This window comes from Anastrepha obliqua, chromosome 1 (assembly GCF_027943255.1).
Source record: "Anastrepha obliqua isolate idAnaObli1 chromosome 1, idAnaObli1_1.0, whole genome shotgun sequence".
Lineage (NCBI taxonomy): Eukaryota > Metazoa > Arthropoda > Insecta > Diptera > Tephritidae > Anastrepha > Anastrepha obliqua.
In genome coordinates this window covers 52,733,097-52,794,044 of record NC_072892.1, presented here as the reverse complement: position 1 = coordinate 52,794,044, position 60,948 = coordinate 52,733,097, and the positions used below count along the sequence as shown (strand labels likewise).

At 35.7% G+C, this 60,948-nt stretch overlaps 2 protein-coding genes across 3 annotated transcripts; one reads left to right on the top strand and one right to left on the bottom strand.

The window, feature by feature from the left end:
• Nucleotides 1-243: 243 nt before the first annotated feature.
• Nucleotides 244-33,193, bottom strand: LOC129253257 (arrestin domain-containing protein 17). The gene is made up of 5 exons (XM_054891557.1): nucleotides 33,079-33,193; nucleotides 13,687-14,039; nucleotides 8,552-9,278; nucleotides 8,312-8,479; nucleotides 244-368 (listed from the first exon to the last, which is right to left on the bottom strand). The coding sequence occupies exons 1-5, from the start codon at nucleotides 33,191-33,193 to the stop codon at nucleotides 244-246; spliced, it is 1,488 nt and encodes a 495-aa protein (XP_054747532.1).
• Nucleotides 33,194-43,038: 9,845 nt separating this feature from the next.
• On the top strand, nucleotides 43,039-49,221 carry LOC129247451 (pyridoxine/pyridoxamine 5'-phosphate oxidase). Of its 2 annotated transcripts, XM_054886587.1 has the most exons (5): nucleotides 43,039-43,152; nucleotides 43,254-43,310; nucleotides 43,369-43,525; nucleotides 43,588-44,044; nucleotides 48,927-49,221. In XM_054886587.1, coding segments are annotated over exons 1-5 (738 nt in total). In that variant the 5' UTR covers nucleotides 43,039-43,151; the 3' UTR covers nucleotides 48,993-49,221. The 2 variants fall into 2 exon arrangements, with proteins under 2 accessions (XP_054742562.1, XP_054742569.1); XM_054886594.1 differs by having other exon boundaries at nucleotides 43,040-43,310; nucleotides 48,927-49,220.
• Nucleotides 49,222-60,948: the final 11,727 nt, after the last annotated feature.

The window sequence follows — 60,948 nt, the reverse complement described above, 5'->3', positions numbered from 1 at the left end:
ATGTTTTATCTATATTTTTAAAGTGTTGATAGAACGAATAATCGTTTTTTTTTCTTTTTAATTTTTCGCCTTCATTATCATTACTTAAATGAGTTTAAGATTACAGCAATTTTCTTACTTAATCATAATATGTACGTATCAGATATCACACCAATCACACAATGATATCCGACTTTATTTGTATGAAATTTAAATTAATTTTTTTTTTCCTTACTAAGCACTTCTTGAAGTCCTTATGACAATTTATTTCTTCTCTTTACGAAAAACATTGAAACTGGCGGCACTAAGCGGTTGATGTGATGCCTCTGATGAATCCGATGTCTGTAGTTCGATACGCAGCTGCGAGGGTGATTCATCGTAGAGTGTTTCTGTGCAGACCAGAGTTGTTGTTGTTGATCGTTTAAAGTGAAAACGCATGAGGGACAGAGATAAAGCAAATATAAGCGAGGACATGATTACGAATTGGAAACGCAGTTCGTAGGGTTTGTAGATGGACGAAAGTTTTTGATGATAAAATACAGAGAGAGTGGAGGAAAACGAAAGACAGATTAGCATTATTTTGGCTTAGTGTTTGGTTTTTTTTCTTTTCTTTTTTGGTTTTTGGTTATGCATAAAAAGTGAAATTAACATTTTGAAAATAGAAAAAATACATTACAGATGTTTGCAAAAACAAAAGAATGGAGAACAAGTGGTTGCAAAAATGTGCTGTATTTGATTAATATAATTAAGTATTTTTTGACACTTATTGCATTCATTATATCTTAAATTTGTTTTTATAAAAGTATATTTAATATAATTTTTTTAATGTACATTTTTAATGTAAACTTTTTAATGTAAAATGTAAAAAAAAATTATTAATTCTAAAAAATTAAAAAATTTATATTTAAAATAAATTTTAACATCTTCAACCAATTTTATATACCAGCTGGATCAAACTGCATAAGTTTGCTCCCGAATATCTTCGTAGTAGTAATTTAATTTTTAGATAAATAAAGATGTTGTTTAGCAAGCTGTTAACTACTTAATAGACACAATTCTAAAATATTTTGCAATTTGCTTAAAGTTTTAAATATAGTTTTAAAAAATTGTACTCTAGCCTAGGAATAATATTTTTACAATTTCAAAGTCCAAAGTTTTAATACAACAAAAAAATTTATAAAAAAATTTGTTTTTTTTTTAACACATTTTGTGTATTAAAGTTTAATTTCCTTTTAACTTTTTTCATAAAAAAACAAAAATGAAATCTGACATGATTAACCAGTTTAAACTGTTTTGGGGGAATTTCATTATCTTTCATACGCCACAGTTCGTACTAAGATTAGGTCTCTTCTATTCGCCACTTATCTGCTCGCTATCTCTCTGCTCTGCTCACTTCACGAAAAAGTTGAATGGTGGCTCTATTCGAACGCTGCCAAGATTTTTTTATACCAGTTGCTTCATCTATTCACCACTTCTTAATGCTTGGCGAAAAGAAGAGGTTTATTGTTGACCTGCTTCATAAGATATACGTGATTAGGGGGACCTACATTTGTTTGTTGGCTGAATAAAGGTAAATAAAGATGAATTGCAAATATCTCGTAAAATTTACCACAAACAAAAAAAATAACTTAATTTTCGGATTTAGGGAGAGATTCTGCATAGGAATTTAATAGTGGCACGCCAAAGAATTGTGCGCCATGGTTATTGGAAGCACAGCAATAAGAGAAGTTATTTATATGTATCTACCATTTCGAAGACTATGTATTACATCTCGTCATCAATTCTAAAAAACTACTGGGTGAATGGGCTAGCTAGATGGTATGTATACCCGTGAGATGGTCTCCCTGCAAAATGAGATGTTTTGTGTTCTTTTGACTAATTGTGGTTTGCTCCAGAAAGAGTAGGCTTCGCGTAAACTCAGCGAGTGCAGGGAAAGAAGACCAATTTACAAGGTCGCGAGATGCTCCTGGCCACGGGGAGAATGAAGGCGGTCCAGAGAAGTTTTAAAGCTACAGTACTCCAGTTTTCTGGTTGACCTTTTCGAACATTCTTCGAAGAATCTTATCCACGCAGTGAGACTTGCAATTACTTCGAACCCCTTGTTTTGCAGCAGCTGTTTGGAGAATAACATAGAATCATTTCAGCAACTTCTCCATAGAAGTTCCATTCTTGAGGGGCTAAGACTTGGACAACTCGGTTCTCATTATTAGCTACGCCTGCGGATCACCTTCAGGTATTAACCATTTGATATGAATCATTTCATTAGTATGAAACACTTAACACAAAGCCAGTAAGTAGCCATTGTTGGGTCTACTTCATAACCCTACCCTTCTCCTATTGTTCTTCTTTTTGCTCTCTTTACAGCCCTTGCAATGATTTCACAATGGATACTTTTGATTTACTGTCCCGACAACCTTATCACGTAACCGAATACCTACTCATCACACTTCTTTGTTAACTTTATCGGGACTCGAAACTGCATTAGCTTAATACTTATTCGTCAAATTCGACCTCTCGCTGAAATTCATGTAGCGGCAAAATATACTGATATACGAGTCTACTGGTCACTCAGTGAGTTTGATTGAAGCAGCTGCTAAGTTGGCATTATTGCAGAGCTTTGCTTACAGAGAGTTTTTCGCTTTCTATTGCATTAACCTAACATAACTTTTAATTTTTGTTTCCCAATGTCGACTATTTTGGCACTCTCTTCTGAGTACTCTCGCGGACATTGCATCTGCGATTACGTAATTTTTTTCCTTCTTTTCTTTTTCCTCTGAACTCCTTGTTTACATGAACCTGACCTAACTTTTCATTGCTCATTACCACAGCTGACTATTTGGTGCTCTATTCTGAGTCCTCTCGCACAACTCATCTACGATTACGTACTTTTTTTCTGTCTTTTCTGCTTTCTATGAACGTCTTCGTGTACATAAACCTAACCTAACTTTTTATAACCCTTTACCAAAGTTTACTATTTTGACACTCTCTTTTAAGTTCTCTCATAGACCTCCTCTACAATTACGTAAAGTTTACATGCACCTAACCTAACTTTTAAGTTTTTGTTGCAGTTGACTATTTAGACACTCATCTAAGTTACGTCAGTTGTTTTCTTTCTATTCTCTCTTCTACTATTATTTTCTATTTTGTACCACAACTAACTACTTTGGCACTCTCTTCTGAGATTTCTCACACATCTCTGTTCCCTTTTCTAGTAAAGAGTTTTCCAATAAGAGGTGCTATTTTGATATTCAAAGAAAAATGCAATTTTTTAATTTGAATCATCGAATGTTTATTTAATTATAAAGAGGAAGCTATGCCATTAATAGTATATTAGAAAATAACATTAGGCAAATAACCACCACGACCACGCTTACAGGACAATATCCTTTTCTTGAAATTTTCCATAACCGAATTGTAAAGTGCCTGCCCTATGTCCTCGATAGCCTCACGAATTCCATCTTTCAGGTCTTGAATCGACCCTGGGCTGTTGACGTAGACCACAAGATGTTTAATTACAAGATCTCGGTGGCCAATTGTGATCACCTCTTCGAGAGATAACACGGTCCGGAAACTTTTCCCGTAAAAGATCAATGGTTTCGTTGCTTGTGTGGCACGTAGCGCCGTCTTGTTGAAAATAAACGTTGTCCAGATCAATACCAGCCAATTCCGGCAATAAAAAAACCGTTAATCATCTTTCGATAGCGCAATCCATTACAAAATAACACCTGTTTTTGGAAAACTCTTTATTTTCTTTGTTTACATTAACATAACCTAACTTTTAAGGCTCTTTATATCTCTCACATACCTCACGTTTTTCTTTCTATTCTCTTTGCAAGTATTTTCTTCATTTAAATTAACATAAACTAACTTTTAATTTGTCTTTATCAAATCTCATTATTTTGGCACTCTATTGTTTTCTCATACAGTCATCTATAAAGTTGCTCTAATTTATCCATTACAATCTGCCTAATTTGGTATTCTTTAACTTCCAGGTAGAATAATCATTCATTATATACCATCCATAATATTTTCAAACTCAAAAAAAATCTCAGTTAGTGACGCCAATTTTTTCTCCTAAAATGTTCAGCTGAATGTAAACAATTTTAAATTTTGTAATTTTCTCTTTGAGAAATTTAAACAACACGTGAAAAAATGTATTTCCGTTCAATAATAAAAATGAAAACCTGAGAATCAGAGAATCATCTGAATCAATCAGATAATCAGATTTTTTCATTCCCATTTTTTACACGATACTTTTTACCGAAATTTACTCAGTACTCATTGCTTTATTCCTATACCAGAGCCAAGTAAAAGTATCGAAACCTTCGTAATGAGGGAATTGTCATTCTGAGCTATAATCAGGCAGCACTCAAAGATGTCAGAAGTGAGAAGCTAAGGCTAAGCTGGCATCAAATTATCGGGCTACACCACGCAAAGTCCGTACTGGTGGAGTATAATCAAGGAGATTCAGACTGCTCATAATCCTCCATAAAGATAAACTCACGGACATTCTCACAAATCACTGCAAATTGCGTAGTCATCTGCACGGGATAGGGATATGGACCATTAACTACTGCCATTTCTGCGACTAGTCCCCGGAAACTCCTTCTTCTCGAAAGTGATGCCATGGCGCAAAGAAGGTTGAGACATCTCGGTCGGATACGGTCGAAAGAAAGGTACATTCACTCAGCCCGACCCTGCTCTATGTCGGGTTTATTAGGAGAACTAGGTTTGAATACGGTATTGCATTGAGAAGAGAGCACAAAAGATCAAGAAGTCGAAGTGCAGACCTTATTTTCATACATAAATTTATTCAAAAGTATCGCTTTGAAGATAGTATGAAATGATCACTATCTGACGAGTTGGAGTCGCTGCATCCAAATATGAGACCGCTTTAATTCTAGTACGACAAGGTTCGACCATGACCTTATAAAATACTACAAATTCAACAAAGCTGTTAAACCCTATAATCCAAACAGATTTGAAAATTAAAATCTCTTAACCCACCGACTTTTCATTTATGTAGTCGAGCTTTTATAACCTTATGAATTTAATTTTAATTTTAAAGCTCATCAAAGCAAGGGAAGCACCATTGTTTTTTTTTTTTAATTAACTTAAAGCGATTATTTTTGAATATGATTTTTGAACCAATTTTGAAAAAATACTTTTTAGGATTTATTGCTTATTGAAAATGTTTGGTATGAACTTAAATTAAATTAAATATAAATCATTATATTTAATACATTTATTTGTTGTTGTGTGTCTGCTGTGTATTGTATTTGTATTTGACGTTTTTTTTATCCTATGTAATTATACGATTATTATTTTAATGCTACATTTTTGATTGTACGAGTGTGTATTTTCAATATGATTGTTTTATTGCTTAAGGAGTTTAGTTTCCGTTTTTGTTTTTTTGTTGCAAGCACGCATTCAAGCAGTCAGGCAAACAGGCAGCAGGCTTGTGTGGCAGGCACAGTAAATCCTTTTCGTGCAATATTGATGTGATTTTTTATTTATTTATTTATATTTATTTTGTAGATATTTTATAGATTTAATATATATAAATAAGCGCAGTGAAATGAAATCCATTATTTTTGCAACAGAGCGGGTGGCTTCAGTAACCTACACTTGGAATTTTATAAGTGCGATCGCGTCAGATGCGATTAGAAAGATAAGATTTTGTGCTCAACCAATTTCTGAGACAGCTTCGCGATTGTGTGACTCAGTATTGCTTCAACAGACGGCAAAAATGAACAACATGAAAGAGAAAATATGCCATACTCCATAGTTTTTTTTTTTTGTTTTCTTTTTTCATTTGACCCGGAGCTACACATGGCACAAGAACCCGCTGTAAACCTTCTGAATAAATTCCGATGCAAAGAGAAACTCGATTTATGGATACTACGAGAGTTGACGTACAAAAAAAAATAAAAAAAAAACACTTGAACAGAATTTTCATCTACGAATCGGTGGTGAATCTCAACAACGACTAAAAATTTATTAAAGTAAATGGTGACTGGTGATGAAAAGTGGATCACTTACGAAAACAGCAAAGGAAAATTATCGGGTCGAATCACCTTAGCAGGGACGGCCAAGAGAGTTTCGCTTGATGAAACTGGCAAGGAATCATCTACTACTTAAGTCTCTGCTGCTTATCTAAGATCAAAATGGGATCAAAACTCGGACATATGCTGCGAACAATTGGACCCTTATGAGGCAAGAAGTAGCTCATAAGTTGACAACTTATGGGAATAAGAAAGGAATTGTGTTCATGTACTGTCAGATATAGCATTGTCTGAAGGAAGCAATCGCTCAGTAGGAAAGTCAGAGTTGGTCAATAGGAGAGAAACTGTGCTTCATCAGGACTATGGCATGGCCGCACACAGCGATAGTGACGCGCCAGAATCACAGGGAGTTTTATTGGGAGGTTCTTAAATATCCACATTATAGGTCGAATGAGGCGCCAAACGATTCCCACTTCTTGTTGATTTTACTGGTGAAAACTTCGTCTCAAGAGGAGCTTATGAAAATCGATTTCTAAGAGAGGGAAATAATGGAGCTATCTTATAAATAGGAAGAAGTCATCGAGAGAACACTGGCCTACATTTTTAGTCTGTTAGATAAAGCCTTCAATATCACGCCAAAAAATTGATGGATTTCTTTTTACTACACCTAGGAAAATACGCATTCAAACAAATAACAAGAAATAACCATATACCACAAATTTGTTAGCTTACAATTAAAAATATCCAAATTTCGTCTAAAATTTTTATTGGCGTGCAAATTTTTTTGAAATACAATCAAAAAGTAACACCTTGTGACATCAAACGTGATCTAGGAAAAATGTTTTTGCAAATTTATATGCCGCTTAGTCAGTTTTACATTTTCTTGTGAACAAATTTTTTGTTCTTAAATTTTGAAAGGATTGAATTTTCAAAATTTTTTTTTAATATTTTTGCTCACTCTAATATATTAACATGGATATCAAACGAAGGGAGATATATATAGATAAAATAATGTTGCTTATTTTTTGTCAGGACAATTATGGTACTACAATTTCTTGGGTAAAATGTATCCTTAAATATCCTTGAAATTTCCATATGAAGTATTTTGTAAAAAATTTATTATTTCATTTAAAATTTATGTTAAAAATATATTTGTTCAGTAATGCATGCATTATCTTCATTCTTCTTGCTGTTTTATAACAAATTAGATAAAAATAAAAAATAAATACCTGTATTTGTTCTGGGGAAAGTGAAACAAAAATTTTTTAAGTAGCTGAATATGTGCCCTTTAATTTGATAACCATATTAATATCTTACAGTGAATATAAGTATTTAAAATTATTTATTGAAAATGTAATCTTTTAAGATTTTAAAGTCCTTTAAAAAATTGAGGTGATAAAGAAATTAAAAACTGAGTTTACAGCATTACTGCATAAAATTTATACAAGATGGCACAAAATTAATCATCCAATTTGGTTTTTGAATAACTTTTTTAATATATGAAAAAATGATTATGAATGATGAAAATAAAGATTTGCTCCCTCTATTTCTCTTTATTTTCATCTCTACTCGATTCATTGCTTGTCCTTTTGTATACTGCAGCTCTCTTATAAATCTTTAATAAATTTTAAATCTTCCTTATTATAAATTTTCCAATAAAAATAAAAAATAAATAATTGGCACGCACATTTCTATTGGGTGTTTGGTCGAGCTTCTCCTCCTATTTGTGCTGTGAGTCTTGATGTTGTTCCACAAATGAAGGAACCTACAGTTTTAAGCCGACTCTGAACGCAAATGGCTTTTATGGGGAACTTTTTCATAGCAGAAATACACTCAGACTTTTGCCATTATCTGCTAAGGGCCGACAGCCGATAGAGTGATTAATTTTGTGCCACCTGGATACTAAAAAAAGACGATTTTTGTCGCATGGTGTATTAACCATTAATAACATATACCAAAAATGGTTTAGCTTACAATTTAACATATTCCAATTTCGTTTAAAAATTTTCATTGGCGTGCATTTTTTTTTCTTAAATACAATATAAAATGTTTCATAAAGAATATAAAAAAATTAAAAAAAAAATGCTTGACATAATTTTTTTTTTAATTTATAAATTTTTAGCTAGCAGTTAACTCTAAAGCAAATTAAGAAAATTTGAATTAAACGCATTGGCATTCAAACATTCCACAATTATCTACGAGCCACTAAACACATTAACGAACATAATTTTAAAAATAATTTTGCTAAAAATTATGGCCCGAACTGAAAATAGGTTTTTGTACTCCAATCGCTCAATTTTAAATATCGGAGGTGGAATCATCACTACCGGGCGGTATGATTGGCGTTTCGTATTCATAGTAGACGGGGTAACGTGGCTTAAACGACTCTGTCGTGCCATTGGAGACAATACTACTTAGGCTGACATTTTGCAAGTATTCGCTGTCATCACAGAATTTATCACTTAACGCCATGGCATCCTCGTAGGAAGGTGGCACTGAACAAAAAGTAATAATAATTATTAGTATTTATAAAAAGAAAATAGCTCTACTTATTTCAATGCACTCACTCATAAGCTTATAGTCGGGCGGATTGTCACCATCGGTTATTAGCAGTGTTGGTACTGTTTGTTCACCGTTCGCTCCACTTGCCATATCCGCATTCATTTGCTGATCACCGCTTTCACCTGCTCCATCTTCACCACCAGCAAAATGTTGCTCATTTTCGCTTACATTTTGTCGTAACGCTGCTATGTCCTGCAGTCTTCGCCCGCTATAATAGCCACGACTCACCGCATATTGTGTTTCTAATAAGCTTGGCAATCCTGCAGCTGCTGCCATGCTATCTATAATCGGTATACTACCAATGGTTAAGGGTATTTTCAATTTCATTTTCCAATGAAAGTCAGTTGGTTTAATAATGACTTTTATCAGATACGTGATGTTGATAGGACAAGCGATTTTCAGTGATGACGGCGGTATGGAAGGTAAACTAAGAAAACCACGATACACTTTACGGCTCCAACGCAGAACATTACCGAATTGTTTGCGTGCGATGAGATGTTTGTCATAACGGTATTCATGTTGTGGATCATGCGATTCGTAGCTAACCTCCTGTTTCAGCTTCACTTCACAGTCGGTAATGTCAATGGACGATTCATTATTGATATAAAGGACGAAATGGATTTTTTGGCCGGGTGCATAACCGCAATAGGGTGTGGAGAATTTCACAGTTAACGGGCCTGTGGGGCAGCAAAAGCTCCAGAAGCGCTTGCGATCGAGGATTTCGAGGGGGACCTGTAAGATAAATAGAAATATTAAGCAGAAAATCGGTGATGATTTTTTTTTCGGTTGCCTTGCCCTCTAATTGACATCAATATGCAACATTTCGAAATTAGTAACAATGTGAACCTAAAAAAAGCCACCACGAAAGGCTATAGCTGCATCTGAAATGCTGTTTCAAATATTATATACTACGTAAAAAAGAAATATCCTTTTATATATGCCATAGAAATCACCAGAGGGGATTGCTTGTTGACTTCAACTGAGAATTTAACCCCATCACGTTCAGAAATTGAATCATGGGTAGTATAACATGTCCTGAATAAATCCTTCATCGAACATCCGAATTGTCGAAAGAGCACCAGCCCAAGGCTCGTTGCTATTCTTACTGGGGATTGGCAGTTGTTGTCTAATCCAGAAGGCTTCCTAAGATTAATGTAGAAACTGTAGGAATATAAATGAATATTTTACACCCTTTCTCAGGATATCCAGTACAACACCCAAGAGTTGTAAGGGTGCAAAATATTTATTTCCCCCCGCAAATTTGCGGATAGTTGGAGAAGGTAAAATGAGACGTGCTATAAAAAAGCTAAGCACCTATAGTGGAGAAAACCGACAGTTTTGTCCAAAAGCCTAGAAATTTATATTACTAAAATTGGTGTCTAACTTTATTGACTAATATCTCTAGAAAATAATGGTTTGACGAAAAATGACAATGTACTCACTTATATGCAGAAAAATTGAAATCAGAAAGAAACCCGTTCTTGGTTCTTAACAGGTCAAGGCAAAGTATTTAAAAACTATTTTTAACAGCGAAAACAAATTTTTGAAAGAGGTGTAGGTAAAGATACAGGTATTTAAAGATGAGGTACTTATACGGGTCCGCCATATAACTTTACGGAATTAAAAATGCTATAAAAAAGAAACTACTCAATATTTTTCCAAACTGTTTTTTTTATTTTGAATTACAATACTTTCGGTTAATGATGGAACACAACTTCATTCATATGGCTGCCTCGGCTAGCCATGCACCATCCCATACGATCGGTCCAATTTTTCAACACATTTTCGATTGTATGCGGCTGTATTTCAGCTATGACATCGCGTATGTTGGTCTTCAGTGCATCAATTGTTGCTGGTTTGTTGGCATAACACTGGTCTTTAACGGCACCCCAAAGATAATAATCCAACGGCGTCAAATCGCAGCTCCGAGGCGGCCAAACGATATCAGAATTTCGGCTGATAATGCGATCTTCGAAGACAGTGTGCAAAAGATTGATCGTAGCATTCGCTGTGTGGCAAGTAGCGCCATCTTGTTGGAACCAAATGCCACCAATATCCTCCTCTTCAATTTCTCGGAACAAAAATTCGTTCAACATGGCCCGGTAACGCTCTCCATTGACGCTTACGGCCACTCCTCGCTCATTTTCGAAGAAAAATGGACCAATGATGCCTCTTGACTAAAATCCGCACCAAACAGTGACTCGTTGTGAATGCATCGGCTTTTCTTCGAGTGCGTGCGGGTTTTCTGAGCCCCAAATGCGGCAGTTTTGCTTGTTAACATACCCGCCGAGATGGAAATGAGCTTCATCCGAAAAGATGATTTTTCGGTAAAAATCTTCATCTTCTTCAAGTCGATCCCAAGCCCATGAAGCGAAGCGAAAACGTAATATTTTTCAGCGTTCTTTGAGCGTATACACAACCATTTTCGTTCAGCGGAAGAATAAAACTAATTTTCTGTCAAATCAGATGACAGCTAAGTGTTACCATTCTTCAAATAATACCTAGTTCGAATCCGTAACGATAGATGGCGGGCCCTGTATAAGCTTTTTCCTGCTAAATATGTATAATATTACTATAAATTTTCCGTTACATATTTTTCCAACCTTGGGAGAACCTCGAGTTGAAAAAACAGTACTTATTTTTTCTTAGCAGGTTTCGAAAATAATTTAAAGTAATTAAAGAAATAACTACCTAAACTCGTAAGAGCTGGCAACTAAGCAAATAAGATCGGACCTATTTGAATTGAGGCACGTCTGAGGTGGCCGCAAATGAGTATGATTTAGTGTTCTCAACTTCTATAAAAGGCGGTCTATTAAAGAGTTATGAGCGTAGCCATATTGCAATCAAGCTTTAGTAATACAATATTGTGCATCACCCTGATTAGATCCATTATTACATACGCCTCTGTAGTCTGGTGGAAAGCTACTATGGTTAATTCTGGAGTAAAACCGCTAAACAGACTACAGAGAAATGTGTGCTTGGGTATCAAAGGTGCTATGAGTACCACATCTGGCGATGCCCTTAATGCCATCCTGCAACCGTTAGATCTTCAAAATCGAAAGGAAGCGAATAAGGCGGTGTACAGGCTCAAGCTTAACGGATTCTGGGGAGACGAAGAAAATACTGGCCTCTGTTAGATATGCCACCAGTTGTCGGAGCGGTGCGCACTGTTCTCGATGCCAGCGAACAATCCGGTGTCTTACGTTAGCTTCGGTAGGAAGTATGGTATTTTGATCACAGCTAGAGATCAATGTTTAAATCCAGAGAATTTATTAACAGGATTTTCGTATATTTTCTACACCGACGTGTACAAAACCAGTGATGGTAGTTAATCTGGATCATGCTTAAATAAAGACACTAAGTACTCCTACGCTACAGGACAGAAGCCTCCGGTCTAAGTTTAAGCCATCTTGAATGTAGCATACTGGCTAATTGATTAAAAGTGGCGAGGTAGTAATATTGAAATTTGTAGTGACAGTCAAGTTGCACTAAGAGCCCTTGCTAACCCACGCTGCTCTTCGAAATTAGTCGGTGATTGTAAGACAAAACTGAACAGTGTTGCGAAACACAACAAAGTTTGTCTTATTTGTGCACCTGGACATTGTGGTATTGCAAGGAACGAGTTAGCTGATAAATTGGCTGAAGAAGGCTCTGCAAGCATGCTACTAGACGCTGAACCCTTTCTAGGTGACAATTCTACATCAATTCAACTATGGATTGACGACTTTATGAGGTCTACCCATAGAAGACTTTCGTCTGCGTTGGGCTTCTGCAAAGTAGCCAAGTGCTTTGTGAAAGAACCAAACAAGAAACTAGCGACCTAAAACTCAGTAAGAAGGGCCTGAAAGTACTAGTGGATGTAATCACAGGGCACAACGCCTGCGATCAGGATATAGCTACCATGGGAGTATTTTCACTACACTGCAGAGTATTTTCTTTGTAGCTGTCCGGCATTCCGAAAAACAGACTTAGGCTATTGAGGTGCGATATTCTGAGTTTAAGTTTTGTAAAGTTTATACTCTTCCTCTTCCGCACCTCTTAAGATTTATCACTAAATCCAAAAGATTCAAACCAATTTTTCAGGCTTACCATCCATATAATATCTATTCTGTCTCTCTATATTCCTTCCACTGTAATTTATCCGGGTGTTGTACCGACTAAGTGCTTGGACCAGTCCAACCCCCAGAAATCTAATCTAATAAAATATTGTGCACAACTACATATATCAAATGCTTCGGTGTAAACAGTATCCACCTGATAATCACAATAGACTGCAAAATTGGTAACTGTAGAATGTCCTCAAACAAAAGCATGTTGATTTGGATCAATTATTTCTGGTACCGCAAATGACAATTTTTTCTTGACAACCTTTTAAAAAAGTTTTGAAAAAAGTATTGAAAAGTATATATTAGTTTAGATGTTGGCCAAACGTCGTTCTTATTACCAGATTATTATCGTTTGAAAATACCAAACGGCAGGAAAAAAGATTAATTATGAATATTAAGTGAATACAGAGCGAATAACTGCATTCCTTCTATGAGGGTCCATCCAGGTCACTTTCAAGTGAGGTTTCTATGGAAGAGATACCATTAGTGACAACTAATTATGTCGTTGACTTAACCGCGAAGCCTTTAGGCTGTGGTACGAAAAAAAAGTTGACATATCAGCGTCTACAGAATCAGTAACAAAACTGGACTTAAAATAGCCGGAACAAGATTTATTAAGTCCGATTTGCTGGCATAAATTGGTATAGGATTTTTTTGCGAATCCGACTGCGGTTTGACTGATCAAATTCAGAAGGTGATATGTAGACTATATCTGCAGAAAGATACAAAATATTCACCGAACTTATCAAAGAAGGCTGGTTATTTTTTACAGGTCAGAGTAGGGGTGCACATGAAAATTTTTGGGATAGGATATTTTGATTTGTGTAGGCTATGCGAAGGAGTACAGAAATCAGTCGAGAAACCTTTGAAAGTAGCCAGTGGCTTCTTATGATTGATTAACTTTGGGCGCAGTAGCTAGCAATTTTATTCATCGAAATAAAAAAAATTAAAAAATGTTATCTAAATTATTAGTGATCAAATTTGATAAATTCTTTTGTGATCAATCTTCATACTTAACACTTATTCTTACTCACCCTATAAATAGTGTCCACATTCAAATCCAACGGTTGTATTACCGTAAATGGCAACTTGAAGACTTTTGGATATCGGGCTGGCCGATCGATTGTGGTGATAATCTCATAATGAATCTGCCCATATTTTCCATCGAACGAAGTAGGCAGATTCTCTGGCAGTATTACGTGAAACGTATACGAATAATCGCCGGCCGACCAGTCCATACACGAACTGTTCGCACACGAGCCGAGCACATACGAACGTGACGACAAATACGAACGATAAGCACGACACATAGCACGTTCACTATCGCGTGGGTAGCCCTTTTTTATCCAGCGTATCTTTGCATAGCCGCTAACTGTGATGTGTATTGCTGTCAAGTATCAACAAATGGTGAGGGTGAAAAAGAGAAAAAAATAGAAAATATTGTTTATAAGAGGCAAATATTTTCAAGTACACACACTAGATTATCACTTAGATTAATTATGAATATTTGTAGGGAATATAAGTGGTAGGAAAATTAAATGGCATGCGAAATATCTAAAATCAGCTAGTAAATTCACATATACATACATATGTACACATGTATGGAGATATTATGCATTAGGGTGATACAAAAAAAATTTTTTTTTTTACTTATGTGGAAAAAAATATAAAATGTCTTGTCTCATGTAAAAAATTATTTCAAATCGAAAAAATATTTTGTTAAAAAATATGATATTTAGGAGTGACTTAAAGCCCTTGAAGTTTTCCATATAATTTGTGCGTAAAAAACATTTTTAATAAAAAATAGTATTCGCACTAATTCTTTGTTCCACTTCACAAAAGATCAGACCAAGTACAGAATACTGAAAAAATATTATGTTTGAACTAACTCTATTTCTATTCACAAAACATCAAATGAAAATTATTTATAGTATATCAAGTACAAATTTAATAATTTTAATTATTTGGTGTGTACAAATATTTGCATACTTATGTATTTACGATTTATCTGGTTTCAAGATTATAATAAAAAATTAATACTACGACGAAATTTGATACTATTATTTTTTATAAATTCTTTAGTATTATTAATTGATCTTTTATAGATATAGATTTTTGTAGAGCAGTTCTTTTAAAGAATCAAGCTTTGCCGAAATTCTGTAAAAAAAAAATTTTATACAAAATACAGGGTGGCTGATGAAATCCGCTACCAAAAAAAAATTGAATAACTTTTTTTCTTTTTAAGTTATCTGTTCCATTTTTGTTTTAATTTGCAGATTGATCTTTAGAATTTATTAAAATGGATAACTGGGACACGCAAAAAAGAATTTGGATAGTCCGCCACTATCACGCACTGGAGTCCGTAGTTTTGGTACAGAGAGAGTACAGGCGGATGTTTGGCGGCGATCCCCCGAGCAGATGGACCATAATGAAACTGGTGAATAATTTTGCTGAGCAAGGAACAGTCGCAAGAAGGCCTTATCATCGAAACCCACCAGTTCGGACGGAGGAAACGATCGCTGCTGTAGCTGCAGCTATACAAAGCAATTCAAGGGTTTCAACAAGAAGCTTATCTGCTCAACTTGGTGTCAGCCGACAGTCTTTGCAAACAATAATGCACAAAGATTTAGACTTATTTCCCTACAAAATTCAAATGGTTAACAAACTGAATGCAGCAGACTTGCCGATTCGCTTGGAATTTTGCCAGAAGATCCTGCAAATGGTGGAAGAAGACCAAAACATGTTAAACTGCCTTTTCATGTCTGATGAGGCCCATTTCGATTTAAACGGCAATGTGAACAAACAAAATTGTCGAATATGGAGTACTTCTAACCCACAGATACTCCACGAGACGGAATTGCATCCTTTTCGCGTGACAGTGTGGTGTGCGGTTTCTTCACGCTGTATTGTCGGGCCTTATTTTTTTGAAGAAAATGGTCACACCGTTACGGTTACTGGAGACCGTTATTTGAAAATGCTGAAAGAATTTTTCTATCCAGAACTACGCCGAAAGAGAATTCCTTTCAACTCTGTGTGGTTTCAACAAGATGGGGCAACGTCTCACATAGCCCAGACTGTTATGACAGAGTTGCGACGAAAATTTCCCAATAAACTGATTTCAAGAAACTCCGAATTTCGTTGGCCCCCTGGTCGCCTGACCTTACTGCACCTGACTTTTTCTTGTGGGGTTTATGTAAACAAGAAGTTTATAAAACAAAGCCAACAAATTTGGAGGAACTAAAACAATCCATTCGGGCAACAATTGCGGCTATTCCTGTCGCAACTCTCAAAGCAGCAATGAACAACTTTTTACTAAGATGCCGCACTTGTGTCAACGAGCATGGGGGGCATTTAAATTCAATTATTTTTAAAACTAGTTAAGCTACATTTAATAAAATTTAATGACCTTCAACTTGAAAAAAAAATAAATGAATTCCATACACTAAAAAAAAAGTTATTTGAGTTTCTTAATGTAGCAAAATTCATCAGCCACCCTGTACCTGAAAAATATTAGGTGCGCAAATAAGTTCCCGCTGTTTGTTAATAGATGCCGCCAGCAGTGTGTGCTAGTCGATTCTAACATAACCTGAACGTCATAAACCAAGCTTAGTTATATGGTAAACAAACTGCTCGACACGTTAGTGGTTTTGTTTTGGTATCATAAACTTTTGGTTTTGTGAAAATGTCTGATTTTGTGCCGAATAATCGTCATTTGCGGGAAGAGTTGATTTTCCTCTTTTATTCGACAAAAAACGGCGGCTAAAGTGCATCGAGAGCTAAAAAAAGTTATGGAGATGCTGCTTTAAGTAAAACAACGTGCCGAGATTGGTTCCGTTGCTTTGAAGATGGTGATTTTAATGTTGACGACCGTCCGCGTGAAGGAAGGCCAAAAATCTTCGAAGACGCTGAATTGGAGGCATTGCTTGCTTCAGTATTAGGAGTTACCCGCCAATCCATTTCCAAGCGATTGCATGCTTTGGGAATGATTCAGAAACAGGGGACTTGGGTTCCTTATGAGTTAAAACCAAGGGATGTTAAACGTCGTTTTTTCGCTTGTGAACAGTTGCTCCTGCGGCAAAACTGGAAGGGTTTTCTTCATCGCATGGAGCGGGTGATAAAAAATGGATTCATTACAACAATCCAAAGAAAAGAAAATCATGAGGACTGCCCAGTCACGCTTCTACGTCGTCGACTCGACGCTGCGAAGATTATACTATGTATTTGGTGGGACCAAGTTGGTGTTATTATTATGAACTGGGGATCGTTATCGACTTCAATTAATGCGATTGAGCCAAGCACGCGCGAGAAGCGTGATTCTACAGCATGACAACGCTCAGGTCGAATGGCCACGTTGCCAAACCCGTTAAAACCTACCTGGAAACACTGAAATGGGAAATCCTACCCCACCCGCCATATACTCCAGATATTGCGCCGTCCGATTATCACCTGGTCTGATCGATGGCACATGCTCTAGCTGCCCAGCAGTTCCATTCATATGAAGAAATCAAGATAGGAAAGTAATAGAAAGATAGGAAAAAGTAATAGCCAGTGATGGGCAATAAATTCAACGATTCACTTGTAACCATGTTTTCAGAATGGAAATGGAATGGAATGAAATGGAAATACGAGTGCAATCATTAATTAACAACAGATTTTCTTTGTATTTTGCACTTTTCCTATGCTTTTTCGAACTGCCGTTTGTCTTATCGCTTATATTTGGTTCGAAATGAGTCGGAGTAAATATTCAAATTTAAATTAGGGTCAGCTCCAAATATATTTTTGTTTACTAAATTTAAACTTTCATTCATTTCAAACATTAAGAACATCAATTTATGTATCGAAATTAACCATTATGCAACTGCAGCTTGAACCTAACAAATAGCAATTTCAATTAAAAAAAATTTAAATTAAATTTTTTTGGAACCACCCTAATACGAATATCCCTTTGAATATTCGCTTACAGTGGCGCGGCTCATTTCCACACTCACAAGCGCTAACATAATTTCGCAGCTAGCAAAATTATATTATATTTGAAATTATCTTTTAGATCTCTGCACTTGAGGGAAGTCAATTCTAATGGATTTGTTGTGTTTCATGATGAAACCTGCTGGTCACTTGCCAACCCGTTCGTGCAATCAACACGCCAATTCAACTCATACCAACCAAACTTTTTAAATTAAATTGACACCAAAGCGTAACATAAAACTAGACATTTTTCAAATAGTCGCGAAACTCAAGGAAAGCCATCATTAGTGTACTATATGAAATTACTCCACAGAGCACAGCTATTACGCCCTGTGCAGCGCCAATGATAGGCAAACATAGCAAAATATATGCAGACTCACTCCCATGCATACATATAGACAAACGGCAAAAACTGTGTAAATGCTTCATATTTTATTTCCCATTCTATTTTTGCCTGGAGGCAGTACTTACCTACATACTTATGTACATGCAATACTATATCAAAGATGTTTGTGTGTGTGTGTCAGAACGCTTAATTTTTTTCGTACATTTTCACAAAACTACTACAAATAAGTGCAGATATTATAACTGGCCATTTCCTCTCCATTGCTGTGAATCAATTCTGTGGCCGTTGCGTCCATTAGGGAATGTGTAATGGCAAGCGACGCGACAGGCAAATGACGCCACCGCAAGGTCTCAAACCGCAAAAGTGCTTGTAGCACAATTTACGCACAGTGGAGTTAGCTGTATCCTTTGCTGGCAAAATAAAATATTACAATGGAAATATTGCAAAAACAAATAACTGCTGCCAAATTCTATTTCATTGTTTAGTGAAATTATATCAAACTGGTGTGGCGAGTAGATTCTGTAAAATATCCTTTGGCAGGTATTTCGGAGCGAATAAAAGTGGAGCGAAAATTCTACAATGGCTCTTTTGGACGTTAGAATAAATATGTCTACAGGGTTGCCCATATTCGACGGACCCATCTGGAATTCCTGTATCTTTTGACAGAGACGTTAGATCGCTTAATGACATACCGCGTTGGAAGCGTCAGTCCAAGCAGATTTTTACCAACAGTACACGCCACGCGAGCGCTCTGTGAAAACTCAACGTGCATATAAAAAATTAAATTATGTGAAAAGTGCGCCTTCTAAGAACACAATTAAACGTTTGTACGAAAGGTTTTCGACTGGTGATGCTCTTTCTAATCCAAAGAGGCCAAATCAAAACCGACCAAGGCGATCGGATGAGAATATTGCTCTTGTACGGGCCAGTGTTGAGACGTCGCCAAGGACATCCCAACTTTACAACGAATTATCCGCATTGATTTGCATTTATTCCCGTATAAGATTCAATTGACGCAAAGATTGTTGCCTGCGGACAAGCCTCGTCGATTGGAATGTGCCCAAAAAACACATGGGTCCGTCGAATATGGTACAAAATAATTAGAAGATATATCAGTGTTGTCTGTCTGGCCAGACTACATAAGGTTAAAACATACGATCTTTATTGCTATCGCTCCATCTTTCTATATAAGCGCACAGAGCAGAATAAATTAAGGTGTGTCAAGCTCGAGCTTTAAAATTAAAATTAAAAAAATATATATATAAAAAAACCAAATGGTAAATGGTACTGCAAGAATTTTTTGTTTTTACATGACTTCAATACCGTACGCCGCACGAGGGATTGAAGACCGGCAGAAGAGAAGATATGAATTGGATGGCATGCGTGGGGTATAATTTCGGGGATTGGGGTGCTGCGGCTTCGTTGCAGGTGGAGCATTTTAGTGCATCCCCTTTGGATAGCCTGTTCACATAAATTGATCGCCTATAAACTTATTGCTTCCTATGCAGTGTGGCAAGCGGTGTTCTTTCAACAGAGGAACTGTACAATCAATTCTGCCTGGTAGATTCATGTTGTAAAGGGTTGTTAAGTTTCAAGGGGCGGTGTTGATTTTTAATAAAATACAATTTTTTTTTAGGAAATTATTGTCATTTCTCTTTATTATGAAAATATTAGTATGGCTCAACTACGCATGGAATAAAGTATCGGCCAAATGGCCGCCGCGGCCTCGGCGGCACACCTCCATCCGATGGTCCAAATTTTCGATGACGCCGAGGCATAATTGAGGTTCTATGCCGTTAATGTGCCGAATTATCTCATCCTTTAGCTCTTGAATTGTTGCAGGCTTATCGACGTACACCTTTTCTTTTAAATAACCCCAAAGAAAGAAGTCTAACGGTCTCAAATCACATGATCTTGGCGGCCAATTGACATCGCCGCGACGTGAGATTATTCGGCCATCAAATTTTTCGCGCAAAAGAGCCATTGTTTCGATAGCTGCGTGACAAGTGGCACCGCCCTGTTGAAACCACATATCGTCCACATCTATATCTTCCAATTCGGGTCCTAAAAAGTTCGTTATCGTCTCACGATAGCGAACACTATTCACAGTAACTGCCTGACCGGCAAAATACGGCCCAATGATGCCGCCGGCCCATAAACCGCACCAAACAGTCACTCTTTGTAGGTGCATTGGTTTTTCGACAATCATTCTTGGATTATCATTCGCCCAAATGCGGCAATTCTGCTTATTGACGAATCCACTGAGGTGAAAATGTGCCTCATCACTGAAGATGATTTTCTTCGAAAATTGGTCATTCACTGTTGCCATTTCCTGCCACCATTCTGACCATTGACGACGCTTAAAATGGTCAAGGGCCTTAGTTCTTGAGTCAATTGCACCTTGTAAACGTGTAAATGAAATTCTTTATGCATAATGTCCATCAACGACGAGCGTAAGAGGTGGAATTGTTGGGCTCGACGACAAGTTGAGATGGACGGCTCTTCAACAACACTATCGCGAACAGCAGGAATATTTTCTGCAATAGGAGATGTATGAGCATGCACTGGTGTTTTCACATCTCCTACAGACCCGGTTTGCTCAAACTTTTGCACAATTTTTCCGATTGTTTGCATATTTGGGCGATTAAATTGACCGAAAAAATCACGAAGTGCGCGATATGCATGATTTGTACGCCCGTTTTCATAATAAGCCTGAATAACTTTGGTTCAAATTGAGTTAGTCTGAAATTGAAAAATGTCAAATGAAATTAAAAAAAAAACTTTACGTTTAGGTGTGGTTTACATTCAACTTGAAATTTAACCACCCTTTACAATCGACGCCTTGCAGTTCTCGCTGATACTACATTGTTGCTTTGATGATTTAAAAGGATCCCTCTTGGCAAGTGTCATAAATCAGTTATTAGTAATGTAATTCTTTTTGTTTTTGCCAACACGTCGTTCTGAGGATTTTTTGGACTTAATGGCATTTACGATATGATTTTGGGCAATACAAGTGACTCAGGGATAAATTTGTACAGTTTTTTTTTTGCTTTTCCAAGATTGACAACAAACGTCCGCTCCACAACTGGGAAATGCTGCGCACGGCCCATATTTGATGGAAGTTCATATTAATTATTAGTTATTAAATTAACTATCGAATTCGCTACTTAGGACAGTTTAACTTGACACGCAATTTTGATAATCATTCTGGATGTTAGTTCTGTTTAGGACTATAAAATATTTTATTAAATGTCATTTAAATTTATTATTTACCAATTTAAACGGCGACCGCCATAGCCGAATGGGTTGGTGCGTGATTACCATTCGAAATTCACATAGATAACGTTGGCTCGAATCTCGGTAGAACACGGTCGCTCCTCGGCAGGCAATGGCAAACTTTCGAGTGTTTTTCTGCCATGAAAAAGCTCCTCATAAAAATATCTGCCATTCGGAATCGGCTTGAAAACTGTAGGTCCCTCCATTTGTGCAACAAAATCAAGACACACACCACAAATAGGAAGAGAAGCTCGGCCAAACACGCAAAAGGGGTGTGCGCGCCAAATATATATATACTATATAGTATATAACTCTTCTTCATTATTGCTTATTCGTTTTCGAATGTATAGCGATCATACAATATTTTATATCTTTTTGTTTCTTAGCTACATTACTTAAAACATATTTATTTATATTATTTACAATTTCAGTATAAATATCTCTATTTTTAGCTGCATCCCATCATTCTGCAACATTGCATATGCCCGTCCAATCTCTATACTATAAAGGAGAATGTCTGTACGTTGTCCGCGCATCACTACGAAACGAAAACACCAAGTGACGTACAAATTTTTATACATTCATATTTTCACCCAATGAAGGTTATAGGCATGTTTTTATGATGGAACTCCCTTCCCACAGCCCCAAGGCCGTGCCACCACTCTCATTCGTCACTAATAATAGAATATTTGCTTAAATTTAATCTAAAAAATCTTAGTTTTTCCTATTTCCCACTATTTATAGCACACTCTAGACTTCATAATCCGCATAAGCTGTTCAACTATGACCTAAATGCAAAGTTCAAAAACGGTTTGAGATAGAAAATTAATAAAAATAAGTTTGCTTGATATTTTTCTGATTGGTTGTTTTGATTTTATTCAACGAGGCATAGCAACGGATGCCGAGTATTGTAATATTATGGTTATTAATATAATAAAAAAGTATTTTCTATGAAATTATTGTTTGTAACTCTTTTACATAGAGTAGAATGGGGTAAGATAGGTCTTTTTTTTTTGGAGAGCTCTTGCTACGGTGTTTTTGCATTGATTTTGAAAAATAAGCAAGATTTTGAAAGGTTATTTATCTGCTAACATTTTGGTTATACTGACTTATGTTTGGCTAAATATTTTGGAAGCTGCATACAATAAGACAAAGGTACTTTTTTTCGATATTTTCAAAATCGGGGGGCACGATAGGTCACTATATGTGAGGGGAAAAGAACAATGTACATGGCTTGGAAATTAACGTTTTAACTTTTATTTATAGAGTATGAACACTGCACATGTTATAAAAGTTAGGAATTTTTCTTTAATTCATCACGCGAGCAGGTAATGTTTCGAACGCAATTTTAAATTGTTTAGAGGCTGATCGAACACTAGCGCCATCTCGGACTGCCGCGATTGCGTTTTTTACGTCCTCTTCACTTCGTTTCGGCGTTTTTCGCACATAATTACGCACCATTTTGCTGCAAAAACCATTAAAATTTATTTTATTCAATTAAAAGTAGTGACCTATAATGCCCCCAGACGGCTGACCTATAGTGCCCCCAAGCACATGTTTTATGTTAGTGTCGATATTTTTTTTAAAAACAAAAATATCAAAAAACTAACACATTATTCGTGTTCAGCATTATTTTCTACGTAAAATAAAACTCACCTGACAAATATTTACATACATTATATGCACTGCACCGTAGAATAAAAAAAATGCTATGTCGGAGAAAAGCTCACAAAAAACTAAACGACGCCAGAACTAGGATAACTAATCAATGGTGACGGCCGAAATGACAGTCGCGAACGTTGTTCCCCACCACGTATTCAATTCATATAAGACGAGTGACCTCTGCAAAAACAGTGCGACGAAAACCCCACCTACCTGTTGTGCCCCCATACCTATCTTACCCCATTCTACTCTACATATCCTAAATCCCTCAAAACTACTCCTACGCGAGCCATAATAACTGCTTTCGACTTTAAATTTTTCCTTTCCATTTTTAATTATAACTTATGATATTTGGTGTTTCTCATGATGTGTCCAAGATATGCTGTCTTGCAACGATTGTTTGTAGAAGTTCATGTTATCGATTAAGTCGTCTATAACCTCTAAGTTAGAAACCAGATCGGTCCACGGAATTTTCAAAATTCGCCTAAAAATCCACATTTCGAAGGCCTCGGGTCTGTTGATGTCAAAGACTTTGAGTGTCCAACATTCCATGCCGTATAAGAGCAGAGACCACACATAACACTTCACAAAACGAATTTTAAGATTCATATCGAAGTCATGGCAGCTTTAATTTTTTGCAAAACTTTTTGTACTTTTTCTTTATGAATTCCTTGCCTGACACCTTTACGAATGGAGATTTCCTGTGATTTGTCATTGTCAACATTATTTACGGCAATCTGGTTCCAGTAAAGGTTTCGTAAACATCGCAACTTTTGTGGGAATATCGATTGATGGTAGGATGCTAAAGAGTTTGTCATGTTGCACTGTGTCGAATGCTTTTTCATAGTCTAGAAAACACATGAATATATCCTTTTGCACATTTTTCCAATTTTGGGCAGGAACATGGACACAAAACAGTGCTTCACGAGTTCCCATGCCATTTCTAAAACCCAATTGCGTAGGGCCCATGCCTTCTTCACATATTTTATAAATTTTATCGTATGAAATTTAGAAAAAAAAAATTTAGTGAGTGATTCATGAGACCTATTTATATGGTTATGGTTATGGACCTGTTTATATTTATATAATTATGGTATCTTTTTCCTAATTTCATAATTAGGACATCTTCATGACAATCATTTTCAAAAATACTATTTTTCGTTCGAAACTCATATTCTAATATTTCATGCAAATTTTGAAATAAAACATTCTCGTTTTTATCCAATATTGAAGGCAACTGTGTTAAAAAGTGCACTATAGTCTCAGATTTCTCAATAATCTTTCTAAGTGTTAATATTGTAAAATTTTGTTTAATTTCATTCTATTTTTATACAGCGTGCCACTTAAGTCATCGTACTCTTGTTATATATAATAGTATTTGAACAAATCATCCTGTAACTTGGCCAAATTTTTGTTAAATTTAAAAAACTTGGATGTAGGCTAATAAAACAATACATTTTTTACAAAATAAAAACAACTTCTTTTAATTTTAGTCTTATATTATTGCAACGAATATACTCAAATATTTGCGTCAGCAAAAGTCTACGTACTCTTAATTTCTTGCGTTGTCAGGCGCCAGCGTGCAGTAATGAGTAAATTTTGTTGGTTGTCGTGTTTTGCTTGAGCTGGACAAAATATTCTATTTTTATATACAAAATGTCTCGAAAAGAGTTATCACTCGACGATTGTGGAAAGATCCTGCATCTCCACACAAAGGAGCAAAAATCTTATGCAGAGATAGCTAAGATTATGGGCGGAAGAAAATCCACTATTCAGACTGTCATTGGGCGATTCAAATACTAAGAGTGCATTAAAAATAACAATAACAAAATATCCTGCCTGCCACCTGCACTTTCCGATCGTGACAGTCCCACAATAAAGCATCTGGTGGACAAGGATCCGTTTTGTAGCGCAGTGCAGATTGCGTCAGAGCTAGGTCGCAACATTGAATAGGAAGTGCACCCGGAAACAGTCCGTAGAGCGATAGAAACATATAGCTTTAGGTCCTACACTCCTCACAGGATAGAAGAAGGCACTTAGAGTTTGCCAAAGCGTATGTGGACAAACTAATTGACTTCTGGCGGAAGGTCATCTTCTCAGGTGAGTCGAAGTACAATATTTTTGGCTCAGACAAGTGTCTCCGCTTATGGAGGAGACCAGGAGAAGCCCTAAATACAAAAAGTACCATAAAAAGCGTGAAAACCGAAAAACACGGCGGCGAAGGTATTATGGTTTGAGCCTGCATAGCTGCAGCAGAAGTCGGAAATTTGGAATTTATCGACGGAGTGATGGACCAATACGTGTATATTGATATTTTGAAAAAAATATATTTTATATGAAGAGCAGCGCCGAGAAATTGGGAATAGGCTCCGATTTATATTTTCAGCAAGACAACGACCCTAAACACAAATTTAAACATAGCGATGAAGGGTTATCCCACTAAATACTAAGTTAATGTAATGAAAATAATGTTCCTTATAGTTAATAAGTGTAAATTAGTTTATAAGAGTACGTAGACGTTTCGTTAACGCAGATATTGAAGTTCCTTTTGTGTTTAATTAATAATATTACATTAAGTTTGAAATCTTACTATTTTTATTTCATTATTTAAAAGAAAATATATTGATGCTTTCCATTTCAATTCAACCGGGCTATTCGGGTCATGTTCTTCGATTTCGATGTAACTGAAATATGTTGCTCTCTGGTCAAAATAATGAGACACGTATTTTTTTGTTCGCTCGAAAAATTTTTTTTTCAAGAGTTATCGGCAATTTTGTTTTTCGGCTCAAACTCGATTTTTTTTAATTATATAAGAAACAATTTTTTTTAAATGCCCATAACTTAGTCAAAAATGAACCGATTTTAATAATTCTGGGTTCAAAATGATCGTAATTACTTACACGAGCGACTTCATGTAGAAACAATTGCAAAAAAGTAGTTAAAAATTTTTTATTTAGCAAAAAAGAAAAAAAATTGAAATTTTTTCGAAATTCAATATTTCAAAAAGTGTATTTTTGTTTTTTTTATAACTTTTTCCAAATCAAGAGGACACCTCAAACTTCAATTAAGCTGAATGCCCAGTAGCTAAAATTTTTTGCAAAACAAAAAGTGCGAAACAGGGTTTTTACTCAAAAATTCATTACTCAAAAACAACTCATTTTAGCTACTGGGCATTCAGCTTAATTGAAGTTTGAGGTGTCCTCTTGATTTGGAAAAAGTTATAAAAAAAACAAAAATACGCTTTTTGAAATATTGAATTTCGAAAAAATTTCAATTTTTTTTCTTTTTTGCTAAATAAAAAATTTTTAACTACTTTTTTGCAATTGTTTCTACATGAAGTCGCTCGTGTAAGTCATTACGATCATTTTGAACCCAGAATTATTAAAATCGGTTAATTTTTGACTAAGTTATGGGCATTTAACAAAAAATTTTTCTTATATAATTAAAAAAAATCGAGTTTGAGCCGAAAAACAAAATTGCCGATAACTCTTGAAAAAAAATTTTTTCGGGCGAACAAAAAAATACGTGTCTCATTATTTTGACCAGAAAGCAACATATTTCAGTTACATCGAAATCGAAGAACATGACCCGAATAGCCCGGTTGAATTGAAATGGAAAGCATCTATTGTTTTGTTAGCCTGCATCAAAGTTTTTTAAATTTAACAAATATTTGTCCAAGTTACAGGGGGATTTGTGCAAATATAACAAGAGTACGATGACTTAAGTGGCACACTGTATATATATTTTGTTTTGTTAAAATATAAGGGGTAATACTCTATTTATACTTACATTTCTATTCCTTTTATATTCATATTGTATTATTGAAATAATTTACACTATTTTTATTTAAAAATTTGCTTTCAACTCTATGCAAAATTGTAGTACAACTAAAACCTTTCATTGGGTGCTAACGTTGCATTATTACAATCCATTTTATCTCTTTGCTTCGTAAAATTTTTGAAGAAAATAGATGGCAACTCTGTTCAAAATATATATCGGAAACGTTACCTGCTTTCACTACTTTTTGTTTGATAATATTGAAATTATTATACCTACAATCTCGAATAAATTATATATTCGTATGTAAACATAGCGGCAACCCTGTTCATATTGAAATATTTTACCTAAATCCTCGAATAAATTATATACTCGTATTTAAAGATAGTGGCAACCCTGTTCATATGGAAAAATTGTATCTAGAATCTCGAATAAATTATGTATTCGTGTATAAACATAGCGGCAGCCCTGTTCATATTGAAATGTTTTACCTAAAATCTCGAAAAATTATATATTCATATGTAAACACAGCGGCAACCCTGTTCATTTTGAAATATTTTACATAAAATCTCGAATGAATTATATATTCGTATGTAAACATAGCGGCAACCCTCTTCAAAACTACCCGACAATTCAAGTTTTCTCAGTTTTTCCTCGTTGGTTTCCGATATTATAATATTGCATTCTATTTAAGTTCTTTGCTTGCTTAATTAAGAATTGTATACTAAAAGTAAGTTGGCAACCCTTTTCAAACATAATTAATATCCCGATCGAAACTTTCTTTAAGCATTCAGGTTTGGTAGCCTTATTTAGAATTTTGGATTTTATAAGTAGAAGTTGAATTTTTTCGGTATTTCACAACGTTTAAAACATTTGAATTTCATTTCCCTATACAAGACATCTCTAATTACTGTAAATCTATTTTAAACCCTTACCGGGTCTTTTGTATTAAATAATAATGAAATTATACATATTTAGCTAAATATATACAAGTAGAAATCCCAGAATGTCTTAGAAGCAAACGTATACCTAGACGTGTATATGAATGTATGTACTCATATATGTATGTGTGTACTTGAATAGGCGAGGAGCCAGCCAGCAGTCATGTCCTTGTTTAATGTTCTCAACGTGTTATTATTTTTGAGAGCTTTTGCTTGCGTTTTATTATTTGTGTTTGCTCTTTACTGTGGTGTAGTAGTCATGCGTGCATTTTTCTTTACATTGTTTATAATTGTTGTTGCTTCGTTACTATTGTTGATGTCTTCTTTTGCTCCAAATGGAAGCGCTAATTTAAAAAGTCACTTGAGAGCCAAAATGATGTGGTAAAACAAAAACAATGACTATATTTGGCAGCAGCGTAGCATGAAAAAGATAAGGAACATATTTCAATCATATATACACACATAAAAAATTCAAAAACATATATGTATATAATTCAAGCAATTGTTAGCGGACTCCGAACGGCAGACATTTTTTTTTTTTCGAAGGATCTTTTTCGTGACAGGAATACACTCGGAGGTTTGCCATTGCCTGCCGAGGGGCGGCCGCCGTTTTCAAATAACTATAACTTTTAGAGTTGTGGTTCAGTTTAAAAACTAGTTCAAGTCAGTAACCAAAAGTTTTTTTTCTGTCTCGGAAAAGAAAAAAATTTAAATTTAGCTCTTTTTGATGTTTTTCTTTATTATTTCCCTAGCATCATATGCATTTTCAAATATTGCAATATTTTAGAAAAACTGTTGGCTGAATTTTACTTTCAAGTCATAAAAAGGGATATAATGAGTATACAAGGTGGGGCAAAAATAATCACCGTATCGGATGATTTATAATTTCCCCAAATAGCGTCGTACGTCAATCATATTTCACACTTGTCAAATAGATAACTGCAGTATACAAACAGACAAGCAATGCAGCGCGTAAAAGTCAGAATCAAGATTTCCATTACTCAAAATATTTTTTTTTGTATTTAGTATAAAAGTTGTTAAAAAAAATCATAAAAATCTATTGAAAGTACAAATAGTTTTTATATTCTGAGCAATTATTGCACGTCACTAGTTTTTTTGCTCGTGTGTTTTCTCACAGGACACTATGCGCGAAGAATGCATGCTGGAATTACCGCAAGTCTTTTTTGCGCTGGATGTAAAGAGGATGAGTTCAGCACCTTTTCCTTAGCTGCCTTGGCGGGGCTAAGATCCAGGCATCGTTGCTCTTACTTCTTTGCTACGCCTGTTGACATAACTGGCGTTGACATTACCAATCTGATGAATTTCATCAGCAGCACAAAGCAGTTGACGCAAAAGCAGCACATTCATCGTTCATAATCCACACATTCTAAACCCACCCTCCTAAGCATCTCACCACCACCTCTCCCCTCCCTCTCCTTTCATCCCATCGGTTTTCTCTTTCACCTCACCTCCTTCATAATGGTATCACAAAGGACGAATTCGCTTCGTGAGAGCATATATTCGCCCACAATTATTAAAGTTGGCTAAGTCATATATTTCTTGTTTCGAGATATTTAGTGAATTGCATTTGATTAAGTTAAAAATAAACCTCTTTTTCGTCAACTTTGTCACTTCGTCCAATGCTGTTCTAGTTTGTTGGTCCCTTCCGAATAATAGAATTTGTCCAAGTCTGAAAAGTAGTCATTCCGTTTGTGCAATCACCTCCTCGATTGAAGAACAAATAGTAGGCTGAGGGATCCAACTAATGGAGAACACCGAAGTCTGGAAAACAGGGGGATGTGAAGCGATTTGGAACGTGTAGATATATATATGCTGGAACCCTATTTCCATTCATTTGGCGACCACAGCTGCTGAGGCGTGAGCTGGTGCGTTGTCGTGAGAAAAAGGAAAATCAATCGACTTCCTCGATTCAAACGAATGCCAAACATTAGAAAATATATCGATCTGGCTGAAACTGAGGGTGTGTTCTTCCAGGAGATGCTACTAACTAAACATAATCTCATTATGTGCCAATAGTGCCATTTCTCTAACTTTGCATGCACTTTTCAAACGACCCTCGCATGTACATAGATATCAAGAACAACGATTCACTACAGCCATCGAGTGGGAAATGAACGGTTTTTTTGTACTTTTCTATAGAAAAAAACTTTCTTCCAATTTCCGTCCCGAAAAAGTATGAGTATTGCGAGGCTATGGCTTAATAGAGGTTCCATTTTATGTCGTCTTTCATTTGAGTGTCATGTCTCACGTTTTTGTACGGCACCTAATAATTCCTTGGGTGTCACAAGATTGCTGGAATGTCACGAGATTGCTTCAAATTAAATTTTATCTTTTGCCTTAATTCGACAGAACATGACATTTTTTATGTTTTTAGAAAAAGTTTATGTTTGCAAAAAATTATGTGCCTAACCTTCATAGCGCTATGATGATTTTACCGATTCCGGTACCGTCAGACAGTGCCATATGGTACAAAAACATACGGCATATAATGTTAAAAACCAAAATAAGCAAGCGACCAGCGCTCAGAAATATGTATATGTACTTTTAAACGGTGATGGACTTAGGTTCGGTTATGGTCGTAGCTGGTCTGTACGACTAACTCACCTAGACCTTTCAGATTCGTTATGATACCGCTGTGCGAAACCACATTTATTTTTCGTCGTGGAAGCATTTTGTGGATCTCATGAAGCGCAGAACTTGTCTCATCTACGCATCGAAAAATTCTGTAAAAGAGTTTAAAAAGTATTTACCTAAAAAACCGGCTCTGATTTTAGCTAAGGCTGGACAATTGCAAAGGAAGAGATCAACTGTTTCTTCCTGTTCCCCATCTCTACAACTTCTATACTATTCTTAAAAGAAAAGTCCCAATCTTACGGAATGCCTGCCAAATAGCCAATGACCGGTTATAAAAGCCACGACCTTCTAGATATCCTTTTTTTGAAAGGCAAAGCTGTTCTTTTGTGTTTTTCTTATTTATTTGCGGCCACACTAGCCTAGCGGTTATGCATGTGTCTTTATCTATCCAAAGGGGCCAATCTCTTGGATAATGTTATTCTTAATTGCTGAATTTGCTCGTGACCATAGGGAACTCAGTGGTACTTCTATCACTGAGCAGTTGAGGGATAATACCTTTTCTGACGAGCTCATCGACTCTACAATTTCCCTCAATATCTCTGTGCTCCGGAACCCAAATAGAGCTGACCTTGTGTATGACACCTTTTATCGTAGTATAGCTGCATTAATTTTGATTTAATGTTCGCCTGACTATTGGATATATAGGGTTTTTCAGTAAGAGCGCTTCAAATTTTTTTTTTAATAAAACACAACGGTTTGACTTTTTTAACTAATTTTTTTTTTATTATCGAGTTTCAACATATACATTTAAGTATGAAATTCGATTTCTTTTGCATGACCACCGCGTGCACGTTTTACGAAGTCCAATCGTTGAACCCAATTTTTGACCACTCTTTTGCATAAATCGGCCGAAATTCCAGCAATTTCGCGTTCAATATTGGCTCTGGCTCACAAATCGTCGCCGGCTTGTTACTGTAGACCAATGAATGATTACAAGGACCGTAAAATGGCCGTAATGCTCTTAAAGTAGCAGCAATAGAACGATTATTTTCATAAAATATTTGCACGATTTGCAATCGTTGCTCAAGTGTGTAGCGTTCCATGATGAAATGTATACTAATGAAGTTTACAAATGACAAGCGAAAAATAAAAAATATTGCGTCGTTCGCCCTCCCTATCGGAAAAAAGTTGAAGCGCACCTATTGAATAACCCTATATATTTATTGTAGCCATGCGTACCATATTTAGATACGTAGCCACTTCTATTTTAGCTAGAACTTTTGCCTTATAAACCCTGCAGTAGTGTGGTAGTCGAATGGATAGTTCAAGCTCCAATTCCTTCAAAAATACTCCATACCCAACCTTATCGTTTAGCTTGGAACCATCTGAATAGAAATTTAATTCCCCCTTCTCCATATATTTGGTGTTTCCACTCTCTTCTTCGCGGTATGCTCCTCTTGAAGAGTCTAGGAATGGAGTAGTTCATATGACTATTGTGACTATTGAGAGTATGCAAAATAGAGGCGTGGCCAAACCGCTAGTCATTCCATAGCGTCATACTTTCAAGTCTAAGCGCCGAGGTGGCCACGTGTTTCTGTACGATATTTAGTGCATACAAGTTGATTAGCACATCCATCTTGTTTACGGCAGTCCTTGAAGCACCAGAGATACATAAAAAGAGCTGTGCTTTTGACCTTACTCACGATTTTAGTGTGATGGATTTTCTAAGAAAAAAACTGTTTGAGCTCCGGTTTTTTCAAATACACCTCGCCCCAGGGCTAGCTAGGACACGACTTCACTCTTTCGGTAAGCCTTTCTTACAGCAAACTAACTTAGATGCAGAAAAAAAAGACATCATCAGACGAGAATAGCGGTAGTAAAACGGCGCTGGTCGCTAATTAGGATTATTTCAGTAGAAATACTCAACCACCTTAACATCAACAGCAACAACAACAACAGCGCTTCACGCTCAATGTATTAAGACTTGTCCGCCTAGGAGGGCTTAATTCAAAATTTAATATTGGAAGCAGGAAGGGTGCTTGAAAACTCCAAAACAGTCCATGTCCTGGTAATCCTGCATATCGATCGCCCTGTGGTATGGTACAATGATATTTATACCAAAATAAATATTTTTATTTCAAACAAAAATGTAATGTAATATAAGACAATCACGCGTATGTATGTATGTATGTATGTACAATATATATTGATGCATCTACATGCATTTAATGGGGCCACTGACCCCATAGTTGTTCACTCCCACACCTCCCACTTAATAACTAAAAATAATGACGAAGCAACAAACGCGAAACACGCTCGCAAAGCAACCAGCAAAAACACAACATTGACTTGAGCTGGGTCAGTTCTTGTGCATCGCGCCAATTATGCGAAAGCGGTGAGTAGGTGGACAGGCGAGACGCGACAGATTACGAGCGATGGCGAAGCTGATGACGATAGCGACAAGAATAGTAAAACACAACGCACAAATTATGAAAATTTAATAGCGCACACAGCCTCTTTACTATGTGTATGTATGTATTTTGCTATTTTGCTGTTTCCTACAACAAAACAAATTAACAAAGATGTTAAATACATATTTACCAGCATAAAGAAATGTCTATTAAATTCGTAAGCCGAAGTGCTGGCATTTGCGCTTTGCATTATAACAAATTACACACGCCATAATTTGAACACCAAATTTAATCTAATTCTGTATTTGCTATATGTGACAGACAACAAGATAGACATACATACATATAAATGCATGTACATGTAGAAGGCAGGCTCAGATAGAACAAAATATTTGACTTCTACTCTACCAACCATTTATTATTTTTCCACTGCTTACATACATTGTTGCTTACCTTTAATGCGCTTTGTTGCGTCGACGCTGAGGTCAACAATGCCGGATAGCTCCTGTCCAGCATAGTAAACACCTTGAGGATTATTATCAAAGGATATAAGGCACTCAATTGGCATATAACTACGTGACTCTCAAATATGCGCTATTTGGTTGTATGTGTCGTTGTAGGTGGTGTGCACGTGTATGTAGTCGTGCGTGTGTGTGCGTGCTATATGTCAGTATAAATTGTATTTGTGTGCTTTTGCTAGATTACTATACGCCGTTTTTACGATTTTTTTGGTTGTGGTTGTTGTAGTTGTTGATTGTATGCAGGTTAGTGCAAATCTCGCTAAATTTCACTTAATTCTCAAATACACCTGTTCCTCCTTTGTCCCACCACTTGGTTTTAATGTATTAGAACGTCGCGTGATTCAGTTGGGTATTTTAGGTTACTCATACGCCTTGCGCGCCTTGCTATAAGTAGTACCTACACAAATACATACACATCAAAGGTATATATGCATAGATTTCATACTAAGATGAAGCGTATTTTCACAGTATTCATACAACGATTTTTTTATATTTTTCACTTTTATGTTGCTACTACAAAAAATTACGATTATTTTGAAATTTGCACGCTTTATATTAAATGCTTTATGCGATCATTATCGCCACTGCATCATTAAATTTAATTGAATTTCATTTGAATCTTTGCAACTCAATTTAACAATTTCTTTTTTCTTATTCTATTTTTTCTCAACACGCACCATAGACATTTTATTAGCATATATTTATGTATTATATTACTTATGCTGCCTCTTCTGCCTATTCAGATTTTCAGCCGCACCTTCGCTGAGGAATTTCTTTGCATTTAAACACGTACCGTACGCTCGAACGTCCAACAGCCATTTGCGAGTAAGTGCTTATTTAATTTGACAGCCTGGCACATCGTCATCATTATCCTTGTGCCGTATTTGGTTTTTTACATCTATTTTGCGAACTGCCTTTCTCTCTTTTGTTCTCTCTTTCGTACTATCTCTCTCTCCTTTTTTAGTTTTTCGCGCTACTTTATGCATTTATATCTTGTTTATATCGCTCGTTGTTTACATCGTTTTCGCCGTATAATAAATATGTGTGTATGTGTGTATGTATAAATATATATTTTCCATATACTACATACCTGGAAATACCGTTGTGAAGTGTCAAAGGATCTGTCAATTTAGTACGGCGCCTGTAACATATGCACGTATTCCGGCTGCTCTGTGTCTGTCTTGGTGGTGTGTTAAGTGTTGCCATCGGTTTTAAGCTTTTTATTGGTGAAGAGGTTAAACTTGAAAGAAAAAGTATTCTCAAATGTCAAGTGAAATGTAAACACTTTATTTTTCAGTCACACGTTATTAAATCATACAAGACTAAAACTGTTAGCAGCGACTTTTATATCAGTTTAACTTATACATATATATGTCATACATTAGAGTGGGCCGAAAAAAATTTTTTTTAGGATCGAATTCTAATAGTGCGGTAAAGTGGCACTTTTAGACTAATAAAGTGTGTGCCAAATTTCAGCCCAATCGAACGACATCTTCTGTCGCCAGCAGAGGCCTCAAATTTTGAAATTTCAGTTTAAATGCTGAACAATTTTAACTTTTTTGAAAATACTATTTGTTATCATACCGGTATATGTAGATATGTTAAATACAAATTTTATATGAGAAGGCCCACTGAAACAATTTAATTCACTACACTTCTCTCTGTTTGTTTGATCAAGCAATACGTTTATGGAGCTCCCAGTAGCTCCTCCTTGTACTACGAGTTGAATTGGAGTTACAGCAATTACTTTGTCTATTTTTTCTTCCGCTTTATTCAAAAGATATTGTTTCGTATAGAAGCATTTAATTATTGTATAATCTTTTATTAAAAGTTTATATGACGACAATGGCATTAATCAAATTTTCCCTAAGACAAACGTTTAAGGGGTGAGCCTGGTTTATTAGGTCAAAACAATAAATTTTTTTCATTTTAAGCGATTCCTAATATATTTCAGAATATTCACACAAAGTTACAGAGCCTTATTCTCAATATTTCCGTAGATACAAAGCCAAAGGTAGGCGAGCGTTAGGTAGTTACGCTGTGACCGGACAGCTATAGTACAAACTTTATCTTCTTTTCTCGACTTTTCATTTTTATGATTTCTTTGAATTGGCGTACATGAATGAAAAAAACTAATGAACCATTTGAAATGAATCATAGCTTGTTCCCTTCAGTATTAAATTCTCTTATATTTGAACTAACAAAATAGATAAAAAAAATTTCAAGATTTTTATACCAAATCGAATTGAATTTTTGTTTTATAGAAAGGCATTTTTTTCTTTAAAACCTCCAAAAAGTTGAAATTTTAGAATTTTTCTCAGTTTTCTTAGTTCATCTAGAATAAAAAATCATGATAACTAGAAATCCATTTGAATTTTTTGCTTTAGATAATAATTACGAGCTGTATCTTGTACGCCAGTTGGAAACTCCAGCGTTGCAGCGCTCTACTAATTTCTATGTTAAACATTTTTTTCAACTTATTTTAACCAGTACAAAATTTTTTTATACTTTTTAAATGTTCATTACAAGATAGAAAAAACTTTGCAGTGCTAAATTAATTTTTTCCATAAAAAAAAAATCGCAAAGAGATGCACTTTTAGACCTCATAAACCCGGCCCATTATTTGGAAGTCTTAAAGATTTGCCAGGTCATCAACTACCAAGTTATGTTGATGTAATATGTTAAGATGTCGTTTTTTTCAAAAACGGGAACTTGCCAAAAAAATCATTTATATTTATATTTTACAAGGCTTCTATTCCAACAGTTTCACATTAACGCGCAATGTACATGATAAATGAGTATCATAAAAAGTAGAGAAAAATGTAAAAGGGTTTGTATTCTGCACATAGAAGTCCTGCTCTCAAAAAACGTGCTGATGACTTTAAGCCGAATGCTTCCCGACTTTTTGATATTTTAGCTTGTAAGTGTCAAGATTTTATAACTTGCTCACGCCCAAGAGGAAAAAAAGTTCCTCAAAAGGAGCAAGCTTTTCTGTCAGATCTAAGAGGTGCTCGTATAAGCCGTATTGGAATAGTGGACATACCTGAAACAAAGAAACTTATAGAAAGACAACGATGAGATGACCAAGCAAATTACTAATAAAAAATTCTGTGGTCCAGAAAACCATCCCTCTTGCTCCACGTTCAGCTGCAATATATCGGAAGTGAATGATGGTTCAGAAAGTGACACCTCTAATTCTTGTATATTTCAACAGTTCGATCTTCAGCTAAGCTCAAACATCTTGTAAAACATTTACTGACCGTCTATGTCCCAATGTGGTTTAAAATATGAAATAATAGCTCCCATGAAAACGGGCCAAGGTTCCTGTTTGAAACTATCAGATGGACTCGGTACCTCGCGCCTAAATACTTAGATGTTGTTAATGTTTCTATTTCTTGGAACGCATATTTTGCTCTTCCGGAAAACATCCTTTTAACAATGATGACTGATGAGAGACGGGGAATTCGCCTCGATGTTCTCGGAAAAATTTTGCAAGCGCGAAATAGTTTACTACACGCGTGTCGCACTTTACCCAATCTCGATTTTGATGCTGCTGATTACAGCAAAATTATAAACTGGTCTTCGGTAAATATAATCTCTCCCCCCGTTCTAAAGAACGTAACAAATGAAATTCTTACGGAGATTTTATCATACAACAACGTGTATGAGAATTGGGCGTTCTCTAAATATCCATGCTACACACTTGCGGTGGAGCGAATGGTGAAACTCGTTACTGAAGCATCGCTTCAAGTATGCGGAAGTGACGCTCGGGATGGATTCATTCGGTGTACATCCTCTGATTTGATAAATATGAAATGAACTATTGCTTTACGTTTAAAAAACGCAGAGTTTCTCGAAATACTTTTTATTTTATAATTTTTTATCAATATTACAAAATGAGGACAAAAAGAAAAATTTTTTTTATTTTTTTACAATATTACAAAACATGAAAAAGGAACAAAACCAGTTAAAAAAAATTAAATAAAAATTAAAAAATAAATTAAAATTAAAAAAAAAAATTAAAAAAAAAATAGGAACCCAAAGTGCAGCCACCTCCACGTGGTTGGTTCTGGGCTACAAAAATTTTTATGTACTCGTATTTTTGCAATAAAAAGTAGGCAAAAAGCTGCACAATCAATAACGTTTTATTATTATTTTATAGTGTACAGGTGCTCAATCTTGGATAAATGTATGTCTAATTAGTTCACAGTCCTTATTTTTGGTATGAAATGTGCTCCGAAATAAATGCATGAAGAAAAATAAAGTAACCTGGAAAAATGAAATTTTTTAGAATATCAACTGAAATTTCAATATTTGAGGCCTTTGCTGGCGACAGAAGATATCGTTCGATTGGGCTGAAATTTGGCACACACTTTATTAGTCTAACAGTGCAACTTTTCCGCACTATAAGAATTCGATCCTAAATAAAATTTTTTTCGGCCCACTCTATTTTAGTCTTTCACCAAGATTCGCATTTACAATGTCTCCGAATCCCAAATGGTCACGCACCAACCCATTCGGCTATATTATTAAAGCATTATTATGAATTATATTAATAGAAAAGTGTAGAAGGAAAAAGCCATTTTCGTTAAAACGAATGTCGCAGCCGGATTTTATTTCGACGAAGTCACTAGGGGAATCAATAACAGAATAGTAAAAAATACCGTGGGCGAATCTTAAACATTTAATGGATGCTTTTCTTGAAAAATGAACCTTATAAAATGTTCTAAATAACTTTTTTAAATGATTCCAAATTCCACGTTTTGAAGCTTTCACCTAAAAGAAAACGATCAAAAATATACGAAAATATTTAGTTACTCCCACCCCTAGACCAGTAGCGGAAGAAGAAACATAAAAATATTCTATGTTTACTACCACACATCCCTCCATTTTATCATGAACATTTTAAGAATCTTAAAAACTAGAAAAAATTATAAAATGGATTATTTTTTAAAATAATTAATAAATGTTCATAAATTATTTTATTAAAGTTATTTTTTTTTTTTGTCGGGACAACTAGAAAGTGCAGCACTCAGACATTAAGTCCATTGTACTACCCTTGGATTCCCTTTCAATTTTCTTTAAATCTACCCGATCTCCGAAGAAATCTGAGTAGATCTTGTGGTGCCAAGGAGCCAAGATGGTCGCTTCTTAACATATCAGTGCCAAAGACCTCAAATCTGATTCGAGCGAAGGCGGGGCAGACGCACATGAAGTGGTCTGCCGTCTCATCCTCCTCTTCACAAGCTGGGCATGTGCTTTGCCCACAGAAAGTGGCCCGTCATCAGTCCAACCAGCCGTCTGCACTCCCCTCTGCTTAATGACAGAGGGGGTTTGCGACAGTCGATCGGACATGACGGGTAACATCAGTTTAGTCCATCTGCAGCCTCTCTCAGCCTGCCAAGCGCGCTTGTGGGTGGTAGTTACCCATTTGCTAACCGTGGCTGTGATGGCCGCAGAAGATATAGTTTTAAATAAAATGCAAATGGAATGCCCTATAAATGATTAAATGAAATGAACCACTCATTTCATTTAATCATTTATAGGGCATTCCATTAATTTTGAAAATGGTCTAAGTCAATTAGAACTTTAAAAACTACATTTAGGTATGAAATTTGTAGAAAATTTCATGCTGATAATAAATTTCCATTAATCAAGACTAAGAAAATTATACATTAAAATAGAGTATAAGAGAATTAAGTTTACGTGTGGATTGACGTGCATAATGTTAATTTCTCTCTGTTAAGCTTCACCACTGTTAAGCTCGTGCCGCCGAAATCAATAGCCGCGACAACCAATCGAATCGAATCGTGTCTTGCCAAAGCAGTTACTTTACTTTTTGCGATTTTGACTAGTCAGTCGTCAGAACAAACAAAAAGAGGAGAAATTACATGTTTGTGAAAATTTAGAGAATAGAGACTGTGAATTGAAATGTTAATATAATCCTTTAAGAATATGTCAAAAAAAAAATTAGAACGTAAATTTAACCATTTCTTATATTATAGATCGTCAACCTTGACGACTCTATTCTTTGCGTTCGAGCGCTGGGAGAGGTATAGTTACGTTGTATTCAAACTATAGACGCGTTGTTCTCAAAACTATATTTTTCGAATTGGCGTACACGATAACTCGAAAAGTTATTGACCAATCTCCCTAAAGCTCTGCACACATCTTTTTTATGATATTACTTTCTATTTGACTTTGAAATTTTTTCGAAAAAATAATTTTTTCGAAGCAAAAATAGTAGGGAAATTCGCCCCGAAAGTCATTTTTTTAAGCATTTTATTCCGCTAATTTTTTTCCATTTATTGTTAATTCATATAGAAATTATGACACTAATAAACAAAAAAAATTTGGGTTTTTGTATTCAGGTCACTGATGCTATAATGTCCGCCGATTGAGAAGCCCCGCTGCGACCTTCCTGGAAGAACTGAGTGTACATCCGCCATTTTATATGATTAAAAAAAAATTTATATTGTTTGAATATATAAATAAACTGTATACCAATTTTAAAAAAAATATATTGACTTCGTCATTTTAAATAATTTGAATGAAAATCAGAGAAAATATGGCTGTTTACAGGTAACTGTCCCCTTAACTTTCTCTTCCTAGCTGTGTCGCCCGACTCAGACTTTATAAACAAAGAAAAGGAAGCTGAATTACTTGTTTGTGAAAAGGAAGAGTAGGCGGAAGCAATATAAACTGTCAAACACAAAAAAAAATTATGTACACACACACTTTCTTGCGACGGCGTCACCCACATCAAACCGCAGAATTTTTTCACTTGAAGGTAGTTTTTATAATTCGGGCTTTTACAATTTAACACAATTTTACCACGCCTTTTCCTGGATTTGACAAATATATAATTTCCTTTCCTTGTTTTGTATTATTACGGTGCCTGATGTTACATTTGCCAAAAACGTAAAAATTAAAATAACGATTAACGGAAGCCGCCGCTTTAAGCATTCAATTCGCCTTGATTTCGTACTCATATTCGTAACTGAATTTTCCACGGTGTATTCCAAGGCGAATTTATTACAGGTGACAGCAAACACATATAAGTAAAACCCTACATGTATTTGTTGTTGCGTTTGGTGCAAGCATCATGTCAAAATCAGCAAGCAAATGTAAACATACGAATGTAAACATACCAATACAAACAAAGCATATGATTTTGACGTAAGCCATCCCTACGGCGAAAAATTCAGCTGGGTGAATGCTGTCACCTTATTAAATCCACCTTGGTGTATTCCAAGGCGAATCTATTAATCCATATTCACTTTGGTATATTCTATCATTCTTGTGAATTTTCTCTGTCTTACAGCTAAATTAGCCAAAACTTAGAATTTACTTAGTTTTCGTAGAAACTTAAGGATTTTCTCAGCGTGTCAACACGATTGGACCGCTATATTAGTTTTTTTTACGTAAATGTGCTGTGTTGTTTGTTTGTTTGTTTGTTTGTTTTGTCTTCATGTTCGATGCATTGCCGCTTTGATGCGCTGCAAAGAATGATAGGATACCGTCCGCCGTGATGTCAGTGCTGCGAATAAACAAACAAAAAGAAAGAGGAAAACTTAGAGAAAGCAATAGAAACAGGCAAACACAAGAAATTATGCACACATACACACATCATTTCTTCTCACGGCGTTATTGACAAAACAAAAAAAAACTGCATTTGGAGGTTATGTTATTATTGTCGCTTTTGCAATTTAACACCCGAAACTTAATTTTTATTTTATTTTATTTTATTTCCTTTAATTTAATTTTTATTTTATTTTCGCGAAATATATAGTAGAGATTTTTGAAAGGCCATTTGATTTCCATTGATGATATTCACATCATCGGCATTAATAACCGCGCTGTTAGTTCTGCCTTCTCCAAACTAGATAAAGAGGCAAAGCGAATGGGTTTGGTGGTGAACGAGGACAAAACGAAGTACCTCCTGTCTTCAAACAAACAGTCGGCGCACTCGCGTATTGGCACCCACGTCACTGTTGACAGTTATAATTTCGAGGTTGGAAAGGACTTCGTTTATTTAGGAACCAGCATTAACACTCATACTCATAACATCTCTCTTGCCAACAAGTGCTATTTCGGACTAAGTAGGCATAAAGTCCTCTCTAGACGAAAAAAACTAACACTCTACAAGGCTCTCATCATGCCCGTCATAATGTATGGCGCAGAAGCGTGGACGATGACAACATCCGATGAAGCGACGCTTGGAGTGTTTGAGAAAAAGATTCTGCGTAAGATTTTTGGACCTTTGCACGTTGGCAACGGCGAATATCGCAGGCGATAGAACGATGAGCTGTATGAGCTTTACGACGACATAGACATAGCGCAGCGAATATAGATCCAGCGGCTACGCTGGCTGGCTCATGTCGTTCGAATGGATACAAACGCTCCGGTTCTGAAAATATTCGATGCGGTACCAGCTGGTGGTAGCAGAGGAAGAGGAGAAGGACTTGGCTTCACTTTGTGTGTCCAATTGGCGCCGGTAACTACGAGTAAGAAACGACTGGTGCACTTTGTTGAACTCGGCCAAAATTGCATAAGCGGTTATCGCGCCAATTAAGAAGAAGGAGATACGATTTGCATTTGTAGGCAAAATCTAATTTGTGTGACATATGTGGGGAAATTTTATTCATAACAGGTACAAAAATGCATGACTCTCTTACGACTCCCAATGTGTGTAGAAACATAACTGAGAGATTTAAAGCTATCAGCTATCTATGTTTTCTAACTAAGTTGAGTTTTGGCTAACAAGAAATACGTGACTGTGGTATAGCAGGTTGGATTAAATTATGCCATACTATATCCAACATCTATTAGCTTATAATGCGTTCATATATAAGTAGATGATCTACTATTTCGTGCTTAACTCTCAATCCGTAATTAAAAAGCGAGATTTCTCATACAAAATTTCTCTACCAAAATCTGAGATTATAAAATAATCCTAGATAATAGCGATACTTTTCGACATACAACCCTATGTTTTCTGTGTTATCGATAATTATTATTACGAATGTAAAGAGAAACATCAAAATAAAAACTAAATGAAATGCACGCCGGCAAAGAAAACAGGTCTGTAAACATAATTCTAATACAATTGCTGTTAAATATTATTACTTATGAATTCATTTTACAGAAAAAAGGGTGTGCCTATAAATGTCCTTTTATTACTTATTATAAAATGTAATACAGAATTTCCTATGCACATTGCTGCCATAATTTTTTGCAATCTCAGTAAACGTCGTTTACGGAATTCCTCCAAACTGTTTATTATTAGCAGCCAATTGCACAATTAAATTAGCTATTGCTTCTCCCTGTTTTTCTTCATATCGTTAAAAATAATTAATCAAACCAAAAACAGCGAAATATTCCACCAAAATAATTTCTATGAAGAAAAACCTTTCACAACAGATTTGACAGCTGATTGCCAGTTTTGCCGATAATCTGCCATAGGTGAACGGGTAGATTAATTTTGTGGATTTATTGGTAATTAATGCATATGTCAACGTACATTTACACAGTTCTTAGATTCCTAGATAGAAATTAGAGAGTATCATTTTTTTCATCTATTTTATATAATATTCCCCCACATATACCACACAAAATAGATTTTACGTAGAAATGCAAAAGATATGGTAAGGCGTCAAAGCGAGCTTTCAAAAAAATAAAACATTGTAAACAGGTACGATGAAAAGTCAATATGACTGAATAACAATATCTAAGTTTCTACGAAAACTAAGTTAGGTTTAAGTCTTGGCTAATGCAGCTCTTAGTGTAACAGAGCTCTTTGAGCTGCTCTGGCAGCATGATTCAATTATTAATAATGCAGCTCTGGCAGCAGCGCAAGCGAAAAGGTAGCACAAAAGAGAACTCCCAAATCAGCTGATGAGGTAAACAACTGCACATCCAATGAGTGCCAATTTGAGTGCAGCTCTGAAATTGAGGTGACTGTCTAATAACTAAGAAAGAAAAAAATAGAAACGGTTAAGTAAAAGTAAGTGTTATCAGTTAAACTGAAGTAAGCTGTACAGCCGCTGCAAGTCATTGTTACATTTAGCCTCACTATCACCTTTCTCTGCTCTTTCAACTGATTAGTGCAATTAAGGCAGTTGCTAGCGGTGCGAAAAATGTCTTCAACAGTAAACTTATCTGGTAATTATTAAGATTTTCACAAATTCCAGTTAATTTTCATGAATTTACAATGACACAGCACTACGCGAAAAATATCGTGAAAAGAAAGAGGTTTTCCTCGAAGAAAATATTAAAGTGAAGGAGCCTATCAAATTATTTCGGGAATGGTTGGAAGAAGCGCTGCATACAGAGGAACTCTTGGAACCTAATGCCGCCTGTCTGGCCACAGTGAATAAGTATTTAACTTCAAAATAAATAGTGAATATTTTGTTAGAAAATAACCACCCACCACTCGCAGAGATGGAAAACCCTCAAATCGATTTGTGTTGCTCAAAGAGGTTACCGACGACGGGTTTCGCTTCTTCACTAACTACGGCAGCCACAAAGCGCAAGACATTGCCTGCAATCCAAATGTAGCTATGACTATTTATTGGCTACCTCTTCGTCGCCAAATACGCATCGAGGGTGTAGCAGAGAAAATATCTAAAGCAGATTCGTTGGCGTATTTTCATCAACGTCCGCGTGCCTCACAAATCGGTGCTTTGGCGAGCGAGCAGAGTTCACGTATACCGGCACGTCAGCATTTAGATGAAATTGAACGGGAAATTAAAGCAAAACTGGGCCCAGATGGTGAGGTGCCATTACCCAATTGGGGTGGCTATCTCATACGACCGGAAACAATTGAATTTTGGCAGGGGCAAACCGATCGACTGCATGATCGCATACAATTTCGACGAGGCCCAGAAGTGGAAAAGGTAGGCATTTACGGCTTAACTTAGTTGATTACTGAACTAGCAAACGATTTTCGGGAAATTTATTGCTAAAGTCGTGCAGTATCACTTCTATATCCGTCCGTAGTTTGTTCGAAAAAACTGCGCTTATCTTCAAAAGTTGTTGGCTAGGCGAATCTATAGAAGTTGGAGCACAACAAAATTTACAGTTTGGTATTTTCAATGCCAAAATTTCAATGGGAATGTAAACAAACAAGCAAGGCAATAATAAAGAAACTGATTACTTTGATATTCTAAATACCAAACCGCACGAAAAAACAAATAGGCTGCTCTAGTAATAACACTTTATATGCATTCACATACACCTTTTATTAGATGTTCGAATGACATTTATCGGGAGACACTTACCACTTTCTTAAGCTCCCGACCCCCGAACGCTGTTAACGGAGTCCAACCACAACCCATTGCAGACAAAGAGCACCAATTTCCCCCTGAACCTTGGCACAATTACGTTCTGTATACTGTAGCAGGTTAAACTCCTACCTATCCAGAATTGACCCCGACATACTAAACATATGTCCAGCATGTGAAGGCACCCCGCTCGACAATAGCCACCTTTTCACATGCCCCATCAAACCCAGTCATCTAAAACCCCTCCCTTTCTGGACCCAAACTGTCGAGACTGCAAGTTTCCTGGGACTACCGTTAGATGAGTTAGACGAAGACGACCGGTGATTTAAACTACACAGACAGAGCAAAGTATACTGCCACAACAACAACATTAGATGTTTGGCAGAGCTTCTTCTCCAATTTGTGGTGTGCGTCTTGATGCTGACCTGTAAATAAAGGGACCTACAGTTTTATGACGCCAGATAGTTTTTTATAAGAAGTTTTTTCGTAACAGAGGTTAGGAGGTTTGCCAGTACCTGGTGAGTGGCGACGTCTACTAGAAAAACTTTTTCATCATTTGATATGTCGCACTCAAACCAGTTCCGGTTAGGAGAGGAAAACACAATTAAGCTAAAACTTTTAACTAAAATCTGAATTTAGACACTTTGAGATGGTATAATATATATAATATATTATATATTATACTTCTTCAGTCAAAATACACCTATCTCGAGTCAACCACAACCTCATTTTTGTAAAAGTATTTTCTTTCCCATAAGATGTACTAGGTTGTTCAATAAGTTTTGCTGTTTTATGGTTTCAAATACACTCTATTATTCAGTATAGTCGAGATTCCAATTTATGACTTCCATCCCTGAAGAGGTTAAAGGTAGTCAGAAGCCCGAAAAAATTATGATTTTCAATAAATTTTTTTGCTAGTCAATTGCTTTATTTTACAAAAATAAAAACATTCCATAAATACATCATGTTTCGACTTGACTTTATCAAAATTTCTAAAACAAAAATTAATAATTGTAAAAGTTATCGCTGTCTGTGTGGTGCCCGTTTCTCCAGAAGGGCCTTGCGGTGATCATCACAAGTCTTTGGAGATTCATCTAAAAGCCATCGGACAGGGGAAATTAGTTTTATTATGAGATCATTTTGTGTCTGATCGAAACTTTTTTTTTCAAAATTAACAATATGGCGGCCTCAGGAAATATTTTTCAGAGAAAAAAACCGTTAAGTGTTAAAAAAATCGAAATAAAAAAAAATATCCTTCGATTATGCACGAGTTTTTTATGCTTTAAAAAGCGGTATAAATTTTATTAAAATCTACCAAGCGGTTTTTAAGTTACAGTGATCACCAGTTCAAAAAACATAGTTTTGAGAAAAACGCATTTAGAGTTTTGCGAACGCTCCGGAGCGCCCGAGCGCCCCAATTTTTTTTTAAGTTCTGACTACCCCTAACCAATGAACTGAGAACCTTGAATCGCTGCAAAGTACGCTTCCATAACTGTTATGAGGTCCATCATTTTTTAAAAAACGTTTTCCACGCACAAATTTTTGTAGGCCTGGAAACAGATGGAAGTCGCTAGGGGCCAAATCTAGTAAATACGGTGGATGCTTCAACAATTTCAATTTTAAATTATAAATAAACTAGCGTACCCTCGCCCACTTCGCTAGGCGATAAATTCAATGATTTGCTGAAAGAGAATAAAATTAATACGAAACAAAGCAAATTCTTTGATACAATTTCATTCGAACTTTATTGTAACACTTTTTGGTAAACAACGTTTTTGGTTATTCCATCTTTCACGTAAATGAATAATGACGATGGTTTGCCTACTCGTGAGCAAGCTGCATACAATTGTCCATGAGAAAAAATCGGGTTACCTAAATTAATGCCGCACATTTGTAGAGACTGCCCTTGCGCCTATTAATTGTCATAGCAAAGGCAAGGTGAATAGGGAACTGCAAACGTTTGAAATCGAATGGTAAATCCGTTGGAATCAGTGGAATTCTGGGTATCAAAAGTCTTCTCCTTCTTTGTACTTCCCTTTCAAAGTCTGGTACCGTTGCAAAGTCGTGGCACATTAATGTTGCGCAGCATAATAATCGGTGCTCCAATTTTTAATCGTAAATTATGAGGTGGTAGGCCTGGCAAATCGAGTGAGTTTAAGAATTCAGTTGCATAATTTACGACATCATCTTGATCAGTAAATAGTGGCCATTGACTTACTTATATGCAACTATGTCACCAGGTATTTGATCCAAAATAGCTACATTTATATCATTTACGTCCTTATTTTTCCCAGCTAAAATTGCTCTTTCGCTGAGCCAATCATCGTTTTTGTAGTGTTGAACTATGTTTGGAAATACACTCTGTATCAATGCCTCTTTAGACTGTGCAAAAGTGCAGAAATTGTTAGGCAATGTAATCATTCCTGTTGGATCGACAGACATTGGGTCATTTCCCATTTTCAGTAATTGGTGTGAAAATTCAGCTGCTGACGGATCGTTCTGTAGTTGAACACGTACGTTTGTGGTAAGTGTAAGCGTGTTTACATGTCTCGATGAATACGATGATTTTAAACATGCATTGATTTCATCTGCAGCCGTAGATTTTGGGATCACAGGTAACGTTTGCCTGAAATCATGGCCATACGATGAGCTTACATACTTTAAGAACTTTTTTTTTTGTAATTTTAGAAAAACACCTCTTCGAAGAAATTTCTTTTATCTTTTTGAGGAAAATTTGGTTTTGAAAAAATTTCATGCTTTCGAAATTTTTTTATTTTACTTTATTTCTTCAAAATTTTTTAAAACAATTTTTTTTATAATTTTCGAAAAACACCCTTTTGAAAAAATGTTTTCTATGTGTCATAGTGGTATTCCATTAACTTTTAGGATTATAGTCAAATACTTACAAATATCTACGCTTTCACAAATAGCAACAATAAACAAATTTCCTCAAAACCAAAAAATTTACTTTTTTTCTAAAAAAATTCTAAACAAACAACGTAATAAATTTAGAATTTTGTGTTCACGAAAAAACAGTATTGTTTTTATTGTATTAACTGAAAACCAAAATGTTGCAAAAAATCAAAACAAAACTAAATTATTTTTTTGTGTTCATTTGGTCCATATGTTCCATAAAAAGTTGATATGGTAAATAATATGCAGGGTCTGATACACGCAAATTTCCATTGACCATTATAGTGACAAAATTATCGATCACCAATTCCAACAGGATTTCAAAATCAGAGTTGGAATGAGTTGTTGTGTGGTGTACTTCTGAAAAAAATGAGAAATAAACAAAATAAATCTAAAAATTCGAATTCTAACTTTATCTTGTGTATGTTCTTATTACTTTTGAATTTTTCCAATGAAGCACCATTCATTTTAAATTTTCCAAGAATTTTTTTTATCATTTCGCGTTTCTTTCCTTTTTCATTCGATTCCAACATTTGTTCATAGCCGAAAACATCGTTTGCAAACGCATTCATTTCCATATAGAATTGGTCAAAGAAAGCATTGCTCAATTGAATTGAAACATTATTTTCATAAATACTTAGGACCTTAACTAATGCGACCTTGACATCGATACTATTGATGAAACAATACAAAGCGCTAGCAGAAGACACATAAATAGACTATTAAGGCATACAAATCCTATGATGAGAAGACTACCAAATAAAGAAAAATCGACCCAAAGTCGGCTTAACCGTCAAACACCAACAGATCTTGCAAAATCCTTGTAATCAATTGTCAACTAATCGTATATATCATTGTTTGTTAACCACTTGTTTTTAAATAATATGTATATATTTCTTCTAAATGAGCTTGGGGGCATTGGCCCTTCAATATCACTCTCATTCCATCTTTTTGTAAATCAAATTACTTATTGTCTAACGACAGGTGTAATATTTTATGGAAGAAATAAAAAAAAAAAAAATTTTCATTCGAATCATTTGAAATTTCTGTATACAATACATTTCTGTATCACAATACAAATACAAAAAATTCAAAAAAAGTTGTACACATAAAATTACACATAAAATGAATGTCGATTCGAAACTTACTTTAATCTAACAATCGAGCAAGTTTTGTTTTGGACAATATTTTGATTTTTTCTTTTTTTTATATGAAGAAAATATTTAAAAGAAATTTTTTTTTGCTAAAAACCTTCCCCTAGTGGATCCCTATAATATGAAAAAAGAACGAATAAAATTGGCCTCGTATCGGCCCAAAAAAATGCGGACAAACGAACATCATTTCATTTTTATATATATAGATAAAAATTTTTTTTTTCTTTTGAAAACTGAATATTCTTCACGAACTTTTTTCTTCAGCTGGTCTAAAAGGTTACAATAACGTTCAGAATCTATTGTTTTACCAGTTTGCACGTAATCCACAAATACAATTCCTATTTCATCCCAAAGAACTTATGCTTACACCTTCTTAGCCGATTTATGCACAGTAACAAATTTTTAAATTACTGACTATCTCGTTTCAGGAAGTCGACGAGAAGCTGGTTCATAAAGGTGAAAATGGTTGGGTCTATGAGCGATTGGCGCCATAAGTCTGCTTAGCAAAAGCCCAACCGCATGCTCGGAAAGTTTACCAAAGGCTACGGCAGAAAGTTTTATTTTTATTTTTTTATTATATTTCAACTAATTTCGAGAATATAATAAATTTTGGTTTCATTGGTTTTTTTATAATTCTATGTATATCTTATATTTAGTAAAAAATATGTGTATGTAGTTAAATATTTCTTGGATTACATATCTACGTACATATAATATATATGCATCAATTGTTAATTTGTAAATTGTGAATTGTGTTTTATTCAGAAATTTAAGAATAAGTGAGAAAAGTTCTTTTATCTACATATTTCTGTTCATTCCACAGTAAGGAGGTATGCATTTCCGCTATCAAGTATTTTTTTTCCTTTTGATAGTACCACGTCAATAGCAGAATATCACGTTCTATGAGGATCGTTTGAAAAGTCCGTGCAGAGTCAGAGAAACGACACTACTGGCGCGTATCGAGGATATGTTTACTTAGTAGCATCTCCTGGAAGAACACACACCAACTTTCAGGCAGATCGGTCTATGGCTTTGTGTATGACATTCGTTTGAATCGAGGAATTCGAATGATTTTCCTTTTGCACCACGACAATCCACCTGCTCACGCCCCACACATTTAAAACATGCTGGAAATGCGACTAGGCTCAGTGGTTCGAAAATTTGTTCAAAAGAATGCAATGTCTTTTGATCATTATGGAGAACATTTTGAAAAACAATACACATTTTTTCAACAACCACTGTTAGTTTTTCCATTGTTAGGTAACCCTCGTATATGCAGTTATTTCGTTAATTTTAGTAACGTACATGTGCCTTATATGCAAAAAAAATTGTCAACATCACATAAAAAAAATTAAAAAACAAATCGAAGTAATTTTCAATCGACTTCAACATGCACTTTATTATATCAAAATTGAACGGGCTACAAACTGCATTACCAGAAGTTTTCTACAGATTTTGAATAGCTTTTCCCAAAGAGTTACAACAAGAAGAATAGTTGGATAGTCCCGACCTGATCGATGACATTTTAGGCTTCATTGTAATAAACTTTGGATTGACAGAACTTGTTTTCAATAAACCTACCTTCACATGGGTGGATAAAGTATCCAAAGGAGGCTTAGTAAAGCACATTATCAGCTTTCTGAGTGTTACTAAACAATTGGAGCTAGTATTTAAAAGTTTTAACGGTGCAACTCTTCAGCATGCGGCAGCTACCGGAAAAAGCTTATTGCATGTCCAGAGCACGTGAATGCCAGCGCCGATAGCAGGAAGCTAAAAGTGAACCCCAAAACAATCTATAAGTGAGTCGGAAACACTGCCATACGACTCGATGCAGGGGATACTTGTAAAAGTCCCAAAAAAGGGTACATAATTGGAGAGGAATCACGCTGTTCTGTGTAAAATAATTCCTATGCAAAATAATTCTAAATCGTAAAGCCGATAAGATGGATCGCACACCTGGTAAACAACAGGCTAGTTTTAGGCCAGGGAAATCATCTACGGACCAAATAGATGTGCTGCAGAGCAAGAAAATGAATTGCAGGAGCCCCTTCACGTGGTCTTCGTGGACTTGGATAAGGCTTTCGATAGTCCCAGATAAAATCTCTAGTATTATTCAATCCCAATTCATGAAATTTAAATGCCGAGTGCTACACGACGGTGCACTCTCCAAGCCTATTGAATCTGTGGCTGGTGTCAAACCTTTTCTATTTTTAATAGTCATTGGTGACGATCTAAATAGCGCTCTCGGTGCGAGCTCAGGTAGGAGAATTCTCTGAAATCCTATGAGTATAGAACACTTAGACGTCCTTGACTACGCTGATGACATCGAACTCTTACCACGGAATGGCGGCAAACTTAATAACCTAAGCTCTTAAACCAAAAACGTTGGACTACGAATCAATGTCGGGTAAACTTTTGTTTTTGTTTCCTTGTTTACTCCTCTCGGTAGCATAGGGCCTCGAAAAGACTCAGTCTTGCGTTGGTTTCGTAAATCTATTTTGATTTCTGACAGGGTAGGTGATTAGTCTGCCGCTACCAGTCCTAAATAGTGGGAATGCCCACCTGTCGTTGCTAGGGGTAACGCCTTCTTACTGTTTGGAGCGCCTTCTGTGTTGTCCATTTTTCTGCTAGAAGGTTCGCACAGGTGGTTGAGAACTTCGCTAAACTTGGTGTGGCTGCGCTATTATCGCGATTTCCGCTTCCTCTTGCTGGCGCCACTGATTTTTTTTTTTTTTTTTTTTTTTTTTTTTTTTTACGAGGAGGAAGCATCGAAAGCCTGTACCCCGTCAGTGTAGGACTTTAACCCAAACTAAACCTCCTACCGTCCATGTACCGATCCCCTCCCGGTACAACCGTTAAGTAATTCGTCGGGAAGGCGGTTGAACTCTAGGCTCTACGTCAGTTACACTTCACATGCAGTCCGTCAAAAAGTTGCATGTACTTTAATCCTCCCCCAGTTTTGTTTGTTACCGAAGCAAACCACCCCAGTTGGGCCTGTCCACCCCCTCCCACCATACTTGTCACACGACGACTTAAGAGTTCGTTTCTTTGTCAAGTATCGTCTGTTTATCTGCCGCTGACCTCAGATATGTCTGCGAGCTTCAATGCATAGATTATTTGGCTAATTGCGGCCGAGATCTTATCCCACGCATACTTTGAAGACATCATGATGTCCACTATGTTTTCTGGTACTATCGGATCATCTGATAGTGAATCTAAATCCTCTCTGATAGTCACAAATCGCGGGCATACAAAAAATACATGTCTTGCATCTTCCTCTTCATGGCATATTCGACATAAAGGCGAATCACGTATCCTAAGGCGATGTAGATACTTCTGGTAGCAACCATGGCCTGTCAAAAATTGCGTTAGCTGGAAATTAGGCTCACCATAGCTTCTATTTAGCCATTTTTCGATTTTTGGGATTAGTGTATAAGTCCACCTTCCCTTTGTCGCGTTTTCCCAACGCTCCTGCCATTTCAGCATGGATGTAGCCTTCTCTCTTTTTATGATCGCGGATATGTTACTGTGGTCCTGTTCTTTCTGCACGAACACTCTCGCTCTTTCTTCCGCCAATATATCTATCGGAATTATGCCTGCGATCACCATTGCCGCTTCGTCAGAGGTGGTTTTATATGCGCTTATCACCCTCAGTGCGCAAAGTCTGTAAATGGCTTCGTACGGTCTTCTATATGCTTTTACCTTCAGGGATTTTGCCCATACTGGTGCTGCATATAGCAGGGTGCATGTGATGACGCTAGATAATAGCCTGCGTTTGCTGCTTCTCGGCCCACCCACATTCGGGAGCATTCTAGAGAGCGCACTGAACATTCTTGATGCTTTGTGGGTTACATATTCCGCATGTGGGCCAAAACTGAGCCGGTCGTCAATTATAACACCCAAATATTTGAGCTGACGATGCAATGCGTAATTGTGTGTATTTCTTTGTTTTTGCTTGTTTTAGCAGCCACAAAGCAAATAATGCGCTGACTATTGTGCTGGAGTAAGGATGGAAAGGATACGCTTTTGGGTTAGAGGAATGAGAATTGTTTTATTTGTAGAAACAGGGAAAGTAAGTAAATTTGGAAAAGTGCGAGGACCATGCTTTACGTGGGATTCGAACCCACAACATCGGGGATGGCAGGCTAGTGCACTTACGCTAGACTACCGAGGCCGTCGGGTAAAGTAAATCCATCGAAATCAACACCATCCTACAAAACAGGTTCACAATTTATGGGAAGCCCATTGATGATGTAAACGGGTTCACCTATTTGGGAAGCCAAATTACCCTGGATGATAGAGCAAAAGACGATATCGATGCGAGAATCAAAGAAGCCAAAGCGGCTTTTGTAAGCCTCGTTTTCCAAACAGTTGACAACGCGTACCAAACTACGAATTTTTAATTCGAATCTTAAATCCATCTTACTATATGGCTGTGGAACGTGGTTGGTGTCTGTATCGGCAACGCGAAAGCTGCAGACATTTGGAAACCGTATCTAAGAACAATCCTCCGTATCTGGTGGCCCGACAATTGGATTTCAAATGAACAAATACTCAAACGAAGCTGCTCAACCAATTGAAATTGAAATACCTGAGCGCAAATGGAATTGGAGTGTTCATATGTTGCGCAAGCCAGCGACCGACATAAGTAAAATGGCATTGGAATGGAACCCACAAGGAACGCGGCGCAAACGACGCCCTAAAGGATCTGAGCGACGTAGCATTAACGAAGATTTTTTAGAAATTGAGAAATCTCTCTCATGGTCCCAAATTAAGACGAAAGCGAGAAGTTGACAACATTGGAAAACATTTGTTTCGGTACTATGCGCTGAAAGGCGGCTCGATATAAAATAATAATACTTTCTTCACTTTTTGCAAGGGATTGTCAAAAATCGAATGCCACAAGTAAGCAAACCTTTAATAATTGAGACCTTGGTCTTCTTGTGCTTGCGACTTGATTTTTAAGTTGTTAAATTAAGGGGTTAAGGGTAGTCAGAATTTGTAAGAAATTGGATTCTTTTTTTTGCATTTTCCTAAAGTATAATATCTTAAAACTATTGTGTGAAAATTTGAAATGTATCAGACAAACATTTTTCGAGTTATTCAACAATTAACAAAGGGCGCTCGGGAGCGACTGCGAAACTTTAAATGCGCTTTTCTCAATGTTAGAATTCTCTGTGGAAAAAACGCAATGAAATATATAATCACGACCGTTTCGTATAAAGAACTTTATTGGAGTGCATTGAGTCACAGTAAGCATTAATACAAGAAGAAGAAGTAAAGAAGTTAAAAACAAGGTTGATATTTTTTCGTACTTTTACAAACTATACATGGTTGAATTGCAACTTGGCTCCAACACTCAAAACTATGTTTTTTGAACTGGTGATCACTGTAACTTAAAAACCGCTTGGTAGATTTCAATAAAATTTATACTACTTTTGAAAAACAAAAAAAATTCGTGTCTGATCGAAGCATTTCTTTTTTTAATTTCGATTTTTTTTAACAATTAAATGTCGGTTTTTTTTTCGAAAATCTGAAAAATATTTTCTGAAGCCGCCGTATTGTTAATTTTGAAAAAAAAAACAAAAAAAAAAAAAAGCTTCCGGTCCAGTAGCAATCGGTCCAGTAGTTTTTGAGCCTATTCATTCCAAACAAACAAAGTTTTCCTCTTTATAATATTAGTATAGACAACATATCTTATAAAGTATATGGTAAATATTACCATACATTTTTTCCTTCATATATAATAAAAAAATTAATAATAATAACATTAAAACAACAGGTATTATTAACAAACTTGGTTTTATTTTAAATTCTTCAAGTGAATCAAATTAATAATAATCAATAAGAAGGCATATGCAAATACAAATACGTGAATTTATATATGTACATATGCACATATACATTAGGGTGGTTCGAATTCCAACAAATTTTCCAAATCAAATGCTAATAGTGCGGAAAAGTTGCTATGGAGTAACACAAATATTTTGGTAAAAAAAAAATTGAAATCGGTCAATATCTTCTGTTCGCGCAACTCATTTAAAGTTTTGAAAATTTTGTCGAAAAATGCATATTTCCTAATTTTTTTAGAATTATGTTTTAAATGTCGTTTTCCAAAGTTTTACTTATTATTATGTTTAAATTTAATTATTTATAAGGATTAGTTTGTATTTAAACAGTTTATTCATGCATTCTATAAGGCTTTTCACGCTTAGCTTTCTCCAGGATCAACGACGAGGACGTGGTGAAAAATCTGATCCCACTTTTTTTTTTGTTTTTTTTTATATTTTATAATTTTTTTTTTGTTTTTTTTTAATATTTTATGTTTTTTTTGTTTTTTTAAATATTTTTTTTTTGTTTTTTAAATTTTTTGTTTGCTACTATCATTAAAAAAATTTACGATCGTGAAGATTTGTACAGTGAACTCTCTTTATGCGTTAATTACAAACTGGGATTTGTGATCAAATTTAGGCAAACTAGAACGAGAAAATAAAGTTGACCGTATGTGACCATCCCGATTTTGATAACCACATACCTTGTTCGACGCTTCAGTGACAAGCTTAACAGTTCGCTCTACCGCTTGAGTGTGGCATGGAAAGCTTGACAAGTTCCATTGAGAGATAGATGAAAGATAACAGATCTGCATTTAAGACATTTCTTAGTACTGGAGGAGGTGATAGTATTGTAGAAGACCAGTCGATCATTTCATAGTAATTAGTGGCATAAAGTTCAGTTTTGGCAAAATGAATGAGCGCACCGAATTCTTCGCAGTAGAAGTTGTCTCTCTGGCTTTTAAAATCCTTTGTACCCCAATCTTACGTACATTCCGATTTTCATCTGTGACCATAGATAAAAGCAAATTTTCAGGATGCGCGAAATAAGCATTGTGTTGTATCACAGGATCAACTACTCTCAGAAGATGTTCTGGTAGGTACCGAGAATTTTTAATCATAGTGAAGACATGTCTCGCACCATCTGCAATTGAATCGTTCAGTTTTATTTGAAACCACATAGGTAAATACACTTTCATTATAAATGTAACTATGTGAACTAAGTTTTCAGAAGGGTCTTCACTTGATATGTATAATCGCAACGTTCTGTTTCCTAGAGTGAGCCAACGCGCGTGGGAGAGTTTTCCTGGATCTCGCAGAGACAGATCAGATGAACAATTACCTAAATGAATAGCTTGCCCAATGTCGTAAAGATATTTTTGATCTTTACTCAAATTGTCTCTGCATGTAACTTGTACTAAATCACACTCAATTTTATTGAAATTAACAACAGGCAAGTGTTCAACGCCCTGAAGTTGTTTTCCGATTGTACCTGAAAATGAATTCGGTCCACTTGTTTTTCCATCAAAATGTTGAAATACGTGTCGCAAAGGTAATTCATTTGCATGAAGCAAGCATATATTCCACTGAATTGGTCTGTTCAAGTATAATTCAATACGCCTAATAATACCACCTCTCCAGCCTGTATTAGTTGCTGTGCCATCACAACCAACTAGGAGAAGTTCACTAAAATCAAATTCCATTTCATTTAAGGGAGATATCATACTTTCAGTGATACCTTTGCTTGTACCAGAAATAGGCGTTACATGAGTTATATATTGAGAACCAGGTTCCATTATAATAGAGACGTTCTTCCTTGCGTGTTTTGCGATAACGCTTGGAGCCTACTTCCTCCTGGTATAAGGTCTCATCTTTTCTCCCATCAAAATAAAGGGATGTAAGGGCTTCGGACATAGTTTTAGGTTCCTGTTGCAAGGCTTTTCTGATTTTAGATTTCTCCCTTCTGATTTTATTTTTATCCATAACAAAAGTCAAGTCTGTATCAGTAACGATTTGTAGGTCTTTCAGAACTGACGTCGCAATTGCAGCGGTTGCTCTTTCCGAAACACCAAATCGGTCACTAATTACTGCAGTTTCAGGAAGATTAATGCGCATTTGTGAGGTAGAAGGCTTTTGAAGGTATGATGTTGATGGGCTGAGAGCGAATGTTGGATCTTTGACATGTTCTTGTACTTCAGGCGAACGATTCTCAACGAACTCTTCAATGTTGTCATCCAAATCATCTGAAAAACTTTTGGCATTGTCAACAGAAGAAGTGTAAGTACTAGAGGATGTCATTTTATGTTTCGTTTTTTCATTTCTTTCAGCTCGACGAGTAAGTTTTGCAGTTTCAAGTACATCTATAGAACCAATCTTTCCGACTCTGGCAGTTCTTTGATCGAAAAGAAATTTACGTTCTATGACAGGAATTTTACGATCTTTTTCACATCCACAGTCAATAGAAATAGGGTTTGGACAAATACATAATGACAAAGGTTTACCGCAGTTACAGTCATTTGCCATTTGACATTTGCATGAAGAAATGTCAAAAATTTTCTCTGCTTCGGTCTTGAGCTTCATTAGCTTTCTGAAACTTAGGATTTTCTTTATCTCTTTTGTAAGACTTTCTTTTTTTCCAATATTTTGCATGATATGCAGTGATCATTTGTTCAACCCTGGTTTGAGAAACTGTAGGGATAGATGCTGTCATATAAAGCATCTTAATTTTCTGAGCTACCACAGTCGCTATTTCTGAAAAAGCAATTTTCTGTGAAGGTAATTCTGTTGATGATGACATTACGTATCTTTGTTCAAAACAACAAAGAATAACGTCAGCATAAGAGGGCAGATTTCTTAAAGAAAAATCCTTAGGAGCGCCAAATATTGGACAAACATGATCTTTCCGAGAAATATGAAACCGGGGTTTTTTTGTTTTTTCACTCATTTTAAGCAAAAGTAAATATACTACAACTACTGAATAACAATTAAAGAAAGTGATATAGCTTGGTAATAATTCGTAAAAAGTGCCAGTAAAAGTCAATATTATTTGACTTTTGAATATCGCGTACAAGAGTCACAGTCTCACTCTTTCACCTCCACTGGATCTTAAAAAATAATTGTCTCAAACAACATAAACTTAATTATTATGAAAAAACTAACAATCTGACAGCATAAGTAACAAAATATTAATAAAAAATAACAATTAAATCTTACTTTCAAAAAGTTCAGAAAATGCACTATTTTCGACAAAATTTTCAAAACTTTAAGTGAGTTGCGCGAACAGAAGATATTAACCGATTTCAATTTTTTTTTACCAAAATACTTGTGTTACTCCATAGCAACTTTTCCGCACTATTAGAATTTGATTTGAAAAATTTGTTGGAATTCGAACCACCCTAATATACATACATATATACGCTCACTTAAGTAGGAGAGAACCTTGCCGTTCGTTTGCTTTGTTTGCTTTGTCGTTCGTTCCGCGCTTTCGCTTGCAGTTCATTCAATGCAAGAGCAAGGTAACTACATATGAGCAAGGTAACACTAATGAGCAAGGTAACACTAAAGAGCAAGGTAACACTAATGAGCAAGGTAACACTAAAGAGCAAGGTAACACTAATGAGCAAGGTAACTACATATGAGCAAGGTAACACTAATATGAGCAAGGTAACTACATATGAGTAAGGTAACACTAATGAGCAAGGTAACGACACATTTTTTCGTGCGTGCAGCCTGTTAAATCGAATTATAAGACGTTATCACGTCAAAATTAATATTTTCCCATTTTTTTACGCAAAGCGTGACATTATTATTTTTTACTAAAAAGATAATTATTTCATAAATATTTATATTATCGCTCTATGAGACTGTTACTGTATGACCAATGTGAAATGCAATGCCTTGAAAAATAATTACATTTGTTGTTTTATACAAGTTTAAATCAGACACTAATGAAGATAAGTGTGTACTATTTCCTTGTTAAATATTTTCAATACTTCTAAATATATATTCTTCTTAAAAAAAATCGTTCTTCAATAAATAATTTGCGAAGTTCAGCGAAGATTTAATAGCCAGAGTTAGTGAAATGTTTGTTCTAGAGGAAATGTTTCTGGCATATTCTCTATGCAATTGGTGTGCAGCCTCGAATCTAAATGGCCATAAGTATTTTAAGAATGGCCATAAGTATTTCAAGAATGGCCATAAGTATTTTCATTTTATGCCATCGCAACAAATATAAAATTCGGAAACACACGTAATATCAGTTCCAACTGCAATGATTCTGGGTTGACATTTCCCTTTTCTTTCAGCAAATTGATTAATAATGTCCATAACTTTATGTTGAATATGATTCGTTGCTGCTACGAGAGTGACAAAATCATTTCAAGCATCGGCTATAGTAGGTTTGTCGGTTTTATTAAGGCGCTGAAGAGGCAGTAATGCATGCAGAAGAATCGTGGTAATGCAATATTTAGTATCTATACAAATAATAATTAAAATAAATTGGAGCAATTAAGATGAAACCAAGTACAAACCATTTGAAATATCCTTGTTGTATAGGTGTTTTAAATATAGCTCTCTGAAAGGGCGGTCCTTCATTTCTTTTTCAAAAATGTCCAATATCCCCTTATAAAAAGATTCCAATTTTAGAAACAATAAGTTTCCCTTGCCTGGGTAAAAGCTTACAGAGTCTATTTCGATCTAGTGAAGAAATGAATAAAATTTTATAAATATAAAAAATATAGGGTGGCTGATGAAAGCCGCTACGAAAAAAAAAATTGAATAACTTTTTTTCTTTTTAAGTTATCTGTTCCATTTTTGTTTTAATTTGCAGATTGATCTTTAAAATTTATTAAAATGGATAACTGGGACACGCAAACAAGAATTTGTATAGTCCGCCGCTATCACGCACTGGAGTCCGTAGTTTTGGTACAGAGAGAGTACAGGCGGATGTTTGGCGGCGATCCCCCGAGCAGATGGACCATAATGAGACTGGTGAATAATTTTGCTGAGTAAGGAACAGTCGCAAGAAGGCCTTATCATCGAAACCCACCAGTTCGGACGGAGGAAACGATCGCTGCTGTAGCTGCAGCTATACAAAGCAATCCAAGGGTTTCAACAAGAAGCTTATCTGCTCAACTTGGTGTCAGCCGACAGTCTTTGCAAACAATAATGCACAAAGATTTAGACTTATTTCCCTACAAAATTCAAATGGTTAACAAACTGAATGCAGCAGACTTGCCGATTCGCTTGGAATTTTGCCAGAGAATCCTCCAAATGGTGGAAGAAGACCAAAACATGTTAAACTGCCTTTTCATGTCTGATGAGGCCCACTTCGATTTAAACGGTAATGTGAACAAACAAAATTGTCGAATATGGAGTACTTCTAACCCACAGATACTCCACGAGACGGAATTGCATCCTCTTCGCGTGACAGTGTGGTGTGCGGTTTCTTCACGCTGTATTGTCGGGCCTTATTTTTTTGAAGAAAATGGTCACACCGTTACGGTTACTGGAGACCGTTATTTGAAAATGCTGAAAGAATTTTTCTATCCAGAACTACGCCGAAAGAGAATTCCTTTCAACTCTGTGTGGTTTCAACAAGATGGGGCAACGTCTCACATAGCCCAGACTGTTATGACAGAGTTGCGACGAAAATTTCCCAATAAACTGATTTCAAGAAACTCCGAATTTCGTTGGCCCCCCAGGTCGCCTGACCTTACTGCACCTGACTTTTTCTTGTGGGGTTTATGTAAACAAGAAGTTTATAAAACCAAGCCAACAAATTTGGAGGAACTAAAACAATCCATTCGGGCAACAATTGCGGCTATTCCTGTCGCAACTCTCAAAGCAGCAATGAACAACTTTTTACTAAGATGCCGCACTTGTGTCAACGAGCATGGGGGGCATTTAAATTCAATTATTTTTAAAACTAGTTAAGCTACATTTAATAAAATTTAATGGCCTTCAACTTGAAAAAAAATAAATGAATTCCTTACACTAAAAAAAAAGTTATTTGAGTTTCTTAATGTAGCAAAATTCATCAGCCACCCTGTACTTAGTAGCAGATACTTACGAGATCATAACCATTGTAGTCACTATAGCGTGGCCAATCCTTAAAGATGACATCTAAGGAAACGCTTTTGCTAATTTCTGCAACTCTAGTCTTCCATGTGACTTTCCAGTACATTATCACCTGTTCCCATGGACTGCAGTTGTGATGTAGCCAACACTTTCGTCCTACAGTTTCCGAATTACACTGAACATTTAGCACTTTGGTCCACACTCTTTGCTTGTTAAACTGAAACTGAAAATATAATAAGCATTTTCTACTTTCATAGAAATAAAAAAGGAATGCAAGGAACCGTTATGTTGTGCTACATAAGTAAGCATTTCACTGTCATGAATATATTTACATACGCACATATGTACATTGATTTATGTATACCAATTACTAGAAAATACGAAACAAAGTTTTTTAAGTTTTAAAAATCTAATTAATAAGTTTTCTTTATAAAAATATTCATAAAGATACCTTCAAAAAATAAGAAGTTTTCTCTCTTTTCATTTTTCCCCATTTTTTCTCAGAAATTTTGAAAGGAAATTAGAAGATTTTCGTAAAAAT

Bases quoted from the DNA above. Each gene is read 5' to 3' on its own strand.
- LOC129253257 (XM_054891557.1), bottom strand. From the start codon at position 33,193: ATGCCAATTGAGTGCCTTATATCCTTTGATAATAATCCTCAAGGTGTT. The intron at 14,040-33,078 runs GTAAGCAACAAT...GATACTTGACAG, and splicing joins CGCAACAAAGCGCATTAAAG to CAATACACATCACAGTTAGC. The intron at 9,279-13,686 runs GTGAGTAAGAAT...TTTATCTTACAG, and splicing joins ATGTGGACACTATTTATAGG to GTCCCCCTCGAAATCCTCGA.
- LOC129247451 (XM_054886587.1), top strand. The intron at 43,311-43,368 runs GTAATTATTAAG...ACAATGACACAG, and splicing joins TTCAACAGTAAACTTATCTG to CACTACGCGAAAAATATCGT. The intron at 44,045-48,926 runs GTAGGCATTTAC...ATCTCGTTTCAG, and splicing joins GAGGCCCAGAAGTGGAAAAG to GAAGTCGACGAGAAGCTGGT.